Here is a 72,089-nt window from a genome sequence, read left to right as displayed (position 1 = left end):
CTACAGAATCAACACAAAATGACTCGATATACTACAGAATCAACACACAATGACACAATATACTACAGAGCAAACACACAAGGACACAATATACTACGGAGTCAACACACAATGACACAATATACTACAGAGCAAACACACAAGGACACAATATACTACGGAGTCAACACACAATGACACAATATACTACAGAGAAAACACACAAGGACACAATATACTACAGAGACAACACACAAGGACACAATATACTACAGAATCAACAAACAAGCACTCAATATACTCCAGAATCAACACACAAGCACTCAATATACTACAGGATCAACACACAAGCACTCAATATACTACAGAGTCAACACACAATAATCGCAATATACTACAGAGTCAACACACTATGACACAATATACTACAGAGTCAACACACAATAATCGCAATATACTACAGAGTCAACACACAAGGACACAATATACTACAGAATCAACAAACAAGCACTCAATATACTACAGAATCAACACACAAGCACTCAATATACTACAGAATCAACACACAATGACTCAATATACTACAGAGTCAACACACAATGACTCAATATACTACACAGTCAACACACTATGACTCAATATACTACAAAGTCAACACACAATAATCTTAATATACTACAGAATCAACACACAAGCACTCTATATACTACAAAATCAACACAAGCACTCAATATACTACAAAATCAACACACAATAATCGCAATATACTACATAATCTCAATATACTACAGAGTCAACACACAATAATCTCAATATACTACAGAATCAACACACAAGCACTCAATATACTACAAAATCAACACAAGCACTCAATATACTACAAAATCAACACACAATAATCGCAATATACTACAGAGTCAACACACAATGACTCAATATACTACAGAGTCAACACACAATAATCTCAATATACTACAGAGTCAACACACAAGCACTCAATATACTACAGAGTCAACACACAATAATCTCAATATACTACAGAGTCAACACACAATGACTCAATATACTACAGAGTCAACACACAATAATCTCAATATACTACAGAGTCAACACACAAGCACTCAATATACTACAGAGTCAACACACAATAATCTCAATATACTACAGAGTCAACACACAATCACTCAATATACTACAGAGTCAACACACAATAATCGCAATATACTACAGAGTCAACACACAATGACTCAATATACTACAGAGTCAACACACAATAATCTCAATATACTACAGAGTCAACACACAAGCACTCAATATACTACAGAGTCAACACACAATAATCTCAATATACTACAGAGTCAACACACAAGCACTCAATATACTACAGAATCAACACACAATAATCTCAATATACTACAGAATCAACACACAAACACTCAATATACTACAGAGTCAACACACAATAATCGCAATATACTACAGAGTCAACACACAATAATCGCAATATACTACAGAGTCAACACACAATAATCGCAATATACTACAGAGTCAACACACAATGATCCAATATACTACAGAGTCAACACACAATAATCTCAATATACTACAGAGTCAACACACAAGCACTCAATATACTACATAATCAACACAAGCACTCAATATACTACAAAATCAACACACAATGACTCAATATACTACAGAATCAACACACAATAATCTCAATATACTACAGAATCAACACACAAACACTCAATATACTACAGAGTCAACACACACGGACACAATATACTACAGAATCAACACACAAGGGCACAATATACTACAGAATCAACACACACGAACACAATATACTACAGAGTCAACACACAAGGACACAATATACTACAGAATCAACACACACGGACACAATATACTACAGAGTCAACACACAATGACATGATTAAACCACACTGTCAACACATAAAGAAAAAATATACCGCAGCATCAACATACGAAAACAAAATCTACCAGCGTCATCAAACAAGGACAAATTATATGACAGCGTCAACACTCGATGGAATTTTTGGAAGTCGAATACCTTCAGGGAATAAAGTACATGTAATGGGGAAAACAACCATGGCTAATAAGATCACGTTATACTGAATAGTTTTTTCGTTTGTCGTAATTATCCATGCTTTGAAAAAAATGCTTACGTAATTCTAGCTAATCAACTTTGCCATGGTTACATAATTAGAAACATGTAGACGCACATTTGTCTAGCTAACCTGTAAATAGTTAAAAGAAGAAGGTAAAACAGGTCTCTTTACTAGTTGGGGTGCCATTCATGTGAGTAGATCTAACTATTTTTGTAACAATTTTGTAAAAAAAAAAAAAAACCAAACAAACAGCGACTCCTGTTGCGACACTGTCACCGAACACGAGGCGGATACAATATAGGATGAGAAACAGCAGTATGTCTATTCATGATTGTTAAATGTCAAACTTTGTCCAATCAATGAAATATCATTTGATAATAAAATAAGCATGCGCGCAGTGTATCATGTGTGCTAAATGTCAAACCTTATCCAATCAATGAAATATTAATTAATAATGTAATAAGCATACGTGCAGTGTAGCATATGTCAGACAATCAATGACAGCAAGATAATTATTTCCATGAAGTGGAGTTTTATGGTAATGTTGATTAGAGAAAAGGTTTTCTGAAAATCTATAATCCTATATAAATGTTACAAATACTTTAACAAAGCAATTGTACATGACAATTGCCTGGGGATTCAAGAATAATCCGGTCTGCTGATCCCCTTGCTCAGAAAATTCAGGTTAAATCCCTCATGAATTAGTATTATTTACACATTTTTGCTCTACAGTTTTCAACCAATGGTCAAAGCAAATGGAACCAACAACATTTTATGAATGAAGTGAAAGTTTATAGGTGTGATCACTGAAAGGGATAAATCCCTACAAACCCAACGATCAGGGAGCTTTCATAATGCAATATATTCAATTATATATATAACATATTTACGAGCGATAAATTTATGTTGCAACAGATGGTTTTTTGTAAACAAAACTAAGTGAAAAGCTGTCAGTCTTAGCAGTGAAAATGAAAATAATTTATAATCACCGTACTAGATCTATAATAATCACCGTACTAGATCTATAATAATCACTGTACTAGATCTATAATAGTCACTGTTCTAGATCTATAATAATCACTGTACTAGATCTATAATAATCACTGTACTAGATCTATAATAATCACCGTACTAGGACTATAATAATCTCCGTACTAGATCTATAATAATCACCGTACTAGAACTATAATAATCACTGTACTAGATCTATAATAATCACCGTTCTAGAACTATAATAAAACAACATGCTTAAACAACTGATTTACTTCTATTTTGATAGTAGACGCACACCTGATATTATTTTATTCTTAAACATTTGTATTATGACGATACAGTATTTTAGCTGATTTATTTAGTTCACCTAATGAACAAATGCGACATATTATAGCACGGAAATGATTTCACGAGAAGGGTGATTGAGATTTACCGTAACAGCTATTACGAAGTGTTATTAATCAGATATCTTTTTTGGAGATCGACATTTTGACATTGATATTGCTGTGCATGGTGATGTAACTCCGAAACACATACAATTTGTAATACGATGACGTAATACCAGCTACAAGGGAGATAATCTAACTCTTATCACAGTCACAATAGATAGAAACTGGATTTCTTTTGTTTTCCACTTTCAAATTATTATATCAGATATTAAGGTGAAGGTTAGGCATATCACATTGGAGAAGGAGCCGAGTTAGCCCGAGATTCGTCTGGGCCTGACACCAGTCTAAGTCTAGTGTCAGGGCCAGAAGAAACTCGGGCTAGAGTCGAGTCAGCTTTTGTTTTTCGTCAGCAACCCTATCCCCGATCCATATTAAATTCCCCCAGAACGAGAATAACATATCTGATTACTTACGGTGGTATAGGTGTCCGTTATGAACTTCTGTACGCGCATGCATCGTCGTATCACTGAATGATGACCGACTCTGTCTGAGAACATACATCTTAAACAACAAAGAAAGAAACATATCTTTCATCTTATCCACATATTTCATTTAAGATGTGTATACAATAAGTAAATACAAGCATGCTAATATACAAACATTGAAAGGAAGAGTCGGATATACACTTCCGGACATGATTCTGTATCGTATTCCGTCTGTATACAATGAAAGAATAATAGCGAACACTCTCCGAAACCGTCTGTGGTGAGGTACTAGTGTATATATGTAACACGTAAATTATACAAATAAATGTAACAAACTATAAATCAATGGTTTACATCAGGAGCCGAGGAAGTTGTTGCCTGTATCACATGTGGCAATTGGCATGTGATAGTTAGTAAAATACATGAGTGAACAACGTAAGTGAACAACGTCAACTACATCGAACAAGATTTCAATCATGCAGGACTCTTAAATAGGTGAAAATCAGGTTATGATGACAGCCGTACCATTTTGAAATTGAAAGAAGAAATATTGGCCGATTATTTTATATCTCTTATTCAAAAGTCTTGCCAAAATCATACCATATTTACAATGTCATTCTGCGTTTATCGATATTGTTGTAGTAACTTATAATCTTTCTTTTTAATAGAGTATTTATTTATACCCTTGTAAAAGGTTAGATAAAAAAAAGCATAAGTGGTGTTTCTGATATGAATAGCATTGGTCTGTTGAATCGACAAGATGAATTCGTTCAAACCCGATAAATAATACAGATGAAATATGCTATGCAACTTATCACACAATTTGAATAATACCGGTACCTCGGCAAAGGATAGCTTAATTGTAAAATGCAAGGCTACTTTTTATGATCTGATATGAAATGCAAATACGATGATGAGGTTGATAACATATCCTTTTTGTAGTAAATGAACTTAGGCAAACTGATCACATTTCCGCCATTTTCTGCCAATTGAAATGCGTTCAACTAAGGTAAAATGGTAACTTTGAGTTAACTATGAAATTATAGATGATACCTAGGCCTAGAAGCGCCCTCGTCATTCTTAAGACTTAACAAAGGAAGTATGAAATTGCAGCCAATGAAATCGATCATAATACTTTATTTTCAAAATAGATGTCATACATGTAAATGCATAATGTTAAAATATGTTCCTGAGAAAAAATACATAAAAACGTTACATATAACGTTATAACATAGAAACGTCAATATAATACAGGGAAATTGCTTTCGTTGATGCTCCTTCTCTTACTTTTATATACTGGTCTCCGATCATATTTTGGTAATTGAAGTGCAATAGGAACATGTTTGCATTCATGTCCTGTAAATAGTAATATATGCTTTATATTCAGTGTACTCAAACGTTCGTCTGCAAAATCATTTACTAGCAAGTATTGATTCCATTGTTGTATATTTTGCTTTATTCATGTACCCTAAATAATGTTGTTTTTATTTATGTGTTTTACGTTTTACCTAGTACAACTATCAAATTCTTACAGCTCTCATATCATAGAAATAAAGTAATTCGATGCCAGTGGGTATTTGCATATTAACTGGTGTGATGTGTTGTGGTCATATACTGCACCCTCCGACGTGAAGTAGTCTCCACACAGGTCAAACCTGACGTCTACCTGCTATGCAACGCACCGAGAACACGTGTTAAGGTAGAGGATATACACGTCATGTATCGGGTGACGATCCCTTATTCTGTTCGTAAACTGAGTTTTGTCGTCACAACGGTTACATTTGTACCCTGGTTTCTCTGTTGGTCAAAAACATGACACACCCTGTTACCTTATTGTACCTCGTCTTGTTAAACCTGTCTCAGATTTAATGAACCTGGATACCAAATAGATACAACACAATGAAACTCATTAATGATATTCATTCTTTCACGTCAGTCAATTTCAGGTTAGACCAGACACTCTTGTAGTTAATATTAGTAAAAGTATATTAAGATTACTAACTCAGTTCTGTCACAGCACTAAGCGACGATGTTCTGCTGTTAAGTACAAGGCCAAGAGTTTAGCGACTAACGTCTCACTAGAAATCAATGTATGACTCCGATTCTGATAAAAAAAAGTTGAAACGATGAAGGTTTTAATGATAACGTGCGAACCTGTAGCTGATGTCCACCGTGGTCAGCTTTATCCATTAGGCCGCCAGCCGTGCCCTGTCGCGGGAAATAAACCGCTGGTCAAACTAATCATGCGACGCCACGACACAAGTAAGTTTAATTTAAAACGTGTTATTACAAAATTAACGAGGTATTGTTATGTTCACATTTGAAATTATTTAAGGGAACGTACCTCAAATGACTATGACTTTAGCAAATTTATAAATATTCATGATAAGTAACAACCGCACTGTCTATTGTTGTTATCAAAGAAATACACTTAATATAGAGATAAGATACATTTTATAATGAATATTATTGTAACAATAAGAAACAGTAGACCTACAAAACTGTGTTACAAGTGTGTGTGCTCTACCAAGATCATGCAGAAGATGATGTATTAAGATGTGATTTTACCAATACTATTAGAGATAAGTTATGAATAGATATAGCCAATATACACGACCTGACATTTAGTCATTATATACATTCATTACCTGAAAATGAAATTATGTATCATTTGCTTGGAGGCTAAGTTAACGTCAGGCTAGAAAATAATGAATTGGAAGAATTTATAATTACTTCTGTAGTAAATGTCTATGAAATGTTAACAATTTACAGCAGCTGGTTTGAAAGTAACCCTGTATATCACTATGTTTAATTAGTTACTACAAAAAGTATTCATGATACTTTCTTTATTGATTCACATGCTAATATAACCGTTAGGGAGAATATGTAATGTACAATGTACGCATACCTTACCCAATGTCCGATAACATATATACATGTTTGTGACATGTATGTAATTATCATTGTTTTGATATTGCTATTATATTATTTTGTCTTTATTAATATGAAATGTATCTTCTTTTGGAGGAAATAAAGATAAATATAATGATAAAGAAAGTCATGAAAATATGGACTACAAATGCATGAAATGTAGGTGCGCAAACGATGGTTTGTTACTGACTTATTTAACATATAGATATACGGTTAAGGATTAAGGGCTATTGATTAAAAAATCGAATTGTCAGTATGCTGTCTCTTTTTGGTAATACGGTTTATCGAAAATCCCTCAGACTTTGTGACAAGTTTACGACAAAAACCGACTTCATTAAATAACACATTTGAAACAAATTTACCTGGTGCTGTATTCGTCCAGGTAAGTAATTTATTTTGTCCTGTGCTGAAGTTATATTCCTTAAATATATGTGGAGAGAAAGTTTTGTTTTGTAATTATAAAAAATATTACTGACCGAATTGTAATCAATAATTAAATGATAATGCAAGAAATGCTTCAAACGTAGTTTGGTCCCCATTGACCCAAGCCAATCAGCTAAAATATTTTGTTTAATGTCAAATATTTAATTATGCTTAATTCCTCTATATCGCTCAGGCTCAATGTCAATGTATTCAAACGTTACTGAGCCTGTTTTGACATTGTCATGTATAACTTTCTAATTTGACCACATTATAAGTGCAATGCGACCTGATATTATGATTTAATGTTGTAACATGATGAATGGAGTCTAAAATAACTTTAACTTTTCTCGCATGTATTAACAAGGCATCACACGTAATACAAATCCCATCGCATTCACACATTGTGACGTATGTAAGAGGAAATGAAGTCGCTAGAGCGGTGACAAAGTATTTTTCAAAAAATAGTAACTGTGATCTTGACCCTTCAACGTAGAAATCCGAAACGACAACTTGTTGAAGACATTGCCATACAAAACACTCGGATAAAGTTTCATAAAATTCCGTTGAGGAATGAAGTCGATAGAGCGATGATAAAATTTGTCTAAATATAGTAATAGTGACCTTGACCTTTAACTCAGTAACTCGAAATGCGAAATTGTTCAAGGTATTGTCATACCAAACACTTGTATCAAGTTTCATGGAGTTCTGTTGAGTAATGAAGTCAGTAGGGCAATGACAACGAGTGTAACATGCGTACGTATACTATATCCACTCGAACGTTCGTTGCAAGGGGATAAGAAAATACTTTAATGGTAATATTCAACATAATCAGTGTATTCGAAAAATTGCCGGTGCCTCCTTGATTTCTTCATACTCAAACTCATCGGTCGATGCTTCCGGCGCCCGGACGGCACCCATACGGTCATCTGCAGGTGCCATTTTCTCACGGACGAGCTAGGTATAAAACCAAACGATACGGAATGGTTTCAGAATATGCTGAAAGATTTTTTGAGTCCAGGGCCCGTATTCATGAAGCCGTTCTCATGCTCAAGCATGGATTTTGTGCTCAAGCCAAATTTCTTGTTCTGGTTATAACTCAATAAATACATCTTATTTTGACAATGATTTGGAAACATTTTGGAGACTTATAGCCAAATACTGTTTTCAATGTTAACATTTGACTTTTTGATCATTTGACATGATTGAAGCGAGTTACAAGAAAGTTGGTTTGAGCACAGATTCCATGTTTGAGCATGAGAACAGTTTCATGAATACGGGCCCAGAGTTTAAAAATGCTAAATATCGTACGTGGTACGTACGTATCCCGCCCGTCACACGAACATCCCTCGGCTACCGTGCGACAGCCCGGCCATCGTTAGATAGCTATGAGGTATCCTTGTGATAGACTTACGGGCTGTCTACGGTATCCTTCAGATGTCTGTTCGATTTAATCCGGCAAATTGTTTGCGGGGGCCGTACGGTGCCCGTATATAATGTGATCATACTCACGGCAAAACCCAGAAAGCGGAAAAAAGTCTCCGGCACCCCGGACGCCGGGAAGCCTGCCGATTCCAACTTCCCGGCACCGGCGCAAATGTGACTGAAGCATAACAATGGTTGACATAGAAATGTTGTAGTTTTAATAAGGTCATGGTGTTCTTATAACTTTATCAACGTCGACTGAAGCTAGTCCGATAGAAAACCCTTTATACGTAATCCATTATTGAACAAGGTGGTAATATTCATAAAAGTCTACAAGATCCAGATACAATAACTTTATTTTACGTCAATTGTGATAACAATAAAACAAAACTACTCAGTAGCTTTCATTTCCCTCAAAAAACATGGTAAGTACACATGAATAAAAGAAAAAAGAAAAAAAATCATAGCAAGCCTAACTAAGATCTTACAATGACAGTTTCAGAAAAATAAACAACGCCAAAAAAATCAACAAAAGACTAATTTACAGCCTATTTAGATATGAAAACATTAACAAATGAAGACGTCTTCGCCATGACATACATAAAATAATTAAGAACCACGTAGAAACTAAACACATTTAAAGATATTGCGTGTTGAAAATCTACAAATTAAGGAAATAAAACAACTTAAAATGTGAAAAAACGTAATACACAAACTCAGAAGATGTCATCCTTAGGTTCTGTTAAAACATACAAGAAGTTACATGTAATAAAAGACAACAGCAAACAATTTAATTTGGAATGATTGATGGGGGAAAACTGACATATTAATAAAATTGCAGCATTTAGAGCAACTTAAGTATTAACATCATAGTTAAGAGTCAGAAATGCTCCACCCCATTAGCAGAAGTGTGTGCCAGAGTGTTACTATAGGCAAGTTAACGATCGAGACATTAACCGCGCCACTACGTTTGTGGTACAGTTTGGTTGGAAAGTAACCATTATTAACGATAGAAGACCAAAAATGAATATACATGTATAAATATGACGTAGAGGAATCTGCGATGCTTTTTAAATAATGTCTAGAGGTGAAATGTGATTCAGTCACAATGGAAAAATTTGATTAAATGGGAAACCTTTATGACTAACTCCATAAAAACGAACAAATGAGCGCCCCTTTGGGTTCCGTTAATAACGTGTTAATAGTAGTAGAAAGTAATGGTATGAAAAGTTTCCACAATATAATAGTCTTGAACATCAACTTAAGCAATTGGTAAGATACTGAAAAGATGGCAATGTCGCCGAGCACCTCCCACAAACGCATAGGCTTTTATTCTGCGATGGATATTTCAAAGCATTTATTATATGATAACAATACTCAGATTTTGGTTTTTCTCAAATTCGTATCAAGATTCGTCCAAAAGCGTCTGTGATTTGCAGTAAATATGCACATGACGCATGTTTATAAGCCTAGTAGTACTATGACGTTACGCAAGTTGTGTGTATGGTACGTGCCTGGGATAACATAATTTTGAAGTTTGCCCCAAAACAACAAAAACAACAACATGAAAATCTATATACTAGTAGTAGAAAATATATGTGTAAAATAAGTTGCTATTTTTGAATACAAGGGACATATTTATAATAAATCTTCAATTGAACCTCAATCGATATTTAACTAGAACACTGACAGGTCAGTAAGGGCCCCGTCTTGTGGCAATATATCTCCCATAATCATCAATTCAAAAAGTATCGCAAGGAATCATTTTACATGTACTATGATGCAAGTTTTGTTTCCTTCCACCTCCATATTGGCTGGGCTAACAGAAATGTAAATACCGGTGCAATACTCATATGTTAGCTTTGATTTGTTTTATTTCACCTTAAATACCTCCTCTATCAAGAGCCAGGGTCAAAGTCAGAGATCCACAGGACCCAAATGACCTTAACCATTAACCCAGTGACCCTGATCTTTGGTCAGTTGACTTATTCTTTAATTCCGACCAACTTTGCTTCTAAATATCATAACAAAATGTTCATCAGTGAAAAATACAAAACTTCACGTTGACCCTTTGGACCCCGTAACCTGGACCTAAGGTCAGTTGACTCTGTGTTAAGTTCTGAACAACATTTCTTCAAAATGTCATAACAAAATGTTCATCAGGGAAAAGGTACAAAATTTAACCTTCACCTTTGACCAAGTGACCTTGACCTTTGGTCAATTGACTCCTTGTTTAATACTGAGCAACATTGCTTCAAAGTGTCATAGCGAAATGTTCACCAGTGAAAAGATACAAAATTTAACCTTGACCTATGACCCAATGACCTTGACCTTTGGTCAGTTGACTCCTTGTTTAATTCTGATTTACTTTGCTTCATCATGTCATAACAAAATGTTCATCAGTGAAAATATGCAAAATTTGACCTTGACCTTTGAATATAAAGACCTTGACTATTGACCTCAACTTTTTACCTCAGCGTGTCTCTTTGTTCAATTCCGAACAACTTTGCTTCATAATGTCATAGCGAAATGTTCACCAGTGAAAAGCTACAAAATTTGACCTTGACCCTGACCCAATGACCTTGACCTTTGGTCAGTTGACTCCTTGTTTTATTCTGATCAACTTTGCTTCATAATGTCATAACAAAATGTTCATCAGTGAAAAGATGCAAAATTTAACCTTGACCTTTGAACCTAATGACCTTGACCTTTGACCTTGACTTTTTACCTCAATGTGTATATTTGTTAACTGAACATCTTGACCAAGTTTCATGTACATCGGTCAATAAATACCAAAGTTATCAGCCAGGAACAAAATTTGTGGACGGACAGACAGACAGACAGACAGAGTGATTACTAAGGGCATCCGTATCTCCGATACGGGGCCCTAATAAAAATCATCAAAACCTCTCGCATCGAAACAGTGAAAATACATCTATTATACAATTAAACAATAAACCTTATGATACACTTTAAGGAGCGTGAGAATGCAATGATGTTGTTTTAGTAAGAAAGACATAACTGATACTTTTTGTAGGAAAAAATGAACAGTGGAATCCAGCTTGGCCCTTAATTAACATATGTAGAAATTGTACCCGATAAACAGTATATTTAAGAAATGAAATCAAAAGGATATCAACATTTATGTTATCAGGTTTTTTTTATCGATTTATACAATCGATATCAATGATAAAAACATCATAAAAACTGTTATGTTATTCTACAAAAACGACATCCTGTCATTATTAAATTAATATAATGACTGAGAATAATGATTGAATTTGGAATAGTTTCACCTTTTTCATTATATCTTATGAAGTTTTTCTATCAAAAACTTATTTTTGTATCATCTTTTTTCATTTAACTGTACTACAGTTTAACCATATATTTACTGGGAATATTGTATATAGTATTGCTGTAGCAATATGAGTATCTAGTCCCAGCTCTGCACACAAGAATTTTCTTTCGTTTTTGTTTACGTTAATAACATACATTAAAAATATGAGCTTCATTTAAACACCTGCAAATGTTGATGTTCCATTTCTTAACAGCATAATCGTGCAAATATAATACTTTTTCTTCGCCAATTGGAATCTTAGAGTCCACTAATTGGTATGGTGAAAGGGAATGATCCGTGCTTACAAAACAACTACGCATCAAATCAGAGTTTTAGTGGAATGAACGGAGTGTCGAACCAAATATTTTTCATTCAGTTTTTCTTTCTCTGCAATAAAAGACACAATGTTTTGCATACTAAATGTCAAAATAAAATCCCTGATCCCTGAACCGTCATAACACGCATTGCAAAGCTTTAGAATCGCAGAGGTACGTTTGAGGGTTTGTACTTGAGTACTCGTGCGTGTTGCGACAACTTGTGGTCATTCAAAGCATCATCAGACGGAAATACAGCCCCACATAGATCACACTTGACCACCTGCCCACCATGTCGCAACCGTACGTGAGCCAGAAGTCGACACGGTTCGGTAAACCGAGATGGACATGATTTACAATAGATGAAATCCTCGTTGTGTATTCTTTGATGACGCTGCATCCTGTATTTGACCTGTGTTTTGTATTCACATCTATCACATTCGTACGTTTGCCCAGGTTTATATACGGAGGAACCACGGAATAGCCCCCGGCCCTTCATTTTGCCTCGTCTTGCTGTGCCTGTTGCTCCTCTGAAGCGTCTTTCTGGAAACAAAAGTAAAAAAATAATGAAATATAAACTCTTCAAGAAGATATGGCTCTTGTCAACGTCAATCATTAACTTACTAACTCAGTATTATATTTCAATCAATAATGAACTGTTAAAAATCAATTTAACACGAAATAGGCAGACATCGAAACAAAACGGAAACATCAATAATTCCTACAAAATCTAAGATATGAAGCCATGTGATCCATGCTCCAGAAGGTAAGTTAACTACAGCGAAGCACCACGTGCCGAGACGTCAAATTTCCCCCATTTTTTAACATATATCCTTCATCATAAACTAAGCAATGTGGATTCTAAAGTGACGGTTTCGTTCTATCTAACATCTGGTTTAGGAGCCTTCAAATCGCTGGACAACGAAAAATTGCTTTTTTTAAAGGCCTATTGACTTTTGTTATGCACTGCTGTTTCTGTTGTTTTTATTCCACATTTGAACCTTGTGTCAGAATGGTTCAACTTAACAGGTTGTATCATATGGATCGTGACATCAAGTATCATGGTTCTGCAAAGCACCTTAGTAGTTTGATTTTACCAATCTAAATAGTCAACCCGGAACGCTACAGACAACTAATCACAAAACTACACTTCATCGTTATGTGAAATGACGATTTTCACAATCTGACCTCGATGTCCTTTATAGGCAGTCAATGTATTGTTTACAAATTTGATAGTCATTGACCCTAGCAAGTCAAATGCCAAATATGACCCTAGACCTCAAGTCTGCAAAAGTCTTTTACAGTTGTTTTTCGTTCAAGGCGATATAAAAGCGGCTACATTTTCTGCTAAGTCGTAGGGTTTCCGCTGAGTTATGTTCTCTACTTGTCATGATCGATGGCTTAATTGATTCGCTAGCATAGTATAGGAGTGCAGCACCCGACCTCAAACTATGCAAATTTTACCGTTATGCTTTTGTGCGATTCTTTTGTTGTACATAAAATGATCAAACCAGTCTACCTGTATTATCCGCAAGACCGGGACTACAAAGCCTTCATGATTTTGTCATATTCCAAGGGTACAAGGAACGTTAACGAGGATTCATATAAATGTTAAGGATCCATAGACTTTGCAAAAACCTGTAAACATTTATCATTTTCTTTGTCAAATGAAAAGTCAAACAATGGAAAAATAATTGCTGAAATCGAACACACATCATTTATCACTAACTACCAGTTATTGACATTAACTACTTTCTACATTGATAGTTAATACACAAATGAGCACTTATTGAAATCATATGTGAGAACAAACGGAGAAGGAATTGCGACTCAATGTTTCAAGTTATTTATTGGTCCATCAGACAAGTTCGTATATAAACATTATTCACACATGATCAAAGGACTTTGGCTTTTACTCAATGCATCTAGTGTTTCCTGTTTAACTATTGTCATGTACCATTAGGGTAGGTTTTATACTAATTATTATGTGTCAGAATTACGTATTATTTTACACCCATTCTATTGATTCCGTCTACATTTATTATTACGTGCACTTGAGAATAGTTATTTGATTTCAATGAACTTTGTTTCCTGTTCTTGAATATCAAGCCATTGAAGAGAAACACATTGTCTTGCTTTGTGTTAAGTTTTCATAAACATAATTCAATTTGTTGATGAAGACTTGGCGAAGCAACAAAGTTGGCAAACATAATCCCATGTTTGATATCTGCTATCCTTCTTGAGATGAAAGGAAGGGGGTTTCAAATCCGATACGATTCAGTTTGTTCCGCGAAGTCGCCATCAAGGTTATTGTTACCTTATTTCCAAGTGAAACATTTTAAACATTTTCCTATTTTTGATTGCACAGCCTAGAATGGTAGTGAGGCGAGCGAAATATCTAATGCAACATGTGCATGCTGGGATGTCTTGTGGTCATTCAATGCATCGTCCGACGGGAACACAGCACCACATAAGTCACACTTGACCACCTGCCCGCCGTGTCGTGACCGCACATGAGCCAAAAGTCGACACGGTTCAGTGAACCGTGAAGGACAGGACGCACAGTAGAAGAAATCCTCGTTGTGTATTCTTTGATGACGCCTCATCCTATACTTCAGCTGAGATTTGTAGTCACAACGGTCACATTCGTACTTAGGTTTCTCTGTTGTTACACAATGCGATATCCTCTGGTGCCTTACTTTCCCTCGTCTGGCGGTGCCTCTTTCCCCTGTAACAAGTCTGCCTGGAAACCAAATAGATGCAAAACATTGAAACACGAAATACATTCTTATAAGGTCAGTCATTATCGGAACTCATCAATTTAAGTTGAAAGACCTACAACTACAAAACATGTGACAAGTTCGGAAACAAAAATCTGTACGAGAAGACAGACATGAGATCAAAGCAAAAGTAAAGATATCATGAATTCCTCCTCACACACCCAAAATGAAAGCGAAACGATGCAATACGGAATAACGTGCTTTCTGTTATATATGCGATGCTCGACATGATGTCACTTGTCAAATCTAGAACTGTGTCGTCGACGATCTAATACAACATGAACAAGTCGTTGATTAATGTACAAATTTAAATAAGAAGGAAGATCATGATGATATATTTTCTCAGCGCAGATTTAAGCATAGGTGGTAGAAACATCTGACTAAGACGTTTAATAGCCAGATTGACGAATATATTAAAAACATCCTGATACTAGGTACGTAAAAAAGGGTTTGGAATGTTGGAACTACGTCGACATGTAAACTCCATAAGGTTGTTAAAATAAGGAAAATGGTGATTGATGTGACACAGTAGGAGAAATCCTCGTTGTGTATTCTTTAAATTTTAAATTATCAGCAGATTGGGCATGAAGCTTATCTCCCTTGTTTGATAGTCATTGTATAAATTAGGTTTCATAACAAATTCAAATCGGCTAAAAACGGTGTATGTTGAGTCTCTCCGACACCGTCTGACAAAATATTCTTCACCAAATTAAACAAAACAGTCAAAATCAAACATTTTATACATTCTTTCACAATTTATTTCAAGAGAACTCAATTAAAATAAACACATGCAAGTAGAAATCAAGATTTATGTCGGCTTGATTTCAGTCAAATCAAAAATTAGGTTAAATTTACATTGAGAATACATGCATAATCAGCTTCACAGTTGCAACCCAGTACACCATCTCCAATATAAAATAAAACGAATAGTTGTCGTATGATACCTGATCTGTGGTTAAAAGCCAATCTTTCATTCCCATAACCTAAGAAATGATTATGCCTGTATTGATTTCAATCCCTTATCTATTATTGAATAATTAAACACGCAACATTTTTTTTTTTTTACAATTTTAACTTGATTGAAAGTGCCCATTAAGATCGCAATGGGATATACCATCATTTTTGGAAAATCGAAATGTGATACTGAGGCTTCCACGTTTTTCCAATATCCGGTCCTCGCGCACAGAACATTCGAATCATTACTTTCGATGTTTTTGTTCTCTGCTGCTCTTTAGAAAATGTTTGAACCGACTAATGGCAGGGAACTTGTAATCGAGTCAAACAACGGTCACAATGAAGACAATCTCTATCGCGTCGGTTTTGATTGTGTGTCAACTTGTATTTCGTATAGGTAGTCTATGACGCACCGAAAACTATGAAGCAGCACGTCGTTATTCAACTGTTTCTGCGAAACCGGTTATCAAATTATCTCTTTCTTCCAATTCGTATTGGAAAGGGTGGTCAAATAGAATGGAAAACAAAAAGAAAGAATTAAATAACAGGGAAGTGATAATAATTCGACAAAGTATAGTTGACCACTGGTGAATGTATCATACAATTTTATTTTTGGGTGTCGACAATTCCGTGTTAAGTACGGATTACATGTCGGTATTCAATATTACACAAAATAATGTATCCTGTACTTATAACCAAATGTTAAATGCCATCGTGCACAAGTAAATAGTTTTAATTACTGCAGGTCAATTTGGATTCGGTAACTGGAAAGGTATGCGGCCTCTTCATTACGTTAGGACGTTTCTTGAATATCAATTGTTTTGTTTTATATATATAGAACATAATGAACAGCAGATATTGAAAAGCACTTTAACAAGAAATTAATTAATATATTCCTCTATTGTAAGACATATCATTGTTCCAGAGAATGATATAATAGATTTTTGAATAACCATCTTTTTCATGCATTTCTTGATTTAACCTGAAAGCTAGACTTAAGATGTGCTCAAAATGACGTCACTGTTGTAAATATTATCGTCGTAAAACATCACAGTGCAGATGTTTGCTAATTTTTCAATCAATGCCTTCGCCACTTAGTTAAAAAACTGTTTACTTAAGAAAGAACAGCATATCGAATGTTTGATGCAAACTTTTACCTGCAAAGCTGCAATTATTACAGATAAAATTGTTTTAAAACCATGTGACTATGATCTAACAACTAAAAACTTTCCTCGAGTTAAAATCGAATACCATCCCGACATGTGCAATACAGAACGTTGTATTCCACGGTCTGAAAATTGCTTGTATTACTATAACAAAATTCACGGGTATGTGATAAATCAGCGTTTTATTATCTTTTCAATCCTGCCCCTACCCCCGATATGAAAAGTCCATAAAGTATTTGGAAAAAATAAGCAAAGCATGTGCCGTTTAAAATCGAACACATACCAGTAATGGCAGCTTTCTTGTCTAATCTGATCAAGAAGTTTGTCAAATATAACAGACTAAAATAATACATATGAATTGTTACCGGTATCAGTATTCACACATAAATCATATGTTGTCGAGTCGAATCCACATAACAAGTGACTATTAATGTAAATCACTTGAGTAGCTTCAAAGTTCTTAAAGAACGATGAAGGATACGAAACCGAAACCTATCTAGATTTGTTCTTATAATCACGTTTGCTCACATTTGTTCAAGACATAGACTTCCAATATTTTTTTCAATATCCCTGTAACAATTTAAGTAGTACTTTAAAATGAGGTATCGAATCGATACACTACTTCTGCGAATCTTTTAATAACAAACGGTTTGATTCACAATAAAGGACGTGTCGAGTAATGCTTCCTCAACACATATCAATTCTCAATGTCATAGTAAGAGCACTTGTTATTTCGGTTATTGGACCATAGAGCTCGGTTATGTATCATGTAATTTGTAGCGGCTTGACATCACCTAAAATGCGTGAGTCTTTCTGTTCTGTTCTATCATTCCACTCTGAGGCAAAGGACAAACCCTTGAAACTGGCAATAAACCATCTGAAGACGGCGAATATTCCATTATTTCAAACACAATGATCATGATTTATGAAAAATGTCGATGTGGTGCTGTAGATTTCCGAGTTTCACAAATGATCTGTCCTTGCAGAAAGTACACGTGAACGTTTTCTTAGGATGTTGCTGAGCTCTGTGATTGGACAAGGAATGCTTGGATGGAAACAGTTTCCCACACACTGGACATGCGACAGAAATTCCTTCATGTCGAGACTGACGGTGGGCTCGTAGTTCGCACGGTTCAGTGAATTTTGCCGAACACAAGTCACATTTCAAATAATCACCACTATGGATTCTCTGGTGACGCGTCATCCTGTATTTCACATTGGTTGTGTATGTACATCTGTCACAACGGAAGATGTTAGGTGTTCCGGTAGATGGCAATCTGGGTAACACGTGACCCGTTGTTTTCCCTTGTCCCTCTATGGAATGATGGATAAGGTCGTAAAACTGGCCTGGAATATAAAAATCTCAATCAACTTCTTTTCTCCCAAACAGTTCGCTACAAAATGTAGGTTACCAATACATTACAACTTGAACAAATTCAATACCCACTAAAATTAAATAATTACTTTTCTAAGCTATAAACCGTCCGAGAACAATCTACAATTTTACGAACATTATGTGTGTGAGTGGATACAACTTTCACGTTAATGAAACGTCCGCATTTGCCGGCCAGGGTATTCAGAGAGAAGACAGCAGACTTTTAGACTAAATACATGTTGTCATCTGTGAACACGAAAAGTCATTTGTATACGAAATAAATGAACTCGAAAAACAATTCCGAACAGTGTCCATAAGGGGGAAAATATCGAAAGGGTACTTTTTGTCGGAATATGGAACGTCGCGACAAAGGAGATATGCTCACTAGCTCAGTACTCGAACCACTAATTCAAAAACGAATATCCGGGTGGGAAGTGAAGTGCAAGTTTGTATACATATTTTTCAATGATTTGAAGTAAGATCTGCCCAATAAGTAAAATAGCATCCAGGTAGAAAAATTACAGGGTCGCTTTTTGTTAAAAACATTCTGAAATTCTTGGAACAACCAAGACAAAGCATGATACCAGTTCAAGTATCTATTTCATTTCAATAGGCAGGTTTGAAATTATCAAAATAACACATACTTTCCGATTTAATAAGATTTTATTTCTAAATATACTTAGATCTAGAATGATCAGTGTATACATCGTAAAAGAGTGATGCGATAGTCTTTCTGAAAGGCAATTAATGACCAGCATGAACTATTCACTGTAAAACGTAAACGAAAATTGTTCGCTCTAGTTGTATTCGAGTCCTCCAACGAAAAACAAGAATTCAACTTGAGGCGAATATCACGAGATAAACGTAGGCGATAGTATCAGTTATAAAGTGTAGACAGGTGAAAAGGAAGCAAACCTAACTTGAATTTTTCACTTGGGCTAAATAGTGTGGTTCACAGTTAAACAGCCAGTACCTCATTAACCAAATCTTTAGTCTTTACAGATATATTAAATCATTCAAGCATATGCAATCTTTTAGTGTGTTTTACTGTCTAAATAACTCAAGCAATTATTTCAAATAATGCAGATCCTTTACGAAGACAATCTATGGATATTGAATAATCCCTATCACATCAGAAATCTGTCAAAATTTTCGATTTTTCTTCTATTTTTTCTTCTTCTTTGTCCAATCTAGTTTTGTTGTTAATGTAATATTAACAACTGATTACATTCTTTGCCACCTTCACATGAGCAAGCGTTAATTATATAGGATGCACTACAAGAATGGTTTTGTATTTTAGCCGACATTGTATAAAACGAACTTTGACCACCAAAAGATGGCTATCTGCGGCATTGACGAAAACAAACAGTTCCTTCTTCATTTTCAGAATTAAATCATAACACATCCATTATGAAACATGTGTTTGTATAGTCCTCGATGATGACCACAAACAAACTATTGGTGATGAAAACACTATCGTCTGGACTTCTCAACGGTAAGAATACAGTTTTGTACTATCGGAACTGTAGCCATTCACAAATGTTGTCGCCGTGTGAACACCAACTGATTAAGAACGAAGATTGCTATCACAACAGTATTCCAGAATTTATCTGAGACCCGCAAACTGACCCATTTCAACATTGTGAACGGACTTCAAATGGATAACAAGCTTGCCCATGGTTACGAACGACTTGTCACAGCGATTACAGAAGTGAATTTTGCTCTGATGCGCGCTAGAGCGATGATGCGACAATGCATATTTGGAGGCAAACTCCCGCCCACACATTTCACATTTGACTGCAATCCCCTCGTGGCGGGACTGTCGGTGTGCCCTTAGTTCGCACAACTCTGTGAACTTGTTGCTGCATTGGTCACATTTGAAGTAGTCTCCCTTGTGTATCCGTTGGTGGCGCTTTATCCTGTACTTGTGCTCCGTTGTATATTTGCACTGATCACATTTGAACCTCGGCTCTGTCGTCCATGACCTTCGTTCCATTCCATTAGTCCTGTCCAGTAATGAGTCAAGGTCAGGGTCGTTAAACGGTCCTGAAACACCAGACAATGCAGTTCTTCAATACATATAAAACATTCCTCACGTTGAATTTTCTTCAATAGATGATGAATTCTCTTCATTTTCTTCCACACATCACTGAATATTTTCTCCGAGATGAATTCTTTGTCCTTACCGGATTATTTTCCTTTTATAAATTTTAGTTACAATTCCAGAAATCTACGCCTATATATTGAACATGAATTGGAAGTATTTCTGGTCACTTAAAAGACAATATGACTATGGAAACATTTGGCATACGAATACATGTTTTAATGAAAACTTTGTAGACAGATTATTGGAGTGACATACATTTATTTATAACAGTATCTGAGCTACAATAAGATTTACAACAATCGTTAATGTATACACCTTATTTATGTAAAATGGTTACCACAGCACTATCTCAGTGGCATGTCAACCAAGTAGCAAGAAACACCTTACTTACAGCAATTCTACCCGACAGCATCGTCGATACTCTATTGATTACGCTCACTTTCGCTCTCTGTACCCCTGGAATATGCCATAACAAAATCGAAGGCTTTGAATGCGCCACCTTGTGGATGATAAAAGACTAGTTTGTTCTTTTAATTTACATCAAACGAATCCCGCGGCAGCGCAGCGGTAAAATTGGCTTTAAAGTCGGGTGTAGCCGCGGGCCTTCAATTTTGCAATGACACATGGTACAGAGAGCGTAGGTGAGCGTTTACCTTGGAGTATCGAGGATGACCTGACAGAAAACAATACATCAATTTTCAAGTTAATAGATATTTTACCTTTAGACATAATACATCCAGATACATTTACATACATTAATTAAATTACAGAAGAGCAACACATTTCTCAACGTTTGATTTTATTTAGCAATTGAGAAACTACGTTTCTAAAAGTTAAGTTACTAAGTAGTTGAGACATTATTAACCAAGAATTACGGAATTACTACAAGGTAGAATTTATTCGACTGTCGCTAAGTTTGTTACGTTTCCACAGAGTAAAATTTACTTAGCAATGGAGAAATGCGCTGCTACCTTTGTACATGAAAATACAGAAACAAGTACCTACGGATCTATATTGAAAATTACTGGCCAATGAAGAAATGTTCTATAACATCTACAGTTATATTTCATAATTATTCAAAGTTGGTCCCCTGAAAATATAGTTCTGTATATTAACTCAAATATCTAAAACAAACCACAGAACGTTTTACATGATCCTACAATTTTCACGTTATTTCACAATTTTTTTCATTATGTTTTGTCAAGTCATTAACTAATGTACTTAGAAACATAGTTTGGCTATAGCATTTTGTAACATTGTCTTTTTTTTTATAGTAAAATGGATTCCTGTATTTAGCAACAGTGTTACACTACTGTTTTCAGTAAAATAATAGCATTTTGTAACATTGCCATTTTTTATAGTAAAATATATTTCTGTATTTAGCAACATTGTTTCATTATCATTTCAATTACATTGTTTGACAACTGTTTTCAGATGCATTTTTAACTACTGTTTTTAAGTAATTATTTTCACTACTGTGTTTACCTAAAAATCTGTCAAATAAAATTACAATACCTCGAGTTCCACACCATACCCCATTTATCATCATACACATAGACAACTTGAGAGAATAATGACAGTATTAATTGCTGCAAGCCTGAAGTAAGTACGATCTTTCAGGCGAGAAGTACCATTGTCAAGTTATCATTTATGAACTAAGTTTTAAAGTTAAAAACTACCAAACTGAATCCTGATTTTGTTTTACTTACAAGGAAACCTTGCTGTGCATTTTGGCAATTTACACCCATTTTTTATCTTTTTTTATCCTTATGTCATTATTTTTTTAACATTTTACTACACTAATGTTCACTGATTTCAACATCACAGGTGATCATATCAAAAGGTATGATGGGGGTGGGGAAAATATTGATAGTAGAATGAAGCTTTATACACATGTAATGTACTTTCCAATCCAGGTAATATTTATTTTCGAATCTGATTTTCATTGAAAACCTGTATATGCTATTAATCTTTAAAGAGTTGTGATATCATTTTACAAAGAAATTTTACAAAGAAATATGAGCATTGGTTTTTTAAAAATGTACATGTAAATAATGTAAACATATTTAATCCGTTTACAGGTCAATGCTTTAAATTATATAATTTCTTTCTCATTTTATTAAATGAATATTGCTTATTTACCAATATCAGAAATTTCCTGTGTTTTTTTTGTTTTTTTTGCCTTAACACAAAGATTGGACTCTAAATAACATACTTTTATATGGTCAAATATTGTTCCGCGAGATCCGATTGTTACACTGTATATTAAGACAAAACAAATACCTAGCCAACAGGGAAATTTAGAAAAATAGGGGAAATTAAAAATCTTGCAAAACACTACACATTATACCTTAATATAAATAATAAAAAGATTTATAATATATAATAACTATTTATATATAACAAACTTAAGGGAGGAAACAAAGAAGTTTTTGACTGCTTTTTTCTTTATCATGATATATTTATTATCAAATGTAGAAGTAAGAGTAAAGTGGACAGTAAAGAGGACAGCATGTTGGTTTCTCCATAGTATAATGATTAATAATATATATATATCCAAATAAAGGAGTGGCATTTTAGTTTAAACATTTTAAAATTAAGGAATTAATCTCAATTTTATACTTCATGAAATGAAAATGAAACATCATGTTAAATCATTTTATCAAACATTCAAATAAAACTTTTTGAATGAAAATGATGATACTTGAGCAGTTCTCTAATTTTGAGACAAGTAACATTTTCGTGAATCTATATTGTAAATCATATGCTGATTTGCAGAAGTTCACCAGTAACAATTTCCAATTAGTTTTTAAAAGCATGTCAAACAAACACACTTAACAGTTACATGTAAAACAAGACGAACACACTTAACAATTAAAATATTAAAAATATTAAAAGTTGATAAATCTTGATCTAAAAATCAGATTAATCTTTTTTCCTATTAATTATCATCCTATGAATATAAACCATTCAATTAAAAATTAAAACAATAAAAGTAAGTATAAAGTAATTGTATATCTTAAATGATTTTACGACATGGGACAAGTGCTGCATCTTTTAATTCCTAATTATACAACCATCCAGTTCATAACAGTGAACCACCCAACTATTACATATGATATCCTAACACACTACTGGCTGATACGCTGTTCAGTCCGCTTCACCTAATTCTGGCTCGCAAGGTGCACATACAGCATGGAATGAGGGACTATTATTAATAATAAAAGAAACAAAAAATCCAAAAAGAAGACATCTTCTTCAATAAACTAGAAATACGCTTATTTTCAAAAATTACATTTTCAAGATGGTCCTTCAAATGATTTTTCAACACGAAAGGAACTCCCCTATGAAAAATGTGTAAAACATTTTCTTATCTAAATCAACATTTGCTAGATATTCGAAGTTGTGATTAAATCTTCTTGCAAATAAATGCAAAAAATATAAATAAGATTTTCAACTAATTATACTGTTATTTAATCAGGTTTTCATATTTTATCTGGAAATTTTGCGAAGTCTCGACTTATCTTTACATGAGATTCTTATCGTCTTAAAATATTACAAAGATGCAATATATCTCAACATAAAATTTTCTACATAATTTAAATGACCAAATGTGATTCAAATACAGGTGAAGATTGCACCTACTACACAATGCAAAATGAAATGATAGTGAATAACACCTATGTGAACACCTTGACTTTCCTGGGTTGATTGTATCATATGTTTATTCAAGATCTTTGAGATCCATAAATGCTTATGTACAGTTACATCTTGAGTTTTAGCTGCAGAACATTATAATGGTTCAGGATAAGGCAGCAGATATCCTTTCTTAGACAGTCCACCATACTGGTATACAAACTATACAACTGAACCTGTGGCGTCCTTGTAATATTATAAAAGTTCAAAAATGTGATGTTATCCACTGTCAGAATTAGACATTCACTGTGTCCTGTGCTATCCAGGCCCACTGTTAAAATGCTGGAGAGTGGCTGAAGTCTGGGAAGTCTGCGAGTCTTTCTGATGAATTATCTGTAAATGTTTTCGGAGCTTGCAGTTTTCGTTAAATCTTGCTCCACAGAGGCTACATACATAATACTGCTGGTTGTGCATGATCATGTGACGCTTGAGACTGTAGTGTCGGTCCGTAACAAAATCACACTCGGGGCAGAAGTGGCGCTTCCTGGATTTTGAGTTATCCTGGAAGCTTTGGTCCAGCTGGTGACTTGAGTTATACATCTGGCTGATAGAGTCTTTAATGAGGAATGTCTCAGGTGGGCAAGTCTTCAAGAACATGATGTCTGAAACCAATAGAAACATTGCTATATTTAGAAATAAATATAAAATTTAGAATCAATTAATAGGTGCATGATGTCTCATAGATTCCTAACGTATATTAGATCAATACAAGAGAACATGAGCAGAAAAAAGCTGTTTATCAAATACGATGAAATCACTGATTTTCGTGGGATTTTCAATTTTGTTGTGTTTTCTTAGGTTATCTTCACCCACGAATTCAAAGGTCCACAAAGTAATTACAAGATTGACATAAAGCTATTCTCCTTATGAGTTAGTACTCGTAATCCACGAATTCATGTGCCCAAGAAGTGGTGTTATTTCAGGAAACCACAACATTTGGCCCCCATTAAAACATCTGATTTCAACCACTACATAGTTGCGGTATTCATTAAATACTGTATACTGGGAAATTTTCGCTGCAGTTAAATGTTGGCCCTCGTCATAATAAAAGCGCATTTAACACTGCAGCATATTTAAATAACATGATAAGCATAATTACTCATAGTGAAGGGTAAAACTAACACTGGATGAAAACGGAATTTACCAGCAAAGGATGAAAGTTTGCCTGGGTGAAAATTCTCAGTACACAGTAGTTTTTATTTCCACAAAGTAAACCATCAGTACTTTAACTACTCTCTGTTCTACATGTATCTAGACTTGCTTTCTGACAATTATTCAACAGAACTTCACTAGTTATACCAATTTACCAATCTTGCCAACAAGTCACAGGCAAAACCTGACACTCTGATTTAGATCAAAGTTAGTTTTGTTTAATCTTCATTTGCAACCATGTAAATAAGTTGTCATGCTATCCTACTTGTACTTATTTGTTAAGCAAAACACAAATTTCACTTGTAGATAAATAATCTCTTTAAATATAATATTTATATGATATATTTGTGTTGTCGTGGGACGGCTTGGCAAGTTTTATTTTATGAGGAATGACTTCTAAAAGTCTGTTGAACATTAAATAAAAATAATCACCAAAAAGCCAGTCCACTAGACAAACGGAAGACTAATTAACACTATAAATATATGTCACTTCTACTAATATTTTTTACACACCCTTGGAGGTCTGAAGTGATGAAACAAGAACTGTAATTTTTCTTTAATGTTTGTTTTTCGCAGAGACTAAAACTGCCCCCTCCATGAAGTATCGATGAGTTACGTAAAAAAAAATGAAAATGTCTGCGTCATTACATGCTGGTTTAATTACGATATTGGTTTTTTTATCAGATGTTTTATACAAGGGGAACAACAGAAACCCATCTGGAGATTGATGTGGTAATTTTAATCTTACTCAACAATTGATCCAGTAGAATTGATGTTAATTTCACAACAATTGTATCGTCCATAAATATTTCATAAACATTACTACATACTGGGTTTTGTTTTGCATCATAGAATATGTCTATTTATAAAACAACCAATGTAGACTGTCTGACCCTAGGCTCACCCTTGGAACAATCTTGGCAAGTTTAAGGGATAAAAATGGCCCAATGTGTCCAAACCACTACATGATTGTATGGTGTTACTTTAATAATGTTTGCTTGCTTCCTGCAAACTCTGGGGTTTCCCTTTGTTCTCTTATTGAGGGGTCCCAAAAAGACCAAAATTTATTTTTTGTCTTTCAGCACTTGGGATTCTGTCTTACACCCTTTACTTTCGGTCATGTGTCTCCCCATGAATGTCTTGCTAGCCTATTTACAGGATAATATAGTCAAGGGGGTTGGCATGCTACTGTTCCCAGTTGTGACATTTCTGTGGCACTTTTAAAGCACCACAATCACCTGTGGTCACCATCCTCATGTAACCTTTAGCTGTAGCAAAGATATAAAACCCGAAACAAATGATCTCTTGTCATCAATCTTTCATACCAGTACCTTATTACTGGGCGATCTCTTGTCAAATATTTCATACCAATACCTAATTACTGGGCGATCTCTTGTCAATTCTTTCATACCAGTACCTAATTACTGGGCGATCTCTTGTCAAATATTTCATACCAGTACCTAATTACTGGGCTACCAAGCACACTTCAGGTCTTGTTCCAAATTTTAGGTGGTTACTGTTTGGAATTCAAAATCACAGGCAGTTGTCAAGTCACTGCAGTGACATTTTAGAACAGACTGCACTAAAACTGTGGCTGGATGTGACAGTAGGAAATAGGAAACAAACTTAAGTGAAAACTCTCTTGGTGATATTATAGCTAGGACACAGGAATGGAGTATTTTAACCAGACAGGTCATAGAAAATAAATCATGTGTTCAGTAATCACTAATTGAATTAATATTAAAGTCAGAAAAATTAAGCAGAGTACACATTAGGAATTAAAGATGGGTTCCAACTGCATTACAAAATTTGATAATATTTTGATTTAATTAATTAAAATTGCTTAATAACAAAACACAGAGACAGCAATAAATGTACTTAGATATGCTTCAAAATCTCATACAGATGGACAGGGTCATGAGGTTTCTATGGATAAATACAGAACAAGTCTACTTCAAGCCAGGTAAAGTATGAATTAGCTGTGATTTGGTAAATACACAGGTAAATAACCACACTAACTATTATCAAAGAAATTGATCACATAAATAGTGTGAGAGATAAAATTTCATTGATAAGCTTATTTCCAGACTTTGCTTTGTCTTTTTTCAGGTTTAAATGAATTTGATTTTACTGGTGGTACTTAAGTGGAAATTTCAAATATCTTTGAAACATGAAAAAAAACACAATGCTTTTTATCTTTCCAATCATAACATAACATCTGTACTACAATCAGTGGAAACCCATCTTTGAGAAAAGGGTTCATCTGTGTCTTTTTCTAAAATATTGCAGAGAAGAAGTCAATACACACAAAACAGATATTCACACTTAAGGTTTAGATGACTTACATTTTGCATTGATTGAAGAGTTCTCAGCTGTTTTTCGATTATCAATGTAAGTAGTTGTTTGTTTGAAAAACACTGATGAGTAGATGATAATTCTTAATTTACTGATAATAATCACTGACAAGTACTAATAAGTGCACTAAGTTTTATTGACTGCTTTCCCATCACAGCATCGACAAACTGGATTAAATCTCATATCCAGCCAGTGTGGTACAGTAGTGGAGAGGAAATAACTCCGACAATATAATATACATTGTATTACAGTCATAGAGAGGCTATTGGAGGAACGTCATACGCGCACGGTTTGCTTGTAAATAATACATGCATTTTTCTTTCTTTTTTGGTTTAGACTAAAAGATTTTCATATCTAGTGAGTAAAACACTATAATGATGTCATGGGCTATTTTCAAACATAAAACTATAAGAAAATAATCACATAGCTCATTTTTATTACAGACACAAGCAGTATCCTTTCTCTGTGATCAAGAAAATTACACATATGTTGACTTGGATATTATAGTAACATATATAATGTATCCTAGACCAGTCGGGAATACGTTATACGGATATTCAATCAAAGCAGGAGAAATATGTGCCCATTCAAGCTTCATCAGGATTTTACCCATTAGCACAGGAACTTACATGTTCAACATCTTAAAACATTGGAATATCTATTAGTGGGACAAAAGTGTTGGTCTTTTTACAGTCTGGATAAGAATTTTACTAAATATTTCATGACAAAGTACATAAAGTATCTATCTGTGTGATTCAAGTAGTGACAAAGTACATCATGTATCTATCAGTCAGATACATGTACTAACAAATGTTCAGTTTTTATTGGTCTGACAGAGGTTGTCACAAAGTCCATTTAGTTCATCACATGATAGAGCCTTAGATACTCCAAGGATAACTACAGGGTACCATGTGAAGTGGTAGTGATCATGAATATTTCTTCCATAGAAGTAGTACAATCAACAGAAATATAAAATCAGTCTGACACAAAAAGTTAGGGTTTTATCTATGGGATTGACATGTAGACTAGTCCATATTGTATATGTGTAGTATATATTGGTAATAAATATGTAGTCAAAAAGTACATTATACATAGGACTGATATACAAAGTCGTAAAGTATAGCGGTCTATATACCGGGTAAGATATTCACAGGTGATCCAAATAAAAGTAAACAGGTGTGACACAACTAGTCACAAAGTACATTTATCTATTGGCCTGTCACAAAATAAGTAACGGTACAGCAATAAATCTTTATACTGAACCCCAAGGGAGGTAAGAAATATATAAACATATATATCTTTATACTGAACCCCAAGGGAGGTAAGAAATATATAAACATATATATCTTTATACTGAACCCCAAGGGAGGTAAGAAATATATAAACATATATATCTTTATACTGAACCCCAAGGGAGGTAAGAAATATATAAACATATATATCTTTATACTGAACCCCAAGGGAGGTAAGAAATATATAAACATATATATCTTTATACTGAACCCCAAGGGAGGTAAGAAATATATAAACATATATATCTTTATACTGAACCCCAAGGGAGGTAAGAAATATATAAACATATATATCTTTATACTGAACCCCAAGGGAGGTAAGAAATATATAAACAAATATATCTTTATACTGAACCCCAAGGGAGGTAAGAAATATATAAACATATATATCTTTATACTGAACCCCAAGGGAGGTAAGAAATATATAAACAAATATATCTTTATACTGAACCCCAAGGGAGGTAAGAAATATATAAACATATATATCTTTATACTGAACCCCAAGGGAGGTAAGAAATATATAAACAAATATATCTTTATACTGAACCCCAAGGGAGGTAAGAAATATATAAACATATATATCTTTATACTGAACCCCAAGGGAGGTAAGAAATATATAAACAAATATATCTTTATAATGAACCCCAAGGGAGGAAAGAAATATATAAACATATATATCTTTATACTGAACCCCAAGGGAGGTAAGAAATATATAAACAAATATATCTTTAACAACAACTATAAAACAAGTTACACTGTATAACACCTTATATATTATTAGTCACTCTTGTTGGCCTAGATGTTATAAGAAGGGGCGGTGGGNAAAGCATGCATGTTATATATTCTTGTTATAACATGGTAATTTCTGTGTCCACTGTAAAGGAATTGTCTAGTAAACAACTGTAATAATGAATTATCTGCAACAAACTGATGTATTAGGCTACCAGGAGGTCATTCAGGCTTTACTGTAGAAAACTGATTTCTAAGGTCCCTAGGGGTTCATTATAAACAGGTTTTACAGAAGAGAATCAATCTCTTTGGCTACCTCAGGTTTGTTTTAACCAGGTTTTACTGTAAAGAACTGATTTCTTAGGTCCATAGGGTGGTCAGGTTGCACTCTGGATAACACACTAATGCTAATACAAGTCCGTCATAAGTAGTCACAACGTAAGTAGCATTATCTCTTATAGTATAGGGCCCCTACACAAGTCAAGTATTGCCAAAAACCACGTATGTAAAGCACATCCGGACTCGGACCTTAAAGAGACCATATCTTCTGCCGTTTATAATCCGCAGTCTGAAGCCAAGAAACCTAAAAAATGGACCCCACCACCGGAGGCCTGTGCTATCAACAAACTGGGCAAACCCACTTTCCGTATTGTACAAGACACCACTGATTATAAGAAAACTATTACCACCAGTTTAGAAGAAGACCTGGCTCTGAGTGACACTGACTCAGAGTCGGACACTCATATCACTGAACCTACATCGTCAAGTTTTGTAGCCTATAAGTATGTACACGAGGGTTCCACATTTGTCCTGGACTCTACCTTTTGTCTAGATGAACTACCATATTTTTTAAGAGATAGAACTGTATCTGTATATAGTGTATATGGCATATTTGACTCTGCAATTACTACAAACACTCTACGAGAGAGCGGTTATCTTTATTATTTTACTAGTACACTTTTAACTGCTTTTACCTTTAACTTTTACCATAATTTAGCGGGTTAATTACTACAATATTGTATATCACGTGACAAGAACAATCAACTTCTTGAACTGTAATTTACACCTTAGCTTCAATTTTTTCGATGTAAAATTGTTCTGAAGATGGTTGGCCTAGCCAACCGAAACATGTAAACTAATAAATTCTAAACCTACGGAATCCTTGGCGTTGATGCTCCATCCTTCATCAAGAAGTCAAGTATTCATAAACATGCAAAAAAGATTGTGATAAAAGATTTTTTGGAATACAAAAAGAGCTAAATATTTTATATCATACAAATGTTTTAAAGAAAAGGGTTCAAAAATATTTATATAAAATCATTAAACAAAACAACTGTACTTGAATAATTACGAGTTGGTGTACCATGCTTTATATTTTTAATGAACGTCTGTGTGGCATCATTGTAAGTTAGACATTAAACTGTACTGCTTTCATGTTGAATATGAACGCTAACTGAAAGCATTTGAATACTTATATCATTTAGGGAATGTATGACTATCCTAGAATCAAGACTTTAATTGATAAAAATCTCAAGTAAAGGAACAGACCAGCCATCTCTAAGGAGGGGTTAGTTAGTGGTATCCAATGCTATCATTTTAAAATCATTCAAATGAATTGGACAAGGGCATTCACAGTAAATTATAACTGAGTTTGGTATTTCACATAGTATAAGTACCATAAAATGTTAAATGTAAAAAACAAGGTATGAAAACATTGAATAAAAGTCATGTTGATGAACATGTTATAAAGATACATGCAAAAGTATGAAAGATACATTAGCCTAGTGCATAGACCATGCTGTACTTAACACTATACGTAAACCAAAAAAACGTTTTAGGTTGTAACAGAAGTACAGGTTGAAATGTAAAGTTACTAATGATAATGCAATGTATAAATTCACATTTTGCTGATTTTCCCCCCCAAGTCAGTAAGTGATTTCCAGAGAGTCCCCAACCTGTACAGAGCTAGGCTTCATCCAACTCCAGTTTGATACAAAGCGGTACCACGTTGTCAGAAGGAAATTGTCCAAGCCTGGATTTTCCCAGGAGACCTTTCTGATAGACAGCCACTGGATGGACAGAATTGTGGCCGGTGACAGCCATGATTTGAGCTGCATCAAACATGTTTTTAGAGAGTATAGCATTTCCAGTGGCTCTGATTGAATAGTTGGTATACACAAACGACAAACTACATGCTTTACTGAGCTCAGACATAAACACTGCAAGTTTCTTCTCCCCAACTGGACTGTTGTAATACCAGATGTTGTGCGTTGGACTTTCCCTGTTCGGTCTCTGCCACAAGCGTTCACACTGAGGGTTTAATTTAGAAATGTAAGACTCGTATGATGCCACCGGACAAAATGGTGAGCCTGGAGATTCCGGCATATTACCTGACCATACGTCCTTGTCATTACTGTGTAGATTCTTAAACACTTCGTCCGCTTTTCTCACGTATTTCAGACCTGTGTCAAGGTCTGTGACAATCTCAAATGTTGACTTCGTCATCTTGTGCATGTTATCTGTACCTCTTTTACAGAAATACAAACGTATATCAAACTGAACCTTGTTGTAAAGACCAACAGGTGTGTTGACATCAAGATGCTGCGATGAATAGAGTTTATGTCGGTCGGCCTTGGTAATAACTGGATAATGCTCCGTCTCCCCTTTTCCCATACGCTTCAATTCACACATGACTGCTTTGAAATTGACGTTTGCCTCTGAAAATTCACAATCTTTGATAATGTCATATTGCTTGTTGAAAGGGGGGCTTCGTAAGTACCTGTTCAGCGAGTACCGAAACTGCTCCAGGGAGGATGTTTTGTAGTGAGTTCCGTCGTGTTTACGAGCATCCATGTAGAAGTGGCCAAGTTGTTTGCAAAGTTGATCAACGCTCTGCTGTTCAAAGTCCGTCTCCAGTTCCTTTTCTCGTAAATAGTCACGAAATACTACCGAGGCCTTCCTATTAGCCTTTAAAGTATTGTCTGCCTTGGGAATTTTCAAGCGTTTGCAAGCTGTTTCCTCATTGGTCGTTTCTGCAAAGCGCTTCTGGGTGCCTATAATTAAACATAACAACAATAATAAACTTTGTTTACTATCGATACACAACCTGATGCAATTTAATCTACCCAAGGATCCTTCTCGACAATTTGGTTACCTCAAATCATACCAGACAACACTTCTAGAACCTGGTATAGAATTAACAAAATAGCTAAGAACCATTTTGGTTTTATTAATTTGCAACACCTGGTAGTTCATGGACATCACTCATTCTGATTTTTGTTTTTGAAATTACTGCAATTATCCTCCCCCACAAGTACTCCCTTTGCGGTTATGTTAATAACCATATAAATGCAAAATGTATATACTCCTCATTAAATCTCTTTAATCGTGAACCCCTATTCTAATTTGTGCGTCAATATCAAAGTTTTCAGTTATTAACTTAACTTTTCTATATTAAAACAATTGCCTGGGGAATTATTAGAATCAAAATGGTAAATTCACTTTGGTACATTGACAGAAAATTTGCATAAATCTGTCAATGGTGAGAAGAAAAAAATCTCAGCCCATCAACACCGAACCTGGCTATAATGTGTTTTATACTAGACTGTTTAATTGGCATGAAACTCACGAATGGTTGGACATAATGTCAGCCAAATTAGAAAGTAAACGAGTTATGACATCAAGTTCTCAAATCCTATATTTGGTTTCAACATGAAATTACTCTTGCAATAATTTCTTTTTCAATACACTACAATGTAGTCTTCTTTTACATTTCTGAGGTCTTCTATATCAGCATCACTAAGGACTGCTACAAATTCATCAAGCAGCTTCGTCCTTGCAGAATAATGCATGAGACTACGTATTGTGGATGGAAAAGAAACATCCACTGGTGATGTATCTGAACCAATGGATGACCAGGTTCTAGTCCTTTTCATGTACCAGGAATGTGAACAGGTGATAGTATTATTTAAATTTAATAATTTTATATTTGGTTAGCCACTAGCCCTTCTCAATATGTACTGATACAACCATGGGGTATAATGAAGACTAGTTAATCCATTAAACAGATTGTTACGTTATCAACCCAATATTATCCTGTTTATATAGGTAACTGTCTCAATATTCCAGCTAATTTATTGTCACTCAATTACATAGATACATACTAATATACATGTATAAAATGACAATCATAATACGATCAAGGTTTTTGTTTCTGATAGCCTCATATCCTTTTGAAGCATGGAGTTTCCTAAGGATCCAACTATTTTCAATAATTCCTTATCGAATCATGCAAAGGGCCCTACATATGACACTTGCATTCATTTTATTGTACACTGAAGATGCCTTCATCTAGGTTTCAAACTTTTGAAAGAAAAAGAAAAATCCCCATAAACTTTGTATCACAATAGTTCATCTGTAAATATTTTAAGTTGGTATATGAATGTGTTCCGATTGGACCAGTACTATATCAGAATATGTCAAATTTCCAGGTATCATCCGATTCGCTGAGATGTTTTTTTTAATTTTTAATGTCATTGCAACTTCCAGCATATTGAAGTCATTAAAGTTCAAAATTGTTTGTGTCTGAAATCATATATACTATATAAATACCTTGTACTAAATACCTTAAATCTTGTCTGAGGGAAATATTTCAGTGGGTTTTGAGACTAATGTAATTTGACTGGATTGCAGTTCATTCAACTTTGGTCTGGAAGACCCACTGAGGTACACAGGTTGCATATATATGCCTCAATATTTATAACTAAATTATAATCAACTTCATATACTAGAGTTTATCATTTCTGCATGATTTGGAAAAGGATTCTGCTCATCTTTTAGACTAATAATGGTAAAGGAAATGAGCTAGACCAGGCAGCCCGACAACCATTCAGTAACCCTTTCACCATTGTAGACCATAATGTACTCATCCATATCAATGCATGGTAGAGTCTACTCAAGTTACATAGGGGTGAAAGAGTTAAGTGATATTTTCTTGTCTGTTTGGAAGTCAGGACAACTTGGATATTTCATGAAAATTCATATGCTGAGGTAAAGACGACTTGCCAAACAACAACAGATAATCAACAAGCAAACCTCTTTTTCAAGACATTTATGTTGTGAGAATCATGGTACATTTATATGACAGTACAACATGTAGGTAAACATCAAGTGTCATGAGGCATTGTAAAACTAATCAATGGTTTCTATCCAATGTCACACCACAATCAAGGGAGCAATTCAAGGTTTTAAAGGTGTAGTACATCTTATATAATGCCTATCACGTCAAAAAGACCGTTATGTGTATACGAATAATTAATACCTATCACATACATACATTAATAGTAGACTAGTTTCATCATAGATATATTATCTCTCAATAGTAGCCGAGGTAAGTTATAGCTAGCTATAACTGAAGGGGGCATGCACAGCCTTATAACATGGTCTAGAACAGTTAAACATCTTAGGGTTTGTTATACAGATGTTTCACTGCACACCTGTATCATAACAGCACACAGCCATACACTGCATGTCTAAAAATCAAAACAATATTTCCTGTGAAAGGTGATTAGGTAATTCTTGACAAACCTATACAATATGGCCACACACCAACACTGGTATAGCAAGAAAGAAAATATTGGGAATTAACAGAAAAAAAGGGTTCCAAGTCTCGCATGTATTATTATCAATGCTGTCATGTTGCAAAGTTTTAAAATCAATATCACATGTCAGCATGTAAAATTTTGAATTACAACTGAACATCTTATTAGAAGCATACTTATTATAATACCGAGGACATACTCAAAAGGTTAAACTGCAAACAAATAATAATTTCGTCTATTTTTCTCTGCCTGCGAGTTCTTTTCAGCTTGAACTTCAAGAGTTATTAAAACACACCAAATCCAAGAAACCAAATGATGCGTAAGAAAACCAGAGAGCTGATTTTGTCAGCATGCCTTATGGCCTCAATTTATGCCATTTGCACCAACAATCTTGCATCCTTAAGTGTTTGTTACTGAAAAGAAATGGAATCAAATGGTGGAATATTTGCCACACTATCACCTTGCTGACACTTTACAGATGTACATTTCATGCCGTTTGAGTGTGAACTTGCGTCCGAAGAGTTTGCCACAGGAAGAACAAGGGAACTTGAAAGTGTGGTGGTCAGTGTTATGTTTCTGTAAAAGTAGGTCACTTTTAAAGCCCTGGTTACATTGTTTACAACGATGCTGGTCGTGCACTCGTAAATGTCGATGCATGGCTTTAAAAGAATTGAACGTTTTTGCACAAAATCTACATTTATAAGAATCTCTCTCCGTTTGAGTTTCTCCAAAACTGCTTTTTGGAAAAATACCTCTACTATGCAGAGATTTGGTCATCGAGCATGACTTAGCATAAACATTTCCTGCATGAAGTGCCTTGGTATTTGCTGAAATGTTTCCTGAACGTAGGAATTTTGAGGATACAGTTCCTTTTCGTGTTCCTTTTGGTAAAACATTTCGTGTACATGGTGCAGTTGTAAAACTGTTTACTTGTGGCGCTGTAGAAAGCTCCTTTCCTGATGGTACAGGCTGTGCTGTAGTTGTGTCGCCTGTCAGTAGTGATACAGCATTTCCCTGTAAATTGGGCCCAAATGTCTGTGTAGTGGTTGACTCTGCTTGAGAATAATCCTTCCAGGTATATTTATTATCCAACAAATTGTGTGGCAAGTTGTCCCATCCTCCAATTCCTGCTCCTGTTGCATATCCACTTGCGGTGTTGTTTCTGGGTCTTGCCCCTATACAAGTAGATCGTCCCACTGTAAAAGAAAGAAAGCATGTAGTTCACTCCTATGCCAGTCTACAACAAATATCTGAATATCTTGGTTTCTAGAACAAATGTTCTCTTACACACCAATAGTTACAAATACTGCATAGATATGAACTAGGGCTGTCACAATATATTGGAAAATTGGTATGTTGCAATACACTGGTAAAATGTATATCATATCATATCATATCGCAATACACAAATGAAATATGACTGTACTGTAATATTTTTAAAAGCTTATTTGTATGTATCTGTCAGGTGTTTTAGCTCTGCAGATTACTACACATTCTCAGAGATATGCCAATAACCATAAACAGGCTATTACTAATGGTGGGAATTTGATGGTCGATGGTTAATTTAACAAAAATAACAGATATATGATTCAGTTTGAAAAAATCTTTTTAAAATGAGCACATATTTCTTATGACAGAATATCAGCATACCTATCACAATACATTCCTTCTGTATTGCGATATATTGTGACTTTTTTGACACCCCCAACATGTTCCTAAGTTGTATGACAAAACCTGTCTCCAAAGATTCGATGAAGAGAATGTCATCTCTTCTATATACAACACATGGTATCTAATAGCTTATTTTGGATTATGTGCAGTATTTTGTAGAACAGCACTGTCGAAAACTAATGTATGTAATGTACTCTTACAATCTTATCACTCCCACGGTCATTGAGTACACAATTTATACAAAACAGCACACCATGTCTGCTAAAACAGTACATGCAATATTCCGAATTCACTGTAATCAAGTGCACCTGTTATCAGGTATGCTTTATACCAAATTAAGAGTAGGATATATGTAAGTTACGTTTTCATTCTCAAACAGTAATCACGCATTAATAAGCTGAAGTTCTTTTGCAACATTCTTCAACGTTTCAAATATCATTAATTATTCTCGATAAACCTGTCCACACCATTGTACCTGGGAAATCATATATTTTAGAAATGAATTTGATTTTTAGGGACAATTACTTCCATTTATCTGATTTTGTCCTTACCTTAAACTGTATCTCAATGATAAGAAAAGTAAGAATTAAAATATTACTTAACCTAAACTGGCTCTCCATTTCAGAGATAGATATATGACATCTTTATGAGAAATAATGTTAATCGATATAGTTTTAAAGGGAAATAACTCTCACAAAATAACAGCTTTTTCACTCAGTTTTCCATTCGGTGTTAACCTACTCAGTGTTTCGCTATTAACCTATCATAACATTACCTTAAGACTTGTCCGAAGGAGAACTTTTCGGACATGAACTGCAGTGAGATTTGTAGGCCGCATGCCAGTCAAACTTTGCTCCACAGGCACAGACAAACTCTTTAAAAGACATAAGGCTTTGGCTGTGGTGGGCTTGAACCATGTGGCGGACCAGTTTGAAATGCTCATTAAAGGATTTGGAACAAATTTGACAGGTGCTTGTATTTGGTGCTGATGTACTTTCACCCTGTTCCTTGCATGACTTCCTGTGGGCAGCCAGTTGTGACTGATACGGAAATCCAACAGAGCAGATTTTACACTTGAATGGTCGACGTCCAAAATGGACGTTGGTGTGTCCGAGGTAGTGCTGTTGTTGTGCAAACTGTTTACCACACACTTCACACTTGTATTTCTTTTTTGTGTCTGCTTTTGGAATCCATGGGAACTGTACTGGACGACCACGCTGTACTTGTGTTGGTTGCAGTGTTTTAAATGGAGGTGCAGGTTTCCTAACAGCAGACTTAAGGGCGAGATCTCGGAGCAGGGAAGCAGGGAGGGCACCAGAGTCTGTAAGTAGTTAATACACAACATCAGCTTGGGGGTCGTCTCCGTCACAAATACACAACACAGCCACTGCACATATTAACCCTTCCTCTCATAGAAAGGCATCCTTAATCCTGTGACCTATATCCTGAGTATCATGTCAGCTTAATCCAGTGTATCATGTGACTACATCCTTGTATCATGTGATCAGCTCAAATCTTCTGTATCACATGACCAAATATTTAAGAGTGTAAAAGTTTTAATTACCAATGTATTATTTTTATCTCTAATAAAGGAAAATTGGATGTAAATCAACATAAAAATATTCAAAGAAGTGAGCAACTGATATCATTGATTAATACTGCTGTAAAAAATCACATAAACCCACTTCACAGAATAGTCATATGTTACAGTCATATGTTACATTTTTTCTCTATTGATCAACAATAAATATATTTCAAACTTCAATCTAATTTTTCTTCTTTCTTTACATGCTTAGTTAGTAATACTATACTAAATGAAAGCACCTTCAGAACAACATCAGATCAAATATGAAGGTGATGTGAGTATAGTGGCGACAGTGCAGTAGCATGTACCAGTATATACACAAGACCGAATGGCTTATAAGGATATCACATATATGTCCTTATACATAATGCTTTCAAACACTTGATAACACTTTCAAGCAAAAATCACTGGAAACATATTTGAAATCTTGCAATACAGATTTTACATAAAATAACTACAGGATCAATTTCAAGAATGCATTACAAAAGAATCAATGCTGATATGTCATAAATGTACCATGATCTCAACAATACACAATGCTGCACAGATCAGATGACAGTTGGGAACGAAAATCCCCATCTACATGTCACTGACATAATAACCTCAATAGGAAGTCATATAGGCAGCAAGCTCATACAAGTACTGGGTAGATATTACAAACTTAACAGTTTGGTTGCTTCAAATTATAATACACATTGTTTTCAGCAAAGAGCTTGCAAATGAAGCAAGCAAAAGGTATTTTTCTTATCTCATATGGATTAATCCCATATTATCAATTGTATATTTTATTTCTGCAGCAAACAGGTACACATACCAGTCTACCTAATTTAACAAACCAATATGATGAAATTCTCAACAGAAAAACAGAAGAACAAGTTCATTCATATAAAATATAATTTTAATCAGTATCAATTTACAATCATAAAATTGGAACACTTTCCTATTTACAAAATAAGCAAACGTAACTGAAAGGAATCTGAACAAGGAAAGACCATCATTTAAAATGACAAACTTGAAAAGTATCCAATTTGAAGCACTACTTACGAAAGCCTTTTTACCGTTCACAATGATAACAATGGAACCATTACAATGAAAACTGGCAGAAACAAAACAGCCACAGTTCATAGTGAAACCGCTACAGGTTTCATTAGTTCATGTTGGTAGTTCATACTTCAGATAATATCAAAAGTATGACGTAACCTTGTGAAATTTGTTGGGTATACTTGAAAATCAACTCACCTGAATGAGTATCCTCTATTTTATGCAGTTCAGGAATCATGTTGAATCCAACATTTGTCCAACAAACTCAGAAATCTGAAATATCCTATCTGGAAGTAGTGTTTTGCATTTCTAACAGATTATGAATTTTCAGATACATACATATGTCCATAATTTAGATAAATAGTGAGTACCCGGTACCTTGTTTATCTAGAAGTCATTTTTTGTCTACAGAACATTTATGGATATTTTTTAATTTGAATACATGTATATAAAAGTACATGTATCTTATATAAGTTGTTTTTGGTATTCTGACAAGGTTCATACTGGTATATAGTTTTATTTAAGATATATTGAATATCATCTTTATCTTGAATTCAATTTTTGATCAACCGACTGATGATGACTAAACTTTTACAGAGGTTACATGGATTGCTTTTGAATTCCCTAACATTTCTGTCTGTTTACGATATATAACTTAAAGTCATGATTATTTATCCTTGTTGAATTTGTATGTTGTTAGTTTGTAGATCAACTTCAGTGGTGTGTGGAAAGTTAAACTGAAAACCCAATACTGTATACTGGGAACTACAGATAACCTGATTGTCCATGACACTTGGAGGAACAATGCACTAATGTATTTGATTGACAAAGCTAGAGGATGTACTCTCAAGATATACAAGTCACCTTGGCAGTTACATTTTGTCCGAGTTAGCAGCAGCTTCACATGGAAACTTATGTACCACAAAAGTAGATAGAGATGTAAAAGACTTGCCACATTTACACCAAAACTGTATATTGGCCCCGTCTGTCGCATTTCCTGATGTGTCAGGTGCTGAGGGTGAAACTTGATTTTCATTCCCTGACTTTAAGGTTTTCTTTTTCAATGTTGCATCATCAAGCTGGTCTGTTGGGGAGTGGCGGTCACCAAGCAACATACCAGATAACATCACCTGGCGGCGACACATTTCCTCGTCTTTCTGGTAACTCAGAACTTCTAGTCTAATGTGATCTTGTTGAATATCATTATCTAGCAGCTGATCCCTAGGCTTAGTCGATTCCTGCGTCTGAGCATTCGGAGCCTCCTGCATCAGCTTAGTGCTGCTCCTTGTTCTCCGTCCCGATCTTGCTTGGTTTATTGGTGGAATTTTCGTTGCTTTAATGCTCCCACTTTGCTCCACATCTTCCAAATCCTCGTTTGTCAGATAATAATTGTTTTCTTCTGTCAGAACCTCAGTCAGTCGAAGATCAGTTTTCTGTTGGCTTCCACTAGACATTAATTCCTGATAACATTTGACCTCCATGTCGTGCTGAGCAAGGTTTTTATCCAGATTCCGATGGGTTTTATTACAATGCTGACATTTGCTGTTATGTGACCGACCGCAGGTTATTCCTCCACCTTCTGTTTCCCCAGTTTGTGTCTGGGTCGAGTCAGCGTTTGATTCCTGTGCAGCACTACCGAGAGTTTCATTCTTCATCTGTTTCGAATGGTATTGTTTAACATGGTTTTTCAATCGGGTGGTATGGTGATAAATCTTACCACAGTACTTACACACATAGTCTCGCACTCGGTATTTAGGCTTTGATTTCTGTTTTCCTGTACCAGAAACACTCGTTTTAATCTCTTTGTTGGCACTCCAGCTCTGATTATCATCCATCCCATGTTCTGGCTCCGTCACAGTTCGAGACACATTTCTGGTGTTAGGTAGTTGCTTCATGGTATACATGCCCATATAGGGTCCAGGGGTGGACAGAGTATGGGGGTCACTGGGATGACCAAGTAGCATGCTGTAGTTATAATCAGACTCATCAGTCAAATTTCTGTCTGTAGACATGCTGTACAGGTCTTCTGGATCAATGACCTCTGTCTTTATTTTCATCATGGATTTGAAAGTTGCATCACCTGTAATATATAAATTAGATTTCCACTCAATAACTTGTCACAAACACCAAAGTAACCAACTTTTCGATCAAAAACATTTTACCCTTTATATGTTACCCTTATCTTGTCCTTCAATTGAAATACTGAGTTAAGAAAATTATGATACCCATATTTTCAGTAATATAGCAAAATCTTACGGGAATATTTTTTCATTTTATTTTGAAAAATTAAACAAATGAAAATATTAATTAATGAATGATTACTGGTAATTAAAGCATCTTACTATATATTACCTAATATCTAATACATAATATGAATTTTGAAGGAAGTTGAAAGTTAATCACAGTAAGTGATGAAAATCTTCTAACAGAATTCAAGGACATCCATCACATTTTAAACTACCCAATATAAATCACAGATAACAACATGCATTACAATGACATATGAAAAGCACAACATCTATGGCTATCACAAGTGAACATCATGTATGTTTGTTCCGTCAACATCTCTTCCATCTCATAGGAAAAATTCTAATAGCATCATCAAAATTATTGCTACTGACAAAATGTCTTCAAAAAGCAAGCTAATCAAACCAGCATTATCAACAATGATATTGGTGACAAAATTAATACCATCAAAATAATTCTACTTTTATGTAAATTTCAAAGCTACATTATATGCAAATATTACTAAAACAGATGAAATTATTCAGAATATTCAATCAAAGTAATCCGTAAAACCTTCTATCTTTGTCTTAATTTACAAATGATTAACAAAAAGAAAAGAACAAAAGAAAAAATATCCACTCAAATCACTATCAAATGCATGCACTTTTACTTTTATTTGAAATAAAATTGTACACGTAAAGTGATGATGTCATACATTCATGTCCTGATCAGGAATAAGATCTTGTTGCTGACTGACAAAGACTTGCTGGTCGTTAGGGCTGCGTTGTTGAGTTAGGAGATTGGAGCGTTTGAATTTCGCCCGGGTGTTTGCAGCCGTCACTTTGTTCCTGAGAGCTTCTTTTACTTGGGCTCTAGTGTTGCAGCTAACACTGACACAAAAATCTATAAAAAAGGGAAACAGTAAGCATTGTCAATAAATTATAATATACATTAATTGACTGCTGTTTTATCAACAGCCACTGTGTCTCTTTTCATGCTTTTACTGAAATTTTCCAGGCTTTTTTTTTATTCCTTTTTTTTGAATCCTATGACATTCATTTTCCATGTCAAATTCATACATGAATTCATTAGGGATATAGTACAAAAGTAATATGAATCACAGGTGCTGGACACACTAATATGATGTGTATATACTATATATTATTATATAGTACATACACATCATATTGTGTGTCCAGCACCTGTGATATGAATAATCCGTTTAGGAAATCACCCAAATGAAGTTTGGTGAAGATAAGCTAAGAAATAGGTGATAATCAGAGTAGAATCTTTCACAAAATCAAATTCCTGGAACCTCTTTGTTTATGCGGAACAGCGGGTTTGTCCGTTTATAAATGTAACAATTTCGGGTATTAATCCTGGCAAATTTGCAAATGTTTATGCAGGCCTTGCAAGGCTTTGTCAAGGCTCGTCTGAAAGCAGCAGCAGATAACTAGGTACGACCTTATTTAATAAACCAACAACTGTGGTCCAACCGGTTAAATTGATTAAACTAATTTGATAGAATGACCTGAAAATGAATGGGTGATTGCTGCCTATTAATTACTGTGACCTCATGAAGTTATGTCATCAGAAACAGATAAGTTGTGGAGCATTAACAATCAACCAATCAAATTAAAGGATCCAAATTTTAATTATCTTGACCTGTTAAATACAGTAAAGAATAGATGTCTACCTCCAACCAAGTATGAAATCTTGAGTCTAAGTGAAAGATTATATTACAAACAGTTAAGTTGAGTAGCAGAAACTGTCAGCCAATGACCTTGAATGACCAGGAATTTTGATAGATTGATGTGAACAGGTACCATGTATACCTTTTACCGATCGCGAGTACAACAACCTTCTGAAGTCATGTTAAGATGAAGTTTCATTGAAATCCAAATTATAGTCACGTTATCTCCAGTAATACCCTGACCAATAATATATTAATATATTATACTCGAAAATTAATCTTTAATTTCTATTCTTAAATTAATCAAACTTTCCACTTTTTCTACTTTCAATCATATTTACAGACATTGATACAGAATATACTGACAAATCAGTTTGCAGTATACTAAATTGATATGTAAATTATATTGTGTTTGAGAATTCAATTAGTCTGCCCAGATTGTATCAGCTACCCAAGTTTCAATGAAATCTGATCATAGATGATATTTGTAAAGTTACTGCAGGGAAACAAATGCTATAGGGACAATGTGAGGCCATATCATAATACGAACTATTCCTGATGAGGGTATAAAGTAAAGTCCATAATCTGTAAATTCTGTTCGGAAATATTAGTCCCTGCAGTATGACTTTATATCAGTTTTTCTAACCTAGGATGGTAGACAGGAGGTTAATGTCTAGTGGCACAAGCTCTTTGTTCCTCGGTGTGGGTGTGATGGTGCGTCCAATCAATTCCCTCTCCGACCAGAATAGACTCATCACGTACCGCGCCATCTTAGTACCATCCCTGACTGTGCTGCCTTGTTGTGAAGACATTCTACGGTCCACACCGTGTTTCATAGCCATGTCTATGTCACTCTGATACACATACACTTTGGAACCTAGCACCAGCTCAACCATCTGTAATAAAATAGTTACATATTTTTGTTGTTAATGTCAATTTTTTTTCCTTTTCAAAGTCAGAAAGAACATGTTTTAACCCAAATCAATTTTCTTTTTCATTTCACAAAGAAAGCCACACAACACTGAAAGAATGTGGACAAGCAGCATTTATATCAACAACTTCCCATGATTAATAATTGCAATGAAATTCTGTTTATTTCCACCTAATTTTTTTAAGTCTGACGAATATTACCTTTAGTAATACAAATTTCATAGAAACTGTATTTGTCAGTAATTTTGATTTAGATGCAGATAATTGTTGTTTTGTCAGAATTTCTCTCTCACCATATTATCATGATTTTTTATTAAGCAGATTTCAAAATATGGCAAATTGATCTCGGAAACAATTTTTTAGAACTTTTTTACTGGAAGATTTTGGTAAGAGAAAGGTGAAACAATACCCTAATAATTTTCTTTGAATAATTTGTTACATCTTGAAAAGTGTTCGACAGAACGTAACATATTACAAATTTAGATAATTCTCTTGTCATGATGCAAAGTTTCTTTTCAAAAGCATGATTGATTTCAGGAAATTTACTGAAAAAGATGTATTTTTAAGGAAGAATAGAGGAAAAGATTTCTGGTCGCCTCAACTCTCACCTGGTGTTTTGTAGCAATTGCAGGATCAACAAAGCCTCTCTGGGGTAAGGATGATGGGGTCCTATCCACAACTGCCAAAATAGCAAAAATAACATTCTTCATCATTGAACCTTTTCGGAGATGTTTTTGATTTTGTTGGCTATCAATTGGTTGGCAAAAAAATAAATAACTTAATGATTGTTAGCTGTCAGCTCAGATATGATGTCAAGACGATGTTATGGAGTTTTCCATACTATATTACAATCGTTAACCTACAATGTGTACCAATTTTTCTATATTCACACATAAGGACTTCTTTATTGGGTCAAATAATCAAGTTCCTTAAATGATAAAAATGACATAAGCCAATAATATATATTTCTACCAAAAGACACGTCCTAAAATGACCTTAGTTTTTGATAGGATGTTAAACCCTATAAAACCAATCTTCGGACTGTTATCTACTGTGACATCCAAGATTTCAATACACGTACACGAGTACAATATACAGAAATTCAAATATTAATACTTTCAAGGGAGATCACTCTTATGCAATCACAGGTTTAATGACATAGGGGTAGCATAAAGAAAAGATAAAAGTATTGGAATCAGATATTTGTATACACACCAAACCTGGGTCTGGGTTGCCATTGAAACTCCTGGAATGTCATTGTGTCCGTATGATCTGTTGGGTGAATGTCTCTTGATTTCGACCTCATAAAAACACTGTTATCGTGATCGTTTGCTTTGTAGCTATCCGTCAATCCTCCAAAACCTGTAATAGACAATCTTCTATCAATAGCATAGTCTTGTTATCCTCTAGCCGCAGAATAATTATGAACATATATTTCAGTGTCACAGCATTAGACCATATTTAGAACATGTATGCCATATCCTCCCGAAATATATGGAACCGTGCATCATCAAAACGAACAAATAGGCTACATCATCTTGGTATCGGTCAAATATATCTCATAATCCACAAGGCTATAGCTTCTTCCTGTTTAAACAATCAGAGTGTCCCTTTTTCTATGTAAGTTTAGCTAGTCTATGCAAGTAAATAATTGAAAATACATTTTATGGCAAATATTTCCTCTTTTTAATGGTCCTCCTCGACAAGTCTTTATCAACAAGTGGCTTTATCATTTATTTAACAAATCTGATATGGAAAATCACAGTTTAAGTAACTCTGCTGGCATAAGTGGCCTGCCTTCTCGTGTGCAGAATTTGCTACTCTTAGGAGTAGTACATCATATTATGGTATCCAACTCAGAGTTTGACAAAGGGGTACACATGTTTATCTGGGTCTAACCTCTTGTATACATACCTAATATATTCAGCATCCAGGCACAACATGAGACAAAAGAAAACTTCCGCGTCAAACCGAGGATTTATTAGTATTATGCTTGTGAATAATAAAACTCTGGACATGGTTAAATGCAAAACGTGTTTATGGTGATTTAAGTAATATCTTCAGGGTTCACTCCTCCCAACAGGAAACATATAATGAAAGCTGTGTACACCAGAAGTCACTGGGACAGATACAGTTCAGATTTGAGATTTTCAGAAAACACCAGGTATAATTTCTTGTTTTCTTGACTCTCCAGGATTCTGTCTAGTCGGACTACACTATATTTTTATCAAATATTAAATTTGACAGGTTGTCTATGGTCACACTACTGGTTTAATATTAATGTCTTCCTTGAACGAAAAACTACTTCTATTTAAGGAGAACCAGATTTTGAAATCCAAACCATGTTTCTTTCCCTCAACTTCATCATTGACAATTTAAATCTCCCTTTCATATTTTTTTGCTTCTCAAATTGAAAATGGCATACTATATATATAACCAGTGCTTCAACGTCCAAACATCAAATCAGCTGTCACCTCACAACATGATAAGATATTTAACCCTTACTCCTGGGAGCCTGGAGTGCTTATTAAACTTTAAAGGAATATGAGAGGTTCATTTATATGAGAGGTTCATGATGTACATGTTACTATATTTCTTTATCTTGCAGTTCATTCATATGTATACATACCTATCTGAAGTGACTGAAGTTTTGAAGTGACTTGAGCGTTATAGATCCATCATTGAATTTCGTTTCTTACTATTTTAAATGATGCATATAAAATTGTCGATGTCTCTATAAAATTTATTAACATTTATATCTCATTTTATCAGAAATCTCAAGGTCATAACAAGATCTTATCCTATCTTGGCTTTTCAATGTTATTATTCCATTATAACAAGTGAATTTTAAGAAACACAAATACCAATGCATATTGAGAAAACAATGTAAACTGGACATACATAGATATATATACCTACCATCTATATCTTCCATACTGTCCACTTCTACCAGCTCAGGTATCCGATAAACAATCAGCGATTAAATCAAAAAGTATCTCCTTAGATTAATACTCAGGAATGATACGTCATTTCTATAAGCTCAGGCTTCAAGAAAGTCTGTCATAATTCATTATTAGAATGTCTCCTGTTTCATCAACTTGAAATATTAGTAAATTTTTGGATTACACAAATTTTGAATGTTCCATACTTTAACAACCCATCACGATATATTAGTAAATTTTGGATTACACAAATTTTGAATGTTCAATACTTGTAACAACCCATCACCTAATTTATGCAGTTTCATTTATGACATGTCATTCATTGTGAATCAGAAAAAAAAAGAAAATCATATTTAAGCACAGAAGATCGCCATACCCCATAACCATAGAACATCAGGAAATATTTTAAGACGACTGTCGGAACACATCACTTCATTTCAGTTCTTAAACAGACCTTTGAAAGCTGAATGTGAATTTACACAGAAATGTAGCACTGATTAGAAGTCTCCAGTGTCTGATCAAACTATCTAATGTTTTCACCAACAATACAGTGCTGTATTAGCTGGTATTGTAAAGGCATTGAGTACGCACTTCATTATAAAAGCTGTTAATACCCGGTAGATGTTTTATACAGGTGAATATTTTATTAGTGTTGCCAAACATTTAAGCCTATAAGTATGCTGGTGGTCATATCTTCAAACTCCAAAAGTGATTAACTCTGATGCAGCAGGATATTTTATCCTCACCGTCATGTGGTGCTTTTGTTAAGAGTTTTGTAAAAAGTTCACTAGTAGATACAAAAGAGTGAGAATGTTATCAAATAATCAAAGCTCTAATGGAATGTCTAACAAACTCGCATCTATTTAGAGTTGGTGTGTGCCATTTTTCTTATGGAATTTGATACATGTATACCATAAAAACCTTCCTAGTAATTCACATAATTTTTGCCAAAATGAAATTTTTGAAGTGGTGAGTGAGCAAATCACATAGCTGTATGAACAAAGGGTCTTGACTCTGTAATGTATAGTGGGGTATATGAGGCCTGATTTTGGTATTTGATACTGCCAACTCAAAAGGTTCTCACGTACATTACTTGACAAATGTGAACAGGCTATAGCTCTGTTTACAGCGCAACATGAAGCACATTTTCAATACATAACACTTCGCCATCGATAGAGATGCTTAAATACAAAATTTGGCAAGTGTAGGAACCAGATTTTGAGTTATACCCTGGACAATGTGATACACTAGAAACAAAGGGCCAAACCTCTGTCACAATTTAAATACATGACATTCAACCATCCAAAGGGATGCCCACATACAAAATTTGGCAATGGTAGGTAAATGAGAGTATGAGATATGCCCTGCACAAAGTGATGCACAGTAAATAAATGGCCATTTCTCTGTAAGTCATATGTTCAACGACTCTGACAAAAAGGTGCTCCCAAGAAATGGCAACATAAATATTGTAGGTGACCGAGTATATATCTCCCAGAAAAAGTGACTTGATGGCATCCAAACTTATGGTTGTGCTGGGAGACTTGTTACCACAAAAACAAGCAAATGATAATACCAACAAAATTTTACAAATTTTATTTAATTTCTCTAAAAATACTTGCAGTACAAAATGAAATATATTGGTAAATCATACGTATAAAAGTTTGCCAGATTTCAAATGAATGCTGTAGGAATGATTTATGACATTTAATATGAAAATATTATTTACTTATTATTACTGACAAAATTCACATGGTGCATATGTACATTCAAAGTGACAATCAAACTAAAGAACTAAACAGTACAGAAATCATCAGTAATTACTGCTTCAATAAATGTACAGAAAACAGGTCTATTTGACACAAGTATACACAATGTCAGAATACTTCTCATCAAATGATTACAACTTTACACCAACTTGTAAAAGAAAAGAATTTTAATCAAAACTTTTTGAGTCCATAAAACCAGGTGATATATACAAAAGTACATTTTTATATGTTGTCAAAATTACACCAACAACTGTTTTTGGTCAATATTGGAATGTTGCTAAGTTTTTTAAATGTGACATTGACTGTAATGACTGTTTTTTTTAATTAGTAAATGTCCTGAACCCTCTGCGGATAACTTTACTGTGGGATTGGTAAACCATAGGCTGCTTCTATCGACAACATCCTTGCATCATCATCCTACAAAAACAAGAATAAGGCACAAAGTTACTAAATATAGAAAGAATTTACAAATTTCTTGTCATGATTAAAAACTGATATGAAAACTGATTCCAGGAGATCAATCTATATTTGATAATCTTGAGACTGTTCTGTTTAATCCTGAAGCTTTTTTTCTATTTTAGTAAAATTTTAACCTGTACTGGTCAGCATAAAGAAATGTTTTGTAAACTATGGCTGGACTGTTAAAATTAAAATTGATAGCTGATTTTGTTTATTTTTTAGCAACAGAGTACCTCTACAGTACATTTTTCCCAAACTTAAGAATGAAAACATAAAACTAACACAAAATCCCACCATTTGAAAAATTCCAACTATAATCCCCACTTTGTGCTGACATTGAATATTAGCACTTACAACGATCCTGATGACTACAGTACCCCGGTAGTTGAGGGCTTTATAGTGGAGGGGTCTGAACGGCGCCTGGTGGAGCAATCGATCCTTGCCGATTGTAAACAGACAGAAGTTTTTGTCAGCCAACCTTGGATACAATGCCTTCAGCTGCTCTTTAAACATGGCCTCTGTTAGGTTAAGCTGGATAACATGTCTCTCCATGGCTTTTCCCTCAACCTCCGGCTTGTTATTGTAGTAAATTGAAGGGTAACCTGTAAAATACAAAAACATACTTCCTAAATTACATATTATTGTAAACACAAAATATCACATCTTTTTAGTATTTTATTCATTACTCCAGAAACAAACACATTACTGAAATTTATAGTCCCCTTGATCTTAATTTGTCGCCTAGTAACCCCCAAATCCACAGAGACTTTCTTCCTTTAAAAGGGCAGCATCCACCCAGGCAATACCGTTCTGAAAGCAACATTTTCACAAAATAATTGAATCTATTTATAGCTATTGTGACCATGACATTTGGCCCATTATTCCCAAAGTCTAAATGGATCTTTCTTTTCCTGATGGGGTACCATTCATCCAAGTCTGGTTAGTGTCTGATGTATCGTTCCAAAGAAAGCATTAGGAAACCAGCATTTCCTCAAATATTCAGTGTATTCGAGTCACGGCACGGCACTGTAATGTATCTTTGAGCAAGATACTTGTTCCAGTCTACGCATCTGTAAATGAGTATGTGGTTGGGCAGTGCTAGAATTGTTGAATGCTAGCTGTTAGTGCCGAAATGGCAGCTCTGGCTGTATACTCCCTAGGGAGTTGAGAAAGGTATTTGCAGGTTGCACGGATAATAATTTGTGAACCGCTTTGAGACGACCTACGAACTAGGTTGTGATAAAGCGGTATATAAGAACCACAAATTATTATTATTATTATTTATCTATAGCCACTTTGATATTTGAACCCATTTCCCTTCCCTTAAGACATCATTCACCCTTACTGGTATTATATAGGATGAATTATTTTAAAAGTTACTACTATACCTTGAAACGATTTGTTTTACACACAAAGTAACATGAATGGAAAGGTTTTTCAGGGAGCACAAATTCTTTTGGAGATTTTTGGGAAGTTCTGCAATCTTTCTAATTTATAAAATTTTCTATTCATCATGGTTTTGTTATCAGGTCTAGCTGTTACAGCATTCTGTTATCAACACACAATATACACACTTACAATGGAACAAATTTAATTTACAATGTAAACAGCTGGTACTAATATCACACCTACCATATCCCTGTTGCTGGTGTAATGCTATGGCAGGGTCGTTTTTGGTGAGTTTGGGCATGGCAGTGCCCCTTGGAAGTAGGTAGAAAGACAGACGAATGTACGCAGCTGGCTTCGGACCTCCCCTGCGATTTGGATTCAACATCCGGTGTTGACTTTTATGTATCTGTTGCATAATGTTCTTTGACCTCCTGAATGCATCACTCGTTGGTCGGAATGGGTTGCCATATAGAACAGGTAAGGATATCCTACTACCTACAATGTGAAATGTTGAAAAGAAAAATATGTGATTTAAGAAGCTTTATTGAATCTTGCCATCTACAACAATACTGTCATAAAACTTTTTTTTTCAGTATAATCTAAGTGAAAAATACTTTTCAGCACAAACTACTGGACAACATGATAACACATTTCTGTAATGAAACATTAGTAAATTCAGTTTGAGATATTTGTGAAAATTTCACCTGAAATTCATACTTGTAGCTATATCAGTGTACTGTGTAGTAGTCCACTTAACTTCAAACTGCAGAAATAGGAACCAAATGTAATACTCATTACATAAGTGTGTTAAAAAAAAATCATAAATAAATTAAAGTTGGAGAATAACATTAAAGCTCATGAATTCAAAAATAAAATAAAAGTTACTTACAACCCAATGTCTTGTTTGTCTTCAAAGTTTACAATTTCAGACATCAAAGAGAAGACAAAAAAGTTGCCGATATCAAAACAAGCGCACGACGTCCATTCTATAAGTAGCGGCTCTGAAATTCTGTGCATTTTTTTCCCCATTCTATGATAACCTCAATTTAATATATTGATTCACAATGAATGACAAAATCTTAAAAGGTTCTACAGATAAATTTTCAAAGGGTGAATGTGAAAGGTATTGATAGCTAATTAGTACAGTACATTGTAAATCACATTCAGGTGCATTGAAATTCAGAAAATGAAGACATTATTTGAATTGACTGATCAATATAATGGATATATACAAGGTATAGATGTATTTTTTTGAATTACTGAATTCAAATGCAGGAAATCTTTGTTCCCTTTGATCCTTTTCACAGTTCCAATGTCATCACATTATATTGTATATCTACAATGTGTTTCTGAGCTCGAGTAAACTTGTATGAAAATATATGATGTACATATATATACATACATACATCTAATACTATCACACAGGATTTATTTAAGGTCCTGCACCAGTGTTAATGCAAGGAATCGGCGGCATATAGAATAATACAGCTAGCTATATATATAGTTGCACTATAAAGTACAGATGTACATGTACCCCTTTGCCAAATCTCTAATCACAATAACAGAATACCCCTGGCCAATTAAGTCAGTTGTTTTCACTTGGAAAGTTTCCTATACTGTACTACAAGTATTAAAAGTATAGCTACAAGCATATTGTCAGTATAACAGTGTCACACCCCAGCAGCTGCACTGTATAAATTACGCTATATCTGATCACTTGTCATGATGTAATTTCAAATCAATCTCAGTTTATTTTTCATCAATGACCAAGATTAATTCATTGTTCAGAATAAATTTGGAATCAAGTTATATATATATTTTTTCTTCTTCCAATAATGTGCATACAATCTCTGTTGTATTGTTGCAGAAAAAGATTGATATTCATATTTTAATACTATAATTCAACAATATGTTAATTTAGTTACATAATTTTTTCAGTTTCACTTATATATATCAATCTTTCACAATGATTAGTATACATGTACTGGTATATATATGACGTCGGTCTTGTACAACATCTTGGTTTCAATCAGGTAAATACATTGCTTTATATCAAATTACCAGTAGAACTGCTACAGATAATAATGTGCATTACAAATCATTGAGATCACTAAATCTTGTTTGTATTCTGGTATCTTAGTAGGAACATACTTTACACCATGACACCAATTTATACATGTAGGTATTCTTCATTAAATGACAATTGGAACTGTTTCTTTACAGTATGTGTTATATATATATATATATATCTACACATTTGTACAATGTAGAGATAAATGCATTTTTATTTGTCATTCATCAGATAACAAAACATATAGTACTGTTTCAACAACAATGAGGAACACTGCTGTTTGTTGATGCAGGTAAATTAAGCATAGATATTGAAATAACACAATACTATGATGTTATTAAAAGCAAGCACCAATATGAAACACTATATATATCATGTACGACTCTAACAACTGTGGTTTATGCAATTGAAGTTTTCTCTCAGCATCTTAAAACAGTCTTCATTTTGCAACAATCTCTTATATACGTGAAGCCAGCTCAAAGTTTTGAGTATTTCAACAGGAGTTGCTTATATAGGAGTCATGATGTAACATATAAATATTGAAGCATGTACTCGGGTAATCATATTTAGTGCAGGGTACATGTAAATGTATCCACGTTCCATACATGTATATTAAAATGAAGATGGCCATGTACATTCCATCTCAGTTCTAATGGTATATATATATACACATGTACATAGCGGTACAAGTAATACTTTAATACTTAAGATAATTGAATTTTTCTGAGGTAATGGAAAATTGTGCATATATATCATGTGATAACAATTATAGGCTATAATTATAATCATATGATGCAAAATTGGTACGGTTGTAGAATGTATGCTATATATATATATGTACAGGTATATACTAAGTAACACAATGCATCAGGTGTCTGTTACTATAGCACTTAAGGTGCAGTTAAAGAAAAAACTAAATGGAATGTACTTGTATGTAGTATATATGGTTAGAACATACATATTGGGAAAGTGGTATTACATGTACATGTATATCACAATAGCACATGTACGGTCAGTGCAATACAAAAATGATTGCAAATTACTATACAGACTGACAAAAAAAATGCAGTGTTTTTGTTAACTAAATTTTACATTAGCCAGGATGTTCCTTTAATAATTAGGAAAATTTAGCATTACATTTGTATTTATATTCCTCAGTTTTTGGTCATTTTGGGAAAAATAAGGCACATTTTAGCTAGGGGAAACAGCATGTTTCGGAGGTAAAACTGAGCAAAAATAATCACTGAAATGTCAATAACATAATTTCATCTGGTCTAATTAGCTGGTTGTCAGCCGTAAAAGTTTCTGAGTTTCAATTTTAGCATCTCAGACTACTAACTAAATATGAAATATGTAAATTTCCTATTACAGGTATATATTTTAATTAATAACATATAATACTGGTAATAAAGTGATTGATGATCAGGGTTTTATCGGTATACAATGACAAGCAATTCTAAATTGAAATTTTCTTCTATTGAAATACATACATTTTTAAAAAAAAACACCAGTCATCTTCAGGGACCAATTTAATTAATTCATGTTTTAGGAGAACTCAACTTTTTATGTGATTTATGATTAAGCTACTTCTCAATTTGTGAGGTTTTTCTTCATACAATAACAACATTCAGCTTGGAGAATTATTCATAGGGAGTGAGTTTCTAGCTCAGAGAAATTTTTTTGGATTTTTTCTCCAGAGGGAAATATTTGCCTAGATTAAAACAGTGATAATTTGGCCTACATTGGTCACTGATGAGCAGGTTAAAAATACAACTCTAATCTCAAATTACCGTATTCTACTTAATAAGCACTGTTTATAAAGATTAAAAGAATTAGCACTTAAAAACTCAACTGCTTGACAATGTTACATACATTTAATAACATGATTTTGAAAGGGACTGTTTCCTTTGAATTTGTTTAGCATGAAGGCAGAGAACAATTATGATAAGACTGGCAGGGTATATGACAATGAATCAAAGGCTTATATGAAGCAATATAATCATAATCTTCATAAACCTGTTATTGGGATAGTATCTACTGGTTGGAGCCTTTGTAATTATTAAGAAAAATACGGTAATATAGCTTGAATACCTAATAAAACCCTGAGCACAGACAAACCTACACTGAAGGCAACGTTGGGGTAGACAATTACCTGTTAGTTATCCCCTGATGGACACACCGTGATGGGCTAACATGTGGCGCGCTCTGCTATCGGTCCGGCTAAACACGGAGGAGCACATATTACATTTGTACACGGTGGCACCGCAAGTGGTGCGCTCATGGCGATTCTTGTTGCCACAATTTGTAAAACCAAGGCCACAGAATTTGCAGAAGAACTTTTTGTCAAGAAGCAATCCTGCAGTTGACTTAAGTCCCAGCCCTATCCGGGCCCTATTGAGTTGCAGTCTTTTCCTGGCCATAACCTGATAGTTGTTGGTTGGAACGGGACCAGAACTGGTGGTTCCCCTGACTGCCATCTCAACATTTCCAGCAGGCCTTGGGGTATTATATACAGTACCAGAACTGGTGGTTCCCCTGACTGCCATCTCAACATTTCCAGCAGGCCTTGGGGTATCTGTGAAAGTATTCTGAAAAAAGGACAAACTTTGGTTGTTCTTACCTATTGTATTGGAAGCCGGGTCCTGCCCACTTGGCCTTGGAATAGTTCTCTGTTCTGGCGTGTTAGAGTCAGTTTGACCAGGAATAAACGAGGGATGTTGGACCCTGGTGGTCAGTCTCATAGTGCCATCCTCTATGTCCACCCCATGGGTAAGGAGATTCAGATTGCTAAAACCCTGAGATCCTTGACCACTCATGGGAGATAAATTTGTGTCCATTTGACTTGTAACTGTGCTAGTTGGGAGACGTTGAGACCAGGACCGGTCTCCTGAGTTATATTGGTGAGAGGCACTGGCACCCTCCACATTCAACAAAAAGTTAATGTCTTCTTGTGTCTCTGCTGCCAAATCACGTTGATTATTTTCATCCTTGATCTCTACAATATTGTCACTTTCCTTCTCATCGATGCACTCCATGTGGAGAGCAAAATCCTCGTCATCATCAGGCTCAGCCTTTACTACCACATATTCTTCTGGCTTTGTTTTTGTCTTTTTCCTTGGCGGAGTTGTCTCTCTTGGATGGCTTGTAAAGGATGAGGAATGTTCCTGATCTTTGGTGCGATTGTTTGATTTAGAATGTGACTGACCACCAGAATTTTTCAAATGTTCGTCTTTCTGTCTGTGCACATTGGGCCCAAAACCACTGAGATCAGGACTAGCATAGAAGTTGTGGGAGTTTTGGTCATGTTCCCTTTCCGGACTAGGCAGACTCTGAGGAATTGTTCCTTGGCCACAAGTTCGTGCTGGGTTTGGCTGTGTACTGGCATGCTCTAAGTCAATAACGGACACATTGCGATAACTAGAATCATCTTCCTCTACACTCTCACTGAAGTGTCTCTTTGTAGTTTCCTCGTTTGCAGGCAATGGTACATCTTTTGACTTTCTATCACATTCATAACACCTGTCATCAAAGTGTTTGCTGGAATTTGAAGGAAATTTTTGATGGATTTTCACCACATGTTGTTCCTGGGAGTGAGGTACAGAGATACAAATGACTCCATCCACCTCCCAGTCAGGTGAGTCTGCCCAGTACTTCTCCCTGCACACCTGAAGAACAGCATTGTGGAGGATGTCGCAGAAGGTGCTCTCCTGAACCTGTTCGCCCGAAGGCCTCATCTTCATTGCTCTCCTATAAATACAGCAAAACTGTGTAAGAATCTATTTTATGTTACAAAGCTCTATTTCCATTTTATATACAAGATATCAATACAATACCATTTATTTTTAAAACATTATTACCGGTATCTACTTATTTATTCATTTTTTAATGGTTTTGCATCTAGTATAGACATTTCAAATATATATATTAAGCCAAATAATGCTTAATGTTGTGTACTAATTTTTAGTTTTATGTTACCAAATGAATGAAGAACCCCACTAAACACTGAAATGAAATGTAGATTAATGATTATACGCAAACAAAATACCATGTTTGATGAAGATGACAGAGTGAACTTGTACTAGTCATCAAAATGTCACACATAAATTGTTTGTTGTTGTGTAGGGGTGTAACCCTAGCCCGACTTTCAGGGCTACCAGATTTTCAGCTTGGGCTAATGAAATTTAGAGGCAAACTAACCCAGTGCTAATTTTAGGACAATTATAACCAAAATAGACGCTTTTGTTCAATTCTATGGTCATGAGGGTAACCAATTATCAATTTTAACCTGTAAATTTGTTGTAATTTGTACTAGGATATATCTATGATAGACTATCAGAACACATGGAGTCAGTCAGACTGCATTGATGTTGCAAGACATCCTATATCTACTGTGTGGGAGGAATAGAGAAGACTCAAACTGAATTTTCTCTGAAGTATGAATAGTTAGCTGAAATTTGCCCAGAACACAGAATTTTGCATCTATTGATTCAAAATTTCCCTCCATACCCTACTTGCAGACACCCTCACCAATCTTGCCACTACTAGTCTATATAATGCGACACAGCTGCTGCCACAGGTAGCAGTTTGTCTCATTGTTTTGGGAAGAGGGAAATTTATAATCACATTATTAAAATTTCCAGGACTTTCCTTCATACAAGATTTGTGTTTAAAAAAAATTCTATTCATGAGTTAACTCATTCACCCCTGAAGACACATTTGAACCCTTCCAATTCAAAGTATAGAATAGTTCACTATGGAACTTCAGGGGTCAACAAGTTAATAGATTGATGAATATACAGGACATCTGGCATTTAATACACACTTGATAACTTGCATATCAGGTTAGCAAAATGCCTCATATGAATCTCTGTTCAGCTGCGTCTTTAACTGCCTCTTTTCTGTTTTGATGAAGAGACATGAACCATCAACAAGTATGTTATGTTAAAAACTTAAAAGATTGTAGCAGTAAAGCTTGGTATATGTTGAGGTGTACAAATTTGAAGAGTGAATGCAACTGTCCAAAACTAGTTCGGGAATTATTCCTCAATCATACAAGAGACTAGCTGTTCCTCATTCGAGGAAACTTTTCCCAGCATTTCCAGGGAGAAATAAAGAGACAGTCCAGAATGAAAACAATTAAACTGCTTTGTAGCAACATTTGCTAACAAGAGTACCGCGGGGTGGAACAATATACGCCTGTCGAATTCCATAATATATTTTCTTATATTGAAATAAGATCTGCATCATTCAAAGAGTGGTTAGCTGAAATGCTATAAAAATGTAGGAGAAAATCTCCGGATAAAAAAAAGAAAATACTGAAATGAACAAAAGGCAATAAATAACTTTTGCAAAAATCGTGGAATCAAAATTCTTTTCAAGGAAACACGACAACACATCATGATTATTGATCCTACTGAGATTGCCGGACAAAATCAAATACTGAAATGAACAAAGGACAATAACTTTTGTGAAAAAAATCGAATCAAAATTCTTTTGAGGGAGACACAACTTCATATCATAATTATAATGTATACCAAGTTTCAAAGAGATCCGTTGAAAAACTGTAGGAGGAGATTGCCGGACAAACAAAGTTTACATCGGACGGACGGAGCCATACCATAATACTCCTGTCAAATATGACGGGCGTATAAAAAGGGCATCTCAAAATGAATTCATAATTTAGAACAATACACATTGTTCACATTAGTATACAAATATATAGATGCATTTCTTATATACTTTACTAGGGTCTAGGGTGCAATTTCACTTGATAATAACTTTGAAATTACCGTTAAAACTAACTCTTATTTGCCCTCGTGTGTGCTGGTCTGGAGGTCTTTATGTGGCAGGAATTTAGAATAAGTGTACCCGGAGAAAACCCATGTGGCTGGGCAGGTGACCCCATATTAATTCTGTTCAATTAATCATTCAGGTAATCTAACCCTGGCTGGCATGGTGAAAGGCGGGTGTGTTATCCATTGCACCAACATAATTGACCACCCAAGTAGTGCAATTCAATCAATTAATAATCAAAATATCAGTGGACATAAAATGCCTTAACCTAACAAACCCCCTCCACCACTTTTTTTTATTGACAAAGCAGTTTGGCAGAATATTTCTGTGTCTGAAATCATAGTAGGGAAATCCTCTCAAACGAGTAACAATTTCCAATTTGACGGATGATACCAGGTTTGATGAAAGAAAACGCCATAATACTGTACCTACAGTAACAATTGCACTAAAAGATCAAAAGGAAAACCAATATAAGCCTTACTGTACTGCCAGCCAATATAGGCCAAAGAGCTTTAGCGATAACTCTATATAGAATAAGATACAGGTAAAAAATATATGATTCCATAACATCCAGATCCATTTATTCAAATGCATACTCTATATTCACAAATTCTGTGAACGATGTACTTCAAGACAGTACAATACACAATGTTCGCGGATATAATACACAATATCCTCCACCTGCTCATGCTGCGATTGGTCAAAACGAGGCGCCGCGTAACCTGCGATTAAATTGCAGTTTATTCTAAAAGTTCATCAAGCTATTAACATATATTGATGCATGTCAACAAATCAACTACAATTTAAAATGCTGAAACCTACCAATTGAATAAAAAATACTTCTTCACATAGAAAACACGCTAAATGTGATGTAGTTCCGCTTCACCCTCTTTGTTGGAACGCATCCATTGTGGTAACTACAAATTCCATATTTATTACTAAAATAAAACGAACCATTATTAATTAAATCATATGAGATTTTTGAAAGATTTTTTTTTCTTTTCAATTAAAAGAAAACTTTAATAATTAATTTTCTATACATTTCTTTATTTTGGGTAACACGTGGCCTAAACATTATCATGTTGTTTTTTGCTGCTATTGCGCTTCGTTTCTAATTCTTGCATTATCATCTTTGCGGAAGTGTATATCGACAGGGTGCTTGTTTTTACTCAACTTCATCATAATAATGTTTTGGTCATTTAAAAGGGTAAGTTGTGAACGTCAACCAAGAAGTATTTAAAACAGACTTACTTATTTCAAAAAAAATATATTTCCACATCGTGTCTTTCGAATTTGTTCAGAGGTAACGTCATATATGAGTCCAACTCAAAATCTGCTGCAAGTGAATATGCCCAGAGTCAGGATACACAGCACTGGACCTAGATTTATCTATGTTGATTTGTATAGAATACTCTTCAACTTTTTAGGAGTTACGAATTGATAGGATTATTACTCATTTTGAAATTTACTTCAAGTCAAGCTTGCATGATCAACAAATATTTCACAGGTCTCAGAAATTGTTTTTTATTTATATTTTGCTGTCAAAGTCAGTATTGTAGTCTGTAGATAAATCTATCTTGAAGTCTGCAAACAGTTTGCTAAATGGTTAAAATATGATAAGTCAAGACGAGAAAGGTATGTCCAATGGGCCTTTTGTTCTTTTTCATGATAAGTATGGTTAGTTAAATAGAGGTTCCCCAACGAGTGATGGTTGGTTACCATGTTTACTATCTTAATTTAACTCTCGTTAGTTAATTTTCAAATGGTATAAAGACACAAAGATTACAGAGTGTCTTTTACAATTTGGAAATTAACTAACGAGAGTTAGATAAACATGATAACCTACCATCACGAGTTTTGGGTCCTTTTTTTTCCATTATATTCATATTTATATCTGGAAAAGCCATATGTTTCCCTTAAAAATACACTATGTCATGATCAGCTTCCGATGGGGGAAACAATTGCTGTGAATCATGACGTCAGAATAGAGATGACGTCGCAAAGCATTGTTACGTGATGTCATAAGTAAAAAATTGACCAATGAAATCAAGTCCAGGCAGGGTGTAACCTACTAGTGGGTAACCAAAAATGTTTACATACTCCTTATAGGTTTATCCAATGAAGCGGGAGTGCAGAGTAAACCGATAGTAGTTATGGGAGAATAAAGTTTTACCTGTCACCAGGGCTTTCAGTTGACGCTTGACATTTACTTTTTCAAACTATGTGTGATAAATTTCATTTAACTTTAGTGTAAGCTATTGTTGTATTTAAAAATGTATAGAATACTATAGACCTACATGTCACAGATCAAATTCTTGGAATGATTGTAGACTCCTCCTTTATACAATAATATCCACTGGCTATTGCACAGCTTAGGCCAAACAAAACATATTTGGCATAACCCTACCTACCCTAATTGTTTGTGCCTACCCTTTAAACTTTTAAAATAATTTTTAAAGAAGCACTGGTAAAGTCAAGATCACTCCCCCATATAAAATGTTTTGTGAGGATATTTTTTTTTACCTACCTACCTACCCTAAATTTTACCAACTTGTTACAGGAAATATACATATTTTTAGCTCACATGGCCCGAAGGGCCATGTGAGCTTATGCAGTACTGCGGCATCCGACGTCTGGCCGTCAAGTTTTTCTTTTACACGACTTCTGAAGAAGAACTCGAGGACCTAGGGTCATGATATTTGGCCAGTAGGTACCTGGGATGGAGTGCTATAAAGTTTCCTCATTAAAATGACCTTGTCCTACTTTCAAGGTCACAGGGCTCAAATATGTTCAAAAATTCAAACAACAATATCCTTAGAACCATTTGGACTAGAGTCATGATACTTTGGTATGTTATGTAGACCAGCAGTGCAAATATTTTTCTTAATTACAGAAATGAAGTCAAATGTCGACATTAGGTGCTAGCCGGAGTCAAAGGTCAACATGGGTTAAAAGCTTAAACAATCTTCTTTTCAAGTTCCATAAGGCCCAGGGTCATGCTATTTGGTCAGTAGGTACCAGGAATAGAGTGCTATAAAGTTTCCTCTTTAAAATGACCTTGACCTACTTTTAAGGTCACAGAAGTCAAAAATGTTAAAAACTTAAAACGAAGATATCCTAAGAAGCATTTGGTCTAGTGTCATGATACTTGGGTATGTTATGTAGACCAGCAGTGCAAATATTTTTCTTTATTACAGTAATGAGGTCAAATGTCGACTTTAAGTGCTAGCCGTAGTCAAAGGTCAACTAGGGTTAAAAGCTTTAAAATAACAATTTTAAATTTCAAACAACAATATCTTGAGAAGCGTTTAAGAGATGTTAAAATGTCTGGTGTTCTAGTTACCAAATTTGGTCTGAAGTTACCTATAGGTCAGTTTCATGTAACAAAAGAAACAGGTGAGCGATACAGGCCCTCTGTGCCTTTTGTTTTGTCTGGCCTTACTATCGGGAATGAATTTTGAAATGCCACGAGTTAGTAGTGTAAAGTTGACGGACGCAGGACGACGGACGCTGCGGTATGGCATAAACTCACCTTGGTCCTTCGGACCAGGTGAGCTAAAAACTGTAAGTACTTGAACTTGAACCGCAGCGTCCGTCGTCCTGCGTCCGTCAACTTTACACTACTAGTCATGAACCACTGAGTGGATTTTAACAAAATTTGGTGTGGAGCATCCTTGGGTGAAGAAGAACCAATTTTGTATAAATAGTGGGTCTGGCCCCCCAGGGGCCTGAGGGGCGGGGACAAATAGGGGAAATAAAGCAAATTATTCTTTAAAATCCTTCTTCTTCTCTAGGAATGAAAGGATTTGGTCCATATTTGGTCAGAAGCATCTTGGGGGAAGGGGAACAAAGTTTGTATAAATGGTGGGTCTGGCCCCCCCTTGGGGCTGAGGGGCGGGGCCCAATAGGGGAAATATAGCAAATTATTCTTTAAAATCCTTCTTCTTCTCTAGGAATGAAAGGATTTGGTCCATATTTGGTCAGAAGCACCCTTGGGCGAATGGGAACAAATTTTGTATAAATGGTGGGTCTGGCCCCCCCTTGGGGCTGAGGGGCGGGGCCCAATAGGGGAAATATAGCAAACTCTTTAAAATCCTTCTACTCCTGTAGGAATGGAAGGATTTGTTCCATATTTGGTGTGGAGCATCCTTGGGTAGTCGGGAACCAATTTTATGTAAACCATGGGTCTGGCTCACCAGGGCCTGAGGGGCGGGGCCCAATAGGGGAAACATAGCAAATTATTCTTTAAAATCCTTCTTCTTCTGTAGGAATGAAAGGATTTGGTCCATATTTGGTCAGAAGCACCCTTGGGCGAATGGGAACAAATTTTGTATAAATGGTGGGTCTGGCCCCCCTGGGGGCTTAGGTGCGGGGCCCAATAGGGGAAATATAGCAAATTCTTTAAAATCCTTATTCTTCTGTAGGAATGAAGGATTTGTTCCATATTTGGTCTGAAGCATTCTTGGGTGAAGGGGAACCAATTTTGTATACACCGTGGATCTGGCCCCCCAGGTGCCTGAGCCGTGGGGCCCAATAGGGGAAACATAGCAAATATTCTTTAAAATCCTTCTTCTTCTGTAGGAATGAAAGGATTTGGTCCATATTTGGTGTGGAGCATCATTGGGTAGTGGGGAACCAATTTTGTATAAACAGTGGGTGTGGCCCCCCTGGGACCTGAGGGGTGGGGCCCAATAGGGGAAATAGACGTAAATCTTCAAAATCCTTCTTCGGTAGGAATGGCAGGATTTTGTCCATATTTGGTCTGAAGCATTCTTGGGTGAAGGGGAACCAATTTTGTATAAACGGTGTGTCTGACCCCGCTGTAGGCAGAGAGGTGGGGCCCAATAGGGAAAATAGAGGTAAAACCTTTAAAATCCTTCTTCTACCATAGGGATTAAGGGATTTTATCCTAATTTAGTCTGGAGCATCCTTGGACAAAGGGGACTCAATTTTGTATTAGCAGTAGGTGTGGTCTCTCCGAGGGGAGGGGGGGGGCAGAAGGGCGGGCCCAATAGGAAAAATAGAGGTAAAACCTTTTAAATCCTTTTCCGACCATCGGGATGAAGGGATTTTATCCTTATTTAGTGTGGAGCATCCTTGGGTGACGGTGACTCAATTTTGTATAATTGGTGGGTATGACCCCCGTAGGGGCGGCTCTGTTTGAAGTTTGTTCTCTATATCTCAAGTACTGGATGGATCTTTCTGAAATTTCATATGTACTAACAGCATCTACCATGGAGTGCTATATCTTTACTTCATACCAATTACTTTAATTATATTCAGGTGAGCGATACAGGCCCTCTGGGCCTCTTGTTCATTGGTACGGCCACCTTTAGATCATATTGATTTAGTTTGTACAATTTTACAATGAAACAGATGGCATTGATGATACATTGTTTATTTCTTTCAGGTAATTGCCTAGTAAGATACTGACCAAAAGATGGATGAGGAAGCTTTATCTCGCAACAATGAGGTCTGTCGAATGTTGCGCCAGTCCCTGTTGGAAATTTGTAGGAACCACTATACAGCCTTGGCAGATATGGAAGTGGATGCTATCATATGTCTGTCTGCTATTAACTCATCTCAACAAAATATCATAAAAATACACCAAGTTGTGCCTCGGGAAAACTTCAAAAACACTTCAACAAATGGTATCCATGCATCCAAGGTGGAGAGTACCCTAGGCATTGCTAGAGGAATTCAAATGCAAATCAAGAAACGGAAGCGTCTCATGTGTAGGCAGAAACACAACTTCAGGATCAAACTCAATGCGGCTAAGGTAGACGCTGGGTTGTCTGGTCAGCTGAAACATGGTGAAACAAATAAATCCAGTTCAAATAGGAGAAAGATGAAGAAGAGTTCTGTGACACAGTATCAACCCTGGAGCCAAACCAAATCTCCTTCAATGTCCATGGACTGCTGCGATACCGAAAACACTGAGAATACCTTGTTTGTTACTCGAGACAAACAGGGACGCTTGTTGAGGGTCAGTCAGCTCCCTTTAAATCAACCTAAATCTCATGTGGACCAAACAATGTCTGGAAACAAGGAGAATAATATTGAGGAGGATGAACCTCAAGACAGTTCCAATTCATCAGATGAGGAAAAAGTAGCCATAAAAGAGGAACCAATAGATGATGCTTATGGAGATTTTGGTGACATAAGTAGTGCTAGTTGTGGACAAACTGATCAAAAGGAGAATTACTCTGATGCTGTGATGGGGAGGAGTGACTCAGATTCACAGGAAATCACACCACCTTTTGTACCCAAGTGTGAAACTCAGCGTAGAGAACTAAGAGGCAAATTTATGATTTACAACAAGGAACTAGGTAGAGTTGAAACAGAACAAGCAGGATCTCAATCAACAGACGAACAAGATGACCAAGATATGAATGAAGATGAGAGAGACTCAGCAAAGAACCATGACAATACTGAAAATTCTAGTGAATCATTTGTTGTGAAAACTGAACCAGAAGATCCAGAATATAACTCCCCTGTAATTGAGAAATCTCCCCTGATAATACATTCTGTTCAAGGAAATACAGCATTTGAGGTGGGCAAGAATACCAATCAAGTGTCTCTACTGAGAAATTGCCTCATCAAAACAGGTAGTGATAAAGAATTGAACATGTCGTCCATGTTCCTGGACAATGATAGAAATTCTCAGCTTTCTAAACTTTCCTCAGACAAAAATGCTGAACTACATTACATAAGTCCATCTACATCCATAATTGACTTTTCTGCAAGTAGTGTTAATGACTGGAAGAATGTGAAGAGCTACTCAATGGTAGGAGAGGAGAGATCAGACGACGACGGCATGTCGCAGTCTAGTGGCTGTGACACGCCACTTAGCACACTAAACAGGGAACCAGCGGTACTTAGGCGAACAAAGAAGAAGAAAAATGAGCCCAAACTTGTGTCCCTTCTTCACAAACCTTCTCTCATGGAGGCGTCAAGTTCAGGGGTGGTTGGGACAGTGGGGCCATCACAGTTATCTCCCCTTAGGATATCTGGTTTAGACAACTCAACATCACCCAACATATCTAGTCCAATTGGTTATTCCTCTGCAAATCAAAGTTTTGAGGAGGGAGATTCCCTGATAAGGGGAGAAGCTAAACAGTTTTATTGTGAAAAATGTGGCACTGGATTTGCTTCCAGAAAGTCTAAAATGAGACATGAAAAGTTTACATGTGGAAATCATACTTTTGAGTGTTCAGTTTGCGGAAAGTTTTACTCGCGGGCAGACAGTAAACAAAGACACATGCTGAAGATGCATGGGGTTAAGATCATGCCCTCTCAGCTTGGCATCGATCCTCTGGATGTGAGCAGTACAGAAGTTGATGACAATATGACTTGGTTGTGAAGAAAATATATTTATAAATCTGAGATCTCTTTTAACGATCACAGTATTTGCCACATATATTCTTAATCTGTCTTTTTTCAATTTGTTTGAACCCATTTTTCTGCAGCACATTAAATAGATACTAGTTTACATGTAAGAAACGGAATAAGAATTTGTCTAACAATATTTTTTTCTTAATTCCGATTCAGTTGGGATGAAAATTAAAGCTTGCCCTTATACCATTTGGAATAAGGACACCTTATGTTTATGAAGGACAAGCAATGTAAGATTTAAGCCTAACCCATTTTATTTATTTAATGGCTTTCCAATTGGTTCTACATGGGTGTTGCTGTGATTTTCAGAACTTTTCAATACTGTCGTATATACATATCAATTAAACACATATACATGTATCGATGTGAGACTTTTGTTCATATGTATGACCTAAGCTGTTATGAAGCTGTGAAACCTTGAAATCAAAATTCTAAACGCATAATGGGGTAAATAATTCTTATGTCTATTATTATTTTGAACAAAATAATATTGTTAGACTTCTAAAACAAAGACATTGTACATGCAGGTCATGTTAAGATAATGGAATTTCTTCAAATAATCGCTTCCTAGGATGAATTTATAACCAGATTAAACAGTTCAAATCATCAATGTGGTAATTACATGTCAGAAATTACTACTCGCATGCATCTGTCCGATATTTCTGGTAATTCAAACCCTAAGGTTTGGTTTGCAGTCTAAAAAAATGTTATTACCTTTTGTTGATACATGTATGTAAATTATGTGATACAGCAAAAGTTGATTTTCACAATATATATACATTGAATTAAATTTCAATGACACATTTTTGTTCATAAGAAAAGAAGTTGGTTTCTGAAAGATTATACAAAATTTTGTTAGAAAAATATACCTAAAGAATTCTTGGTGTTGCTTTATAAACATATATATAAATATATATACAAAGAATGGAATTACATAGATTATATAACAGGAAATCTAGTGCATCAAGAAAAATGATAATAACCAGAAATTGACATTAAGAGGCATGATATTAAGTGAAATGTACTGTATATGAAAATAGAAGAAAAGTTGTTCAGATTTTCATGAAGGTTTTGCTCATTATACATTTCTCCTACATATGTGGAAAATTTTCTGATATATGTATTCAAAAATTATTTTGAAATAATAACAGTTTAAAAGTGAATTACATAACAAATATCTTTCAAAACATTTAAGAAAAGTGCAGTTAGAACTCCATCCATTCAATGAAGTCATCATGACATTTGACTCCTTTCACAAGAAATTGGGTGCTGGTACAATTTGTATACATATGTTATTGTATAAATGTGGCTTACATATATATACATATCTTCTGTTGTGATTTTTGTTGTTGATGAAATACATGTATCGTCCAAAGTACAATTACCTTTTTGTGTATTTATTGTCTAGCTTAGCTTTAATTTTGGGTAAATTCACCTTGTCGAGTCCCATTTCATATTGTGATAAAACAAAAATAACCATGCAAAAGTTTGATTTAGGTAAATATCTAATAAATCATGACATTAGCAACAGTTTGGCTGCTGTCATCAGAACAACTACATGATTGAATCATTAGATTTTTAATTACCAAATGAGGTCAGTTTATTCTATAATCAGAAACACAGGTAAAAGTTTGTAATGTTCAATATTTATTATATGGTCACCTCATTTGAGTTAAGGTGAGGCCAGGAGAATGGTCAAAGAAGGAATGCTTTCTCAAATTGATTTTACACTATATGCTGCATTTATAGCTCAGACTGTGGATCTGTGACCTGGTTACACCTTGTTACTTGTGGATCTGTGACCTGGTTACACCTCGTTACCTGTGGATCTGTGACCTGGTTACACCTTGTTGCCTGTGCAGAGATATTGTGTTCTTCCTTACGTTTTGTTGTCCCCTTGGTTCATGTTGTTAATGTCTTTTCTTTTGTATCGGTGTCTTCTCAATTCAATCAATTTCTGACATAGTTGCCAGTTAGTATCCATTCAGCTTCTGATTTCAATACATCGAGATGTATATGTGGCATTATAAGAAGTTAACATGCGTCCTTAGAATGAAAGAGCTCTAGGTTTTTAGGTCAGAAGGCAAATATTCGTATCTTGGGTTTTTAAAAACAAATTGTCAAACCTGGTACATTGTACATCTCGAGATCTCCTCCTTGTGCTTTACCTGTCATTATTTATTTCACTAGACACTTGGCAATTAGACCAGTTATATATTACTGGGTAGTTAAATGGAAAAATTTATATAAAAAAAAGTGCTTTAGTCGGTGGTGGGCACTTTCAATGAATACGTTTTTTTTTGTATTTTTTAATGAAGCAAAATGTATGCTTACAGTATGTTCATGCTAGTGTCTATATTGGATGTTGAATACAATGAAGTACTTTTCATCAGAACAATTAATGATACATATTGTTTATTGTTTTTCTAAAAGAATTTTATACTTAGTTACTAGTAAGGTATTTATACTCATGATGTATGCAAGTTATAATTGTTTTGGATAGTTATTTGATAATACCTTTTAAAGTACAAAAACGTAATTTATGTTATTTAGTTCAGACACAATGTCTAAGGTAGCATATACCTATTAGTTCAACAGTATAACATTTTTAACCATTACAGTAAATGCTTTGTTTAGATCTAGAACAGTGAAGAATCAACAATGAACTCGGGCACATGATTTCATTTCAACATTCATGTAATACGTAGACTGATCATTTCATACTAATTGGTAAGATTTTCAATATGTATGAAATGTTATGCTGGCATCCTTAATTCAAAGGATGTTTGCTTTATTGTAGTGTTTTTTTCTACAAGTAGGTTTTGTGATTAAATTTAAGGTTTTGCCAAAGAAATAAATTTGGACTGAAGTTTCATTTGAGAATGACATTATAATTTAGCTTAAGAGCTAGATTGTCCCGAAATAATATATGCAGGGCTACAGGGCTACATGTGTACACATTTCCATATTTCCAGTATTAGTTTGCAGGCTGTTTTTGCAAAATTCTACTAGATATAAAATCACTAGCCCAGATATAAAGTTGGTAAGCCGCAGGTGCCGGGCTAGTGGAATAGTACATCTCCGATATATTAAAATTTGTACTTTAAAATACTGACACAACATGTACATTCCCTTTACATTATGGTCATGATAAAGACCAAATATCGTAAACTGTAGTTAATTCATTGAACATCTATTTAACATGCAGTCTGTGTTCCATTTAATGTTTAAAATTGAAATTATTCTTTTTGTGTGTGCCTCCATCATCAAGAACGTTCAATAACGTTGTATCATGAAATTTAAGAAGCTTAATTTTGTAAAACTGCTCTGGGCCAGAACAAGAGAATCAGGAGTAGGATGAAATGTGTCCATTTTTATCAAAATTGAAGTACACATACCTTTCAACACTTATTCAGTAATTATGTGCCTTTATTCCTGCATAACTATTAATTGCTTAATTATTCTTTAAGCAATTTCTTTTTGCCTCACTTTGTAAAGAGAGGAGGAATAATTTGACTTCTGATTGTCATGAACTATTTGGATCTTCGATTGAAATAACTCCACTAGTATATTTAAGCCAGATCAAATTAATATGTTAAAAGGGCTAGTGCAACTTCAAACACATGATATTGTTTTAAAGATATTTTGTATAAAGCCAACTTTAATGGGAATTAGCGTCAATTGATAAATCGGGGCCATCAGATATTGGTGTTAATCTGAATATTCTTTTATTAAAAAAACAAATATTTTGGTATGAATATACCGTATGTTTCTTTTAATGTTCTGTTGGTAATACACGTATATGTTCCAAATATTACAGCTGCCAAAGGAGATTTTTGAGGTGAAGAACTATTAAGTTCAGTGCATCTATATGCAGCTCAGTATCCTGTTATGAGAATAAAAAAAAATCTGTGTAAGACAAGTATTGTACAGTAAAACGTGTTCAATATAGCTCTAGGAACAAATTTATTTAATACTTTGGCATGTTTATTAAAAATTTAAATGTTTATTTAAAAGTTTTAGTACAATGTCCCTGTATTTGTTAATTCTAGATGATAGTATAATTATGCATTTGTGAATACATTTGTACTGGTAAGTATGCAGCTCTTGAGAAAGTCTTTTTGCCAAAAACAAATTAAAAAATTTAAGGGTCAGCTGAGGTTTGATATAAACACGTTTTGCTGTACTGATCGATGTAATACTATCAGAGTAAATCTACACGGTAGCAAACATGCTTATGAAAAGTTTTCACGAGCATCAACAAAGGCCAATTATTCTTTTACTGCTCTTTGATTATTTGATGTACCTTCAATGTATTGAAAACTTACGGCAGTAAAACATGCCACATCTTATTGTTAAATTTGGTGCAGGTGTACAAATTTGAATTTTGTATGTCTTTTCTTCTGTCCATGGACGAGATGATTAATAAATTATTTCAAATCATTTTCATTGTTGATTTTGTCTTCAACTGTAAAATGGTTGTACTAATTTTTCCTATTTTCAAAGATTTTTTTGGGAAAAAACAGGTTTTTAGCTCACCTGGTCCAAAGAACCATGGTGAGCTTTTGCCATACAGCTGCGTCTGTCTTCCGTCCTCTATCAACTTTTCCTTTAAAACGCTACTTGACCTGAACGGCTAAGTAGATTTTGACAAAATTTGGTCTGGAGCATCCTTAGGCTGAGGGGACTCAATTTTGTATAAATGGTGGGTGTGGTCCCCTGGGGGCAGAGGGGCGTGGCCAAATAGGGGTAAAACCTTTAAAACCCTTCTTCTACCTTAGGGATTAAGGGATTTTATCCCAATTTAGTATGGAGCATCCTTTGGCCAAGGGAACTAAATTTTGTATAAACAGTGGGTGTGTCCCCCCTGGGGGCAGAGCCAAACAGGGGAAATAGAGGTAAAACCTTTAAAATCTTTCTTCTACAGTAGGGATCAAGGGATATTATCCTAATTTAGTCTGAAGCATCCTTGGGCCAAGGGGACTTAATTTTGTATAAACAGAGGGTGTTGACCCCATTTGGGCAGAGGGGCGTGGCCAAATAGGGGTAAAACCTTTAAAACCCTTCTTCTACCTTAGGGATTAAGGGATTTTATCCCAATTTAGTTTGGAGCATCCTTGTGCCAAGGGGACTTCATTTTGTATAAACAGTGGGTGTGGGGCGGGGCCAAATAGGGGAAATAAGAGGTAAAACCCTTCTTCTATCTTAGGGATTAAGGGACTTTATCCCAATTTAGTTTGGAGCATCCTTCTGCCAAGGGGACTTCATTTTGTATAAACAGTGGGTGTGGGGCGGGGCCAGATAGGGGAAATAAGAGGTAAAACCCTTCTTCTATCTTAGGGATTAAGGGATTTTATCCCAATTTAGTCTGGAGCATCCTTGGGCCAAGGGGACTTCATTTTGTATAAACAGTAGGTGTGGGACGGGCCAAATAGGTGAATTGTTAAACCTTTAAAACCCTTCCTCTACCTTAGGGATTATATCCCAATTTAGTCTGGAGCATCCTTGGGCCAA

At 35.0% G+C, this 72,089-nt stretch overlaps 2 protein-coding genes across 12 annotated transcripts; one reads left to right on the top strand and one right to left on the bottom strand.

Annotated features, from left to right (window-relative positions):
- Positions 1–12,100: 12,100 nt before the first annotated feature.
- Positions 12,101–60,087, bottom strand: LOC110455972 (transcription factor Ken-like). Of its 11 annotated transcripts, XM_021506451.1 has the most exons (7): positions 60,003–60,087; positions 56,008–57,134; positions 45,976–46,122; positions 45,369–45,439; positions 44,477–44,726; positions 42,853–43,040; positions 41,967–41,991 (listed from the first exon to the last, which is right to left on the bottom strand). In XM_021506451.1, exons 2-7 carry the CDS (start codon positions 57,125–57,127, stop codon positions 41,968–41,970), a joined length of 1,800 nt encoding a protein of 599 aa, XP_021362126.1. In that variant the 5' UTR covers positions 57,128–57,134; positions 60,003–60,087; the 3' UTR covers position 41,967. The 11 variants fall into 11 exon arrangements, with proteins under 11 accessions (XP_021362132.1, XP_021362133.1, XP_021362131.1 ...); XM_021506452.1 differs by lacking the exons at positions 41,967–41,991; positions 42,853–43,040; positions 44,477–44,726; positions 45,369–45,439; positions 45,976–46,122 and adding exons at positions 49,324–49,885; positions 50,282–50,529; positions 51,560–51,811; XM_021506453.1 differs by lacking the exons at positions 41,967–41,991; positions 42,853–43,040; positions 44,477–44,726; positions 45,369–45,439; positions 45,976–46,122 and adding exons at positions 36,728–36,810; positions 38,061–38,606.
- Positions 60,088–60,310: 223 nt separating this feature from the next.
- Positions 60,311–71,013, top strand: LOC110455970. Its single transcript, XM_021506446.1, has 2 exons — positions 60,311–60,387; positions 64,591–71,013. The coding sequence occupies exon 2, from the start codon at positions 64,621–64,623 to the stop codon at positions 66,541–66,543; it is 1,923 nt and encodes a 640-aa protein (XP_021362121.1). The 5' UTR covers positions 60,311–60,387; positions 64,591–64,620; the 3' UTR covers positions 66,544–71,013.
- The last annotated feature ends 1,076 nt before the right edge of the window (positions 71,014–72,089 follow it).

Source organism: Mizuhopecten yessoensis, unplaced genomic scaffold (genome assembly GCF_002113885.1).
Source record: "Mizuhopecten yessoensis strain PY_sf001 unplaced genomic scaffold, ASM211388v2 scaffold8447, whole genome shotgun sequence".
Taxonomy (NCBI): domain Eukaryota; kingdom Metazoa; phylum Mollusca; class Bivalvia; order Pectinida; family Pectinidae; genus Mizuhopecten; species Mizuhopecten yessoensis.
The sequence above is the reverse complement of the archived record's forward strand: the minus strand, read 5'-3'. Positions and strand labels throughout refer to the sequence as shown.

Excerpts from the sequence above, each read along its gene's own strand:
- LOC110455970 (XM_021506446.1), top strand. The coding sequence starts at position 64,621 with ATGGATGAGGAAGCTTTATCTCGCAACAATGAGGTCTGTCGAATGTTG.
- LOC110455972 (XM_021506448.1), bottom strand. The coding sequence starts at position 57,127 with ATGAAGATGAGGCCTTCGGGCGAACAGGTTCAGGAGAGCACCTTCTGC. Across the intron at positions 41,992-56,007 it reads CCCGGCTTCCAATACAATAG|GTGATGCAACTTTCAAATCC; the intron begins GTAAGAACAACC and ends TATATATTACAG.